The sequence below is a fragment of the Argentina anserina genome, chromosome 5 (genome assembly GCF_933775445.1).
Source record: "Argentina anserina chromosome 5, drPotAnse1.1, whole genome shotgun sequence".
NCBI lineage: Eukaryota > Viridiplantae > Streptophyta > Magnoliopsida > Rosales > Rosaceae > Argentina > Argentina anserina.
In genome coordinates this window covers 23085542-23157167 of record NC_065876.1, presented here as the reverse complement: position 1 = coordinate 23157167, position 71626 = coordinate 23085542, and the positions used below count along the sequence as shown (strand labels likewise).

Below are 71626 nucleotides of genomic sequence, written 5' to 3'. Positions count from 1 at the left end.
AAATATCATTGAGGTCTTTATGGATGATTTTAGTGTTTATGGAAAAGACTTTGATGCATGTTTAGAGAACTTAGAGTTAATCTTGAGAAGGTGTGTAGAAACTAACCTTGTTCTTAATTGGGAAAAATGTCATTTCATGGTGAATCAAGGGATAGTTTTGGGACATATTATATCTGCTAAGGGTATTGAGGTAGACAAGGCTAAGGTTGATATTGTGCATCACTTACCCTCTCCCACAACTGTGAGAGAGGTTCGTTCTTTCCTTGGTCATGCAGGATTTTATAGGAGATTCATCAAGGATTTTTCCATGGTGGCGAGACCTATGTGTACCCTATTGCAAAAGGAGGTGTCGTTCATATGGGATGATGCATGTGAGAAAGCGTTTGTGAAATTGAAAGAGTTGTTGACTAGTGCACCCATCATTTGTCCTCCGGATTGGAACCTGCCCTTCGAATTGATGTGCGATGCTTCGGACTATGCAATTGGGGCAGTGTTGGGCCAAAGAAGAGAAAAGAAGCCTGCAGTGATTTACTATGCGTCTAGGACTCTTAATGAGGCCCAGATAAATTATTCGACTACTGAAAATGAGATTTTGGCTGTAATCTTTGCTTTAGAAAAATTTCGATCATATCTTTTGCATTCTAAAGTTATTGTGTATTCTGACCATGTAGACTTAAGATATTTGATAACTAAAAAAGATGCTAAGCCCATGTTGATCCGGTGGATACTGTTGATTCAAGAATTTGACCTTGAGATTCGAGATAAAAAGGGAAGTGAGAATGTGGTGGCTGATCATTTGAGTAGGATCGTGCGAGATGAGGAAAGAGAGCCACCACGTGAGACTTTCCCAGATGAGCAACTCTTTGGGATGGAGGTAAGTGTGTCTTGGTATGCAGACATTGTCAATTATTTAGTTACTAAGACTTTTCTTAGTACACTTTCGCATGCTAATAAGGCTAAATTGAAGAAAATGGCTAGACATTATATGTGGGATGAACCGTATTTATGCAAACAATGTAGTGATCAAGTCATTAGGAGATGTGTCCCAGAAAATGAGCATAGGTCAATTCTTAACTTTTGTCATAATGAGGCATGTGGAGGTCATTTTGGGCCTCGTAGAACAGCTTTGAAGGTGTTTGAATGTGGATTTTATTGGCCTACTATTTTCAAAGATGCATACATGTTTTGTGTTTCTTGTGATAGGTGTCAACGGACAGGTAAGATTGGTCCAAGAGATCAAATGCCCCTTACTTCTATTATTACTGTCGAAATTTTTGATGTGTGGGGTATAGATTTCATGGGTCCATTTCCTTCATCTAGACGATTCTTGTATATCTTATTGGCTGTTGATTATGTGTCAAAGTGGGTGGAGGCAAATGCCACCAAGACTAATGATTCAAAAGTGGTTGCAGGTTTCTTGAGAACTAACATATTTTGCAGGTTTGGAGTACCACGTGTTTTGATAAGTGATGGAGGTTCTCATTTCTGCAACCGGACAATTGAGGCATTGCTCAAGAAGTATGGAGTAACCCACAAAGTTTCGACACCATATCATCCTCAGACAAGTGGCATGGCAGAAGTGTCTAACAGAGAAATCAAGGGAATTCTGGAGAAAACTGTAGGTCCAACAAGGAAGGATTGGAGTGATCTGTTGGATGATGCATTATGGGCCTACAGGACCGCGTACAAGACGCCTATTGGGATGTCACCATTCAGATTGGTGTATGGGAAGGCATGTCACCTTCCAGTGGAGTTAGAGCACAGAGCATGGTGGGCGGTGAAGAAGTTCAACATGAGCTTGGATGAAGCAGGTCTACATCGAAAGTTGCAGCTCAATGAGCTTGAGCAGATTAGGAATGAGGCTTACGATGCTTTGTGGATTTACAAGGAGAAAACTCGTGCTTACCATGACAAAATGATTAGAGGAAAGAAGTTCCAAGTGGGCCAGAAAGTTTTGTTATTCCATTCGAGGCTTATGTTGTTTCTAGGGAAACTTCGTTCGCGTTGGGTTGGCCCATTTATTGTTACTAACGTGTTTGCTCATGGTGCAGTTGAGATTAAAAGTGATACAACAGGGAAGACATTCAAGGTAAATGGGCATCGACTTAAGCCCTACTATGAGCCATTTGAGGAGCACACGTATGAGGAGACAATTGTGAGAGATGCGTCTAACGGAGAATGGACATGAGAAAGTCTAGGCTGAGAGACTATAAAACTCAAGCGCTGCATGGGAGGCAACCCATTTCAACCGTATCTGTGGAGGAGTCGTCTACGGGAGTTTGAATTTTCTAATCCCTTCACTCTTATGGTTGACTTGTATATGTGTTGATATGTGATCTTATTCTATGCTTGTGAATTACATTCTTACTATTGAGCTTACATTGAGGACAATGTAATTTTCTAAGTGTGGGGTAGGGTTGCAAGTTCATTGATTATTTGTGTCATGATAAAAAAAATTTATTGCTTTATTGAGTCTTAGGATGCCCCTAAAGTCTAGGATGATTATGTCTCTAAAATACATAGATGATGGTTTTGCATTTCATACGAATTGAATTGTAAGTTTCATTGATGATGTGGATTTGGTATGAACATGTGAGATTTCGATTGATTGATTATGACATACATGTTTTGGTCAGTTTAAAGTCCATAACAATCTGTGAGTTTTTTAGCCTATATGCACCTTTTTTTTTTCATGAGATGTAATTTGAAATTTCGTGATTATTCATGAACCTCACTATTCTTTGCATATTCAATAACTATGTGTCATAGCTTTTAATGGACTCTAGAATTTACTAGAACTCACTTTGGTGATTGTTGAAACATTTAAGTCATAAAATGCTCTGATTTTGAAAATGATTTATGGATCATTTCTAGGAATACCACCACTTTAGCCAAACAATCATGTATCCATATATGTGCCCTGTTTGGGACCCCTTAGTTGAACCACATTTGAGCCTACATTGAGTCTTTTATTCATCACATATGTTATCTCCACGCTTAGTATAGTTACCTCTACCTTGTCCTATAGATTTGACAGAATTCTTATTGAGATGATGTTGTGATGATACATGAAATAAGTGTGGGGTAGAAGACATTTGAAAAAAAAATCAACAAGCTTTTAAGCAAGCATTGCCGAAAAAAAAACAAGAAAAAGAAAAAAAAAAGAGAATGATGAACTCGGCAAGAAAAGAAAAAATGTTATGTTGTCTTTCATTTGTGATTTGGAGTTGAGTTGTAATTGAAGGTCTAAAAATTTTTACTTGACCTTTGTCCATGTTCACTTTGTGGTTAGAATGATGATTGTGCCCAACTTATTATATTCGGCTCCTGATGGTGTGTGGTGTCATAAGGATGATGTTTACTCTGCTAAATCTATAGGATTACCTTTGTGATTCCTTGATATTCCATGCCTTTAGCTATGCCTAAACATTTACCTTATCTAATGATCCTAATGATTCTTAAAATGAGCAAATCTTGGTTTGTGGAGATGATCACAAGAGTTGAGCATATGGTTTTGGTCCATTTGTGCACTTAGTTGTTACATGAGGTTTTCCTATGTTATTCACAAAGTGTTTTCATTTGTTGAAATATGCAAGTTATTTGATGCCTTAATATCCTTTCTCTTGCATATACTTATGTGTGAATGATAACCATGAATCTGAGTGAAAAGAAGAGAGTATGCCTTGTGAGGAGGATTGGATTGACTAAACATGTTAAATGATTATTGTCTCGTATCTGACTAATTCATACTATGAAGCATGTTTATGAAACTTGGAATTTATGTGCTTACATTCAAATGCTTAAACTTGAAAACTATGTGTTTTGAGATTCTGAGACAATCATTTAAGGGCAATAGTGTCTCATTTAGTTTTGTTTTGCTAAGGGACTAGCAAAAGCCAAGTGTGGGGTAGTTGATAGGAGCATTTTGTGCGACGTTCTTAATATGTTTTTACTTCAATTTTTACTATGCTTAGCCCTTATTGTTGTATTATTGAGTCGTAGTAAGAGTCGTGAGCGGTATTAGATGCATTTTTGTGCTTACATGAGTTAAAATGCATAATTGGTTTAGTGTCCTAGTTTGACTAGGAATCCTTGTTAGGTTTTGAAACTAATTATCTCTTACTTATGATTTTATTTTCTTATTTTCAGATTTGATTGAAGAGATAATTAAAGAAAAAGAGATGGAGCCAAATCATGCAACAATTAAATAGAAGATGATCATTAAAGGCATAAAACATGACATGTTTTAGGGAATAAAACATGACATGTTTTAGGTATTAAAGTATGACATGTTTTAGGGAGCAAAACATGGCATGATTTAAGGGATTAAAGCATTGCATTATAATATGAGGAAAAATGCAACTACCCTCATTCTTTCCTCTATATATACATGGCTTCATCTCTCAAATAAAACCACTTCTCATTTGCATTCAAGAGCCAAAACTCTACCAAAATACTACCTCAAACATCTTTCATCAAAACAACAATCCATCCTCCGCCATATAGCAATTCTATCTCCACCGAAATCACTATTGAAGACACACTTCCAAGGTTCATACAACGTGTGATTCTCGCAACTCTTCTCCGTGGGTTTGTTTGTTTTTGATTTTTTTACAATACTTGTCTATGAAGATTGTAGTATGATGTTTGTGTGGGATTATTGTTTTGTATTAAGAATCGAAATTTTCAGATTGTTTTATTGGATTTTTGGATCTTTGCCAAATTGATGGTTTTCTATAATTAATGAGTTTGTATTTCTATTGTTGTGTTCTAATCATCTTTCTCATACTTTTAGATAATTTTCAGATATGTGCATATGAATTTAATGCTTGGATACATTCCCTAAGATTGTGTTTGAGTGCTAGATTCATCAACCATATTGACACAAATCGAATCATGCCCTAAGTAGGTTCGATTTGTGTTGATTAAAAGTGGTAAAAATTCTGGAAATTTGCATGTGAAACCATGGTGGGTGACGCCATACATGAAACATGTCTCCAACAAAGATTTGGTGCTTAAATGTAATCTTGTTTGATTTCTACTCTAAGTGTTATTGAATTCGATTGCATGCAAATTTAGATTAGGCCCTAAGTCAATCTAAATGTTAATTGAAATCTTGCACGATTAGATGATCCCATAAGGCTCTAATTGTATTGGTGTCTATAAAGTATGTAATTGGTCGAATTAGAATGCATGATAGGTTCAAACTTGTAATTATGTGGTGTAATGGTAAATTTGGTTTAAGTTTGTTAAAGAGAAGTCGATCATGTAAATAATAATTTAGGTTTTATTTTAGTAGTTAATAATCAATCTCAAACCCCCATTATTTGTTAACACTAAAAGTTTAGAGTTCCCTTCAATTCCCCGGAAAGAACGATCTCTGCTTATTCTATACTAACAATGATGTTTTACAGGGTTTATTATAGACGTTTTAATAAAACGCTCTATCAGCCGTGCTATCTTCTTCTTTACCGCAATAAGGCTATCGAAAGCTTCCATTCGTCGAGAATCCAAGTCTTCATGTTCTTGATACATAGCCTGGACATAGTCTTCGCCAATCAACTGGTGCTGCTCGCGAACCCTCAGCAATTGAACATTAATCTCCATAGGAAGCACCGCATCATGTCCATACATCAAGGCATAAGGTGTAGTACCCGTTGGAGTTCATTTGGAAGTTCTATAAGCCCATAACATGTGATCCAACTCTGTGTGCCAATATCGCGGATTTGCATCCAACATTCGTTTGAGTATGGACATAATGACCTAGTTTCTAGCTTCTTCTTGGCCATTCGATTGAGCATAATAAGGACTTGAATGCATAAAATTGATTCCATAGCCTGCTAAGAACGTCTGAGTCTTTTCAGCCATGAAACCTGCCCCCATGTCTGCTACCAAACACTCTCGGATGCCATATCTGGTGATAATATATTTGAAGATAAAGTCAGTGATCACCTCTGAAGACGTTGTCTTGACTGGTATAACCTCTACCCACTTGGTGAAGAAATCTGTAGCAAGTAGAATGTGCTTGTGTTGTAAGGAAGAATTTGGATGAATCTCCCCAATGAAGTCTAAAGCCCAGCCGCGACCTGGCCAAGGATTAATTATTGGTTGCAGAGGAACGTCGGGCATATGCTGGACTAGTCCATGCATTTGACATTTGATGCAACCATATGCAAAGCTGATGCAATCCTTGAGCATAGTAGGCCAATAGAACCTATATCATCGAATGAGCCATCACATCTTCGGACCAGCTTGGTGAGAACCACAATTGCCACAATGAACCTCTCGTAAGCACCTCTTAGCATCAACTCCATAGATGCATCTAAGGTACAAACCGTCTTCGGCCCTCTGTAAAAGTTCATCACCTCGAAGAACATAGTTAGTAGCAAAATATCTAACCCTTTTGTCCACCGGTGCAGAAGTATCAGTGAGGTACTGGATAATTGGTTGTCGCCAATCTACATCGATAGAGTCAATAGCAGCTACCAACCATTCATTGTTAACTTCCTTCCTTGCCATAAAGGAAGGTAATGTGCGTCTCTGAACCTTTAAAATCCTCTCGCGAATGCCATCTGCCAAACAGATACCAGTAGCCAGCTGTGCTAATTCATTAGCCGCAAAGTTTCGTTCCCTAGGAATATAATCAAGCACCACGTCTGCAAATTGGTCTAACAACACCGATGCCCGCTCCCAAAAAGGGAGTAATGTAAAATTGTTGCACTTGTAGACACCCTTGAGTTGGTTAATGACTAAGAGTGAATCACCTAATACTTCCACCTCTGTTACGTCTAGATCAAGCAAAAGTTCCAGTCCAATGATGACTGCCTCATATTCTGCTTGATTGTTAGTGCACTTCCATTCTAGTTGAAAGGAATAACAATGTCTTGCGCCAGAGGGGCTAACCAATGCAACACCTGCTCTTGACAAATGCTCTGTGCTGCTGCCATCAAAATACAGAACCCAAGGCTAAGTGCGGACAAAGGAAACAACCAGGTTCTGGTCTTCTATATCCTCAATAATAAGATGATGCAACAAAAAGTCGGACACTGCATGTCCTGTAAGCGCCTTTAAAGGCGTATATTGTAAAGAAAACTCTGATAACGCCAAGATCCACTTGCCAATCTGACCCCTAAGCATAGGTCTGGTAAGCATATACTTCACTAAATCAGTTTGTGTCACCACCACCGTGGTAAAGGACAGCATGTAATGGTGGAGCTTAGTACCAGCAAAGTACAAAGCTAAACACAACCTCTCAATTGGCGAGTATCTAGTTTCAGCCTCTAACAAGGTCCGGCTCAAGTAGTAAACTGCATGTTCAATCTTCTTGCCCCCTCTCCATCACCATCTTGTGCTAAGAGTTCTGCTATTGAGTAGGGGGAAGCTGAGATGTATAGCTTCAACGGTATTCCAGGCTGTGGAGGTCTAAGAACAGGTGGATGAATAAGGTATTCCTTGATTTTATCAAAAGCTGCCTGTTGCTCAGGTCCCCACTGAAACTCTTGGTCTACTTTAAGTTTTAGCAAAGGAGAAAATACTGTGGTTTTGCCAGCTGAATTAGAGATAAAGCGGCGAAGGAAGTTTATTTTCCCAAGCAAACTCTGAAGTTCCCTCTTGTTCCTAGGTGCCGGAGCATCTAGAACTGCTTTTGCCTTGTCCTCCGCACCTTCAATGCCTCTTTCATGCACTATGAAGCACAAGAAGTCTCCTGCCCGAACCCCTAAAATGCATTTAGCTGGGTTCATCCTGAGCTTGTGCTTTCTCATTCTGGTGAACATTGTCCTTAAATTTGCGATGTGGTCTTCTTTCTTCTTAGACTTGACCACCATATCATCTATATAAACTTCGAGAATGCCCCCAGTACATCATGGAAAATTAGGTTCATTGCTCGCTGGTACGTAGCACCTGCATTGGTCAGACCAAATGACATATTGTTATACTCAAACACTCCAGTGAACCCTGGACATCGAAACGATGTTTTGTGTCTGTCCGGTTCATAAACAGGAATCTGGTGATAACCAACTATACCATCCATAAAGGACAATAGCTCATGTCCTGCGACTGCATCTACTAACATGTCTGCTACGGGCATGGGATATACGTCTTATGGTGTTGTAGTATTAAGATTCCTGTAGTCGACACAAACGCGAATTTTGCCATTCTTCTTCCGTACTGGTACTATATTAGACAACCACTGAGAATATTTAGCTGGTCGGATAATACCGGCTTGAAACATGTTTTGAACCTCTTTCTTGACTGCTGCTGCTGTGTCTGCACTCATTTGTCGTGGACTTTGTTGTATAGGCTTATAACCTTCCATTATGGGCAAGCGATGGGAAACTAAATCTGGAGACAAGCCTGACATGTCTTCAAACTTCTCAGCAAAACAATCGCGGAACTCTTGCAACAACTCTATCAAACGTTGTCTCAGTTCCTCATCCAATTGTTTACTTATTCCAACCTCCATGGGCTCTTCTGCAGTCCCAAGATTAATCTTCTCCACTGGATCTTTCACTTTAGGTGGAGTGTCATCCAAAGCTGCAGGTGCTGGTTGAATAAACTCCTCATCCCCTTGAATCTTAGTTAAATCATCCTCAATGCACTCTACGAGCGCGACTGCCCCCCAAGCCTCATGTTCCTCTCTGTAAATAGATAAGCGTTGGAGAAAGGACACATAGGCTTGTTCTCGCTCTTTGGCAAGTGATGTACTCATGGATCATTATTTTTTGTTATCACGATGAAGCCAGGTCTGTTTATATCTACTTTGACCTGTACTAAACCCCATCGTGTCAATTCTGTAGAAGTCACCCCAACTGGACGACCCTTGGTGTCGATGCCAGCAACTCCTAAAGGTCGCATGTCCCCATAATAGTACTCAACATCCAAGATGCAGGACGCGACTGAGTATGGTCTATCATCTGCTTTTACTAGCTCTGCCTTATCAGTTGCGGGATTCCACATCAGCATTTCTTGGTGTAAAGTAGAAGGAACGCAATAAGATCTGTGTATCCAATCCCTGCCAAGGATGATGTTGTATGGGGCTATGCAGTCTGTAACAAAGAACGTTTGGAATAGCTCGGAAGGTCCTATGTTGACTTTGAGGATCAAAACTCCCAAGGTCTTAGTTAAGTTGCCAGCGAAACTCCTGACCTTAAGATTGCTACTGGGAACCTTCTCCTTTGCAATGCCAAGTGCTTCGACTTTTTTCACTGTAATAATGCTTACTGTTGCACCGCCGTCGACGAGAATTTTGTTCACTCTCTTACCTTCCATCTCAGCTGATATGTACAAAGGTTTAATGTGCGGAGACATGGTCATTGTAGGCTTTGTTAACATCATAAAGAATCTTTGGAGTTCTGTCATCGTGTGCGATTTATCAACTCCCTCTTTCCTCGTGTCTTGCTCAACAGTTGGCACCTCTGTAGATGACAACTCCGCGACTGTACCCTCCTCCTGGGCATGTGTCTCACCTCCAATGAATAGATGAGATGTCATTGGCCTTGGAAGAGCGTACTTTGAGGACAAAGTGAACACCATATTACAACTAGGAACAACCTTTGACTTTGGTATTCTTTCCTCCATGCTATCTCCAGGAAAAAGGTTGAACATGTTGCAGTCTAAGGTAGCTGCTACTTCTTCATCAGAACCTTCCTCAAGCTCTTCCTCTTGATCAGAAAGCTCTAGCCCTTGCTCGTTACAACCTGGCTCTTCCATATGGTCGTCCGGAATTGACCCAGTTGGCGTTCGCGAGGGGAACTTGCTTTTGAGATACTCCGTTAGCGATTGTTCCTAATGGGCATCTGGAGGAACAACCACTACCGCAGCCTCGCCTATCTCTGGAGCCACAAGTGTTGGTTCTTTAATTATTGGAACCACTAGTGTTGGTTCTTTAATTTTCAGCTTCCATTCAAACTGTGGCTTTATGTTCTCTAGAACCGGTTCTTGATGGCTTGGCCTACTCACAGAACTCTTTGGAACCCATTTATATTGTGCGGGTTGTGCAATACTACTTTGCTGTTGTTTCTGCTGAATAGAAACACTCTGCACGTGTTGTCTGTTTGTTGCCCTGTTTAGGCACAGTTTCCATTGGTCGTTCAAGTCGATCATGAACGCTTCTCCTAGGGTATGGCTTCTTCCTCTTATTGTCGTTCCGACGAATGTGCACGTATGGTCTTAGACTAAGCTTTTCAACTGTCTCTCACAACGGCCAAGGTGCCTGTTCTAGCTGATCGCGAGAGAGTTCTCCTCTGTTATACGCTTCTAACATTCTTTTGGCCCTTCCCCATCTCTTCTGTACGTTCCTCTTCTGAGTCTTTGTAGCTTCCACGGCTCTTCCATGCTCTTGAATATACCAAACATCTGGGTTTAGTGACCTTGGTGCAGGCGATATGTATGGCCGCTGCAGCGCCTCACACGTAGCTTGAGTTTCCGGCACAGTCGCCACAACTCGCTGCCCTCCAGGGACGTTCGCGACCCCACCAAGATCTGAGCTTGGTCTCTTCAGCACTTGAGCATAAGTGTTTGTCTGAACTCTAGCTTTCTTCGGGTTCTCTCTCTCGGATAGATTCGTCGGCGAGCGAGGCCTTCGATGTCTTTTCGCCTCCTCGTGTCTACCAGAATTGTCACAGTTTATGTAACACTCTTTCTTGCATCAATTTCAAAGGACATAAGTTCTTGCCTTTGCTACATTATGTTCCTTACTCTGGACTACACCCTTTTGTTTACCCTGCTCATATTGCTTGGCTCCTGCAACCTTCTTCGCCATGGGCACTTCTTTCGCTGTTGTTTTCCTGCCCAGCTCGGGCTCTGAGGCAAAAGAAAATACTCCTTCTTCTAACCACTATTGTACCTGGTCCTTGAGCTGTATATAAATACGAGTATCATGAGTCCAAACGTTGTGAAACTTACAATACCGTTTACCTTTAACTTCATCCACAGTCGGGAACTCAGTCCATGGTACAATGGTTTCACCCTCAGCAATAAGCTTGTCCAAGATCTCATGAGCCAATGAAGCATCATAAGTGTACTCAGCAAACTTGGAAGGGCGATGAGTCTTCAAAGGTGTTGTCAATGGTGTAACTTCCACCACTGACACTGTAGGGAAGAGATCAATATCGACCCATGTTGCAGCTCTTTCAGTATCTACCCCAAGCATGCCTTTGTTAATCCAGGTTTGTAGCTGATCCTTGAGCTTAACACAATCGGCTGTGTGGTGATTGAACAAGTTGTGGAACTTGCAGTACTTCTTCCATTCTATCTACGCCGCAATAGGCATTGCATTATAATGCTTCACCCTTCCACTTGCGAACAATTCATCCAGAATTTCTGAAGCCTTGTGAGCATTGTAGGTATACGGCTCGTATTCAGGCTTGGTGCTGCTGTAGAAATCTTGACAAGGTCCCTAGACATCTTCAAAGTCTTACACTTCAATGCTTGTCTGCCGGCTATCTCCACTGCAGCTACTTCGTCATCTACTTCCTTGACCCACTGCTCTTCGTATGAATACGGTGTGTAGAAATGATCTACATGCGAGTAGATAGTGGAAACCCTCTTAGTTCCAGATGAAACTGCATAGCATGGTTTCAGAGTACCAGGGTGATAGGACACAGGTGGACCCTTTGGAACTGTGGCACTGTCCTCCATCTACCTGAGGAACACTTGGTAGGATCCTACCTTGTTCATTAAATATGTCATACTAGAAAAGTAGGCATCATGATGTTTAGCCTACTAACGGGTTTCCAAACCCTTTATAGCAATGTGAATGGCATCTTGTTCCGCGAGCGGTGTTCTGCATTTTGCTTGCTGAACCTTGAACCTCTTCAGGAACTCTACTGGCGACTCCATTGGTTGTTGGCACATGGAAGTCAAAGATGACAAATCCACTTCAGGCTCAACACTTCCAAAAGTCGTTTTAACATTATCTCGAGCATGGACCAATCTGAAATGGACCTTGGTGCTAACTTGGAGAACCAAGATAACGCCGATCCCGACAGAGACGAACCAAAAACCCTCATTTTGAAGACTGGATTAGATGCATATGGCCCGCAATCACTGTGGAAACGAGAGATGTGCTCGGCTGCATTCTCGGACCCTTCTCCTGAAAAAGTCTAGAACTTGATTGGCCGATAACCCGAGGGTCAAGGACATGCTGTCACCCACTCCGGGAATGGACTTGTATAGGATATGTTGGAGGCAGCATGACCATGAATGGTCCTCACACTCTTTTGGATCATCTTCTGAACCTGTTCTTTGGTGAGGATATGGTCCTCTTCTATTTCTTTCTCAGGTTCTTCTCGATGCTCATCTCGCCGCTCGCGACGGAACTAGTGTTGATGCTCTTGCCTCCTGCCTGGTTAAAGAAGTACCAATGCCCTTTGAAGTGCCTCAACCTCGGGTGTGTTCGACCGTCTTGAACTTCCAAACGTGAACTTTCTCTTTTTAGCCTTCGTCTTCTTCTTCCTTGCGAGTTTGATAGGCTCTACATCAGATTTGTCAGCCTCATCACCTCTGGCCTCGTCCTCTTCACTGCCGTCGTCGTTACCGACACTATCTTTCTCGTTGGACCTAGCCTTTTTGGTGGCCTTAGTGTCACATCCCGCCAAAGTTAAGCCAAATTTTACCTTGAGCATTCTAGACGGATCCGGAATATGGCGGAACACCTTGGAAGGTCATAGAAGATCCTAGAAGACGGTGGAAGTCTCAAGAAGCCTTGAGACATTTCCGGAAATCTCTAGAACCTTGGAGAGGTTAGTAGAACTAGACTACTCAAGAATTCTCTAGAATACTCAAGGATCATCTAGAGTCATGTAGAGTCATGTAGAGTCATGTAGACTTATGGAGAGTTCTCTAGAATTCTCTACTATGTACTTAGTCCTAGAAATATCTAGAACTTGTAAAGTAGGATGAGGAGGCCTATAAATAGCAAGGCACCCCTCTCATTTCATCCATCAAACAATCAAGCAATCTAGCAAGCAAGCTATCAAGTAAACTTGTAAGTTCTCTTATTCAATATAAGTTCTCTTTCGAAATATTCTCTTGCCTTTCAATTGTTCTAGCAGGGCGTTTGCGAGTAAGGCTGACTTAGCATAAGGGAGTTGCTAAGGCCGCACGAGTAGCATAGCGAAAGAAGTAAGCTCGTGACAGTTGGTATCAGAGCCGAAGTTCGATCAAGAGGCTAGCTCGACACAATGGCAAAGAATGGCAATCCTGTTGGTAGTGTTTCCGACGACACGCAAGAGAAGGGTCATGAAGAACTTGTCAACCCGACGGTTCCGAAGAAGGAACGAGTGAAGGACATGTTAGCTGCAATCGACTCACGACTTACTCAAGTGGAAGAGAGCGTGAGTGGCATGGGAGCCCAGGTGGAAGACTTGGAGGCGGAGGACGCCGCAATCCACACTGCGATCAAGGGCATGATGCTCAAGCTAGAGGAGTCCTTGCGGGGAGAGATTGACAATGTTCGCGAGGAGTTCATGGGGGAACTCACCCGGATGCGTGAAGTACATGAAAGGGAGCACAATAGCATGCTTGCACGCATGGAGGAGATGCAAGCAGTTTCTGCGCGCATGGAGACAATGCAAGAAGACCTTGCCCTATGCAAACGCGCACTAGCCACGGGGGCTAGTACCAGCAGCGGCGTAGAAGCCAAGCGGATCGAGGTGCCAAAGCCAAAGAGCTTCGGAGGCATGCGCAACGCTCGAGAAGTCGACAACTTCTTATGGGGGCTAGACCAATACTTCGGGGCCGTAGGCATCATGGAGGAGGATGCCAAGATAAAGACCGCGACTCTTTATCTCACCGACACCGCCATGTTGTGGTGGAGGAGAAGGCGAGGAGATGTCGAAAGAGGTATGTGCACCATCTCTACCTTTGATGACTTTGTTAAAGAGCTCAAGAAGCAATTTTATCCCGAGAATGCCGAGGATGAGGCAAGAGCTCGCTTGCGAAGGCTCAAGCACACCGGGCCTATTCGTGATTATGTTAGAGAATTCACTAACTTAGTGCTTGAGATTCCCGACCTATCCGACAAGGATGCTCTCTTCAACTTCATGGATGGTCTCCAATCATGGGCCAAGACGGAGCTAAGGCGACGTGGAGTGCAAGACCTTGCTAGCGCCATTGCCGTGGCCGAAGGCTTAGTAGATTTCTCAAGTCCAAGAGAGTCCACCAAGCCAAAGGAGAAGAAGAGCAACTATGCCAAAGGTGTGGGAGACAAAACCCAACGCAAGGAGGAGCCACGCCGAGAGAGCTACTCGGCAAGATTCAAGGATAAAGGCAAGCAAAGGGACATGCGGAGTTGGGACAAGCCTAATGACAACAAGTGCTTGTTGTGCGATGGTCCGCATTGGGCGAGGCATTGCCCACAAAGGAGAGCTTTAAGCGCACTCCTAGGAAGTCATCAAGATGAGGGTAAAGCCGAGGGTGGCAATGGAGGTGCACATTTGGGGTCTTTGCAGGTGCTAAATGCAATCCGCTCGACACCAAAGGTCCAAGCCAAAGGTTTGCTCTACGCGGATATCACCATATGTGGGAAGCCAACAACGGCGATGCTCGACACGGGGGCAACTCACAACTTCATTTCCGTGGAAGAGGCGCGCAAACTTGGACTTAAGGCAACTAATGGAGGAGGTTCCATTAAGGCGGTAAACTCACCTGCCCGCCCCATACAAGGAGTAGCTCGAGGAGTCAAGACAAGCGTGGGAGCTTGGTGTGGAAGCCTAGACTTCTCAATTGTACCGATGGATGACTACAAGGTAGTCTTGGGGTTGGAATTTCATGATCAAGTCAAGGCATTCCCGGTGCCATTCGCCAATAGCTTATGCATTATGGATGGCGAGAGGTCGTGTGTGGTGCCAACAACCCGAGGAGCAAAGCAAGACATCAAGGTCTTGTCGGCATTGCAATTCAAGAAAGGCATCAAGAGGGAAGAGGAAAGCTACTTGGCCATCCTTAGTGAGTTTGATGATGAGGAGCCAAGGCCACAAGATGACATGCCCAAGGAGGTAGCAGCAGTTCTTGAAGAGTTCAAGGATGTATCACCCACGGAGCTGCCTAAGAAACTACCCCCAAGGAGAGAGATCGACCATGAGATAGAGTTGGAACCAGGGACCAAACCACCCGCCATGGGTGCATACCGCATGGCGCCGCCGGAGTTAGCGGAACTAAGGAGGCAATTGAAGGAGCTTTTGGACGTGGGGTTCATTAGACCTTCGAAAGCCCCATTCGGTGCCCCGGTCTTATTCCAAAAAAAGGACGGATCTCTACGCATGTGCATCGACTATAGGGCGCTCAACAAGATCACGGTAAAGAACAAGTACCCTATTCCTCTCATTGCCGATCTCTTTGATCAATTGGGCCATGCACGATATTTTTCCAAGTTAGATCTTCATTCGGGGTACTACCAAGTGCGCATTGCGGAAGGAGATGAGCCGAAGACCGCATGCATCACAAGGTATGGATCTTATGAATTTTTGGTCATGCCTTTCGGTCTAACTAATGCACCGGCGACATTTTGCACCTTGATGAACAAATTGTTCCACCCCTACTTGGATCGGTTTGTGGTCGTCTACTTGGACGACATAGTGGTGTATAGCAAGACCATGCAGGAGCACGTGGAGCACTTGCGGGAAGTGCTTAAGGTTTTGCGGGAAAACCAGCTGTACATCAAGATGGAGAAATGCTCATTCGCGAAGCCGAAGGTGTCGTTCTTGGGGCACAAGATCAAGGACGGCAAGCTTATGATGGAGGATTGCAAGGTGCATTCCATCCAAGAATGGGAGCCACCCACCAAGGTACATGACTTAAGATCTTTTCTTGGGCTAGTTAACTATTATCGCCGTTTTATCAAGGGATACTCGGCGAGGGCTGCACCTTTAACCGACCTTCTCAAGAAGAACAAGGCATGGGAATGGACAACGGAGTGTCAAGAAGCCTTGGAAGACTTGATGAAGGCGATATGTGAGGAGCCCGTACTCAGCCTACCGGATCACTCCAAGCCATACGAAGTGCACACCGATGCTTCCGACTTTGCCATCGGTGGAGTTCTCATGCAAGAGGGGCATCCAATTGCTTATGAGAGTCGGAAGCTTAATGACACGGAGCGACGCTACACCGTGCAAGAAAAAGAGATGACTGCCATCATCCACTGCCTTCGAGTGTGGCGACATTACTTGCTTGGGACAAAGTTCGTGATCATGACCGACAATGTAGCAACAAGCTACTTCCAAACTCAAAAGAAGCTAAGTCCGAAGCAAGCAAGGTGGCAAGACTTCTTGGCGGAATTTGACTACACCATGGAGTACAAGCCCGGGAAGGCGAACGTGGTAGCGGATGCACTAAGCCGCAAGGCGGAGTTTGCAAGCATCTCTCAAGTCACTAGCCCATTACTAAGCAAGATCAAAGAGGGACTAAGGGTATACCCTCAAGCACAAAGCCTCATCACCTTAGTGAAGGAAGGAAAAACCCGGAGGTTTTGGCTAGACGACGACCTTCTCTACACGAGAGGCCGCCGCATCTACGTACCGAAGTGGGGCAGCTTACGAAGGGAGCTAACCAAGGAATGCCACGATTCCAAATGGGCCGGCCACCCAGGTATGAAACGCACACTTGCCTTATTAAAGTCCATGTATTATTGGCCAAGGATGCGGGACGGGGTCGAAGAGTATGTGCGGACTTGTCTAGTTTGCCAACAAGACAAGGTAGTCCAGCAGCAGCCGGGGGGCTTGCTAGACCCCTTGCCCATTCCCGAGAGACCATGGGAGAGTGTCTCTATGGACTTCATTACTTGCCTGCCGAAGTCCGAGCAGTTTGGGAGCATCATTGTGGTGGTGGACAGATTTAGCAAGTATGCAACCTTCATGGCCGCATCAGCCGACTGCACTGCGGAGGAGACAGCAAGGCTATTCCTATGCAATGTAGTCAAGCTTTGGGGAGTTCCAAAGAACATTGTCAGCGACAGAGATCCGCGCTTCACGGGGAGATTTTGGACGGAGCTATTCAAGATGTTGGGGTCAGACTTGAATTTTTCAACAAGCTTCCATCCACAAAGCGACGGTCAAACGGAGCGCGTCAATGCTCTCTTGGAGCTATACTTACGGCACTACGTGAGTGCCAATCAAAAGGATTGGGCCAAGCTTTTAGATGTGGCGCAGTTTTCCTACAACTTGCAACAAAGTGAGGCCACCAACAAGAGTCCTTTTGAGATCGTTTTGGGACAGCAGCCTACTACCCCTCTATCCCTTGCCACTCACTATGAAGGGAAGAGTCCAGCCGCATTCAAGTTCGCCAAGTCATGGCATGAGCAAGCGGAGTTAGCTCGAGCGGCGTTGCACAAGGCTGCCAAGAGGATGAAGAAGTGGGCGGACAAAAAGAGGAGGCATGTCGAGTTCAAGGAAGGCGACCTTGTACTTGTGAAACTCTTGCCGCAGCAATTCAAGGCCTTTAGGAAGGTGCACAAAGGCTTGATCCGCAGGTACGAAGGGCCATTTGAAGTTATCAAGCGCATCGGCAAAGTTTCATACAAGCTCAACCTCCCACCCAAGTTAAGGATACATCCGGTCTTCCACGTGAGTATGTTGAAGCCATACAATGAGGACGAGGAAGACCCGTCAAGGGGCATATCGCATCGGGCACCTACGGCGGTAATCACCAACTTTGACAAGGAAGTCGATGAAGTACTCGCAGATCGGGTCATTCGACGTCGAGGCGTACCAAGTTACAAAGAGTACCTCATCAAGTGGAGAGGCCTGCCCGATACGGAAGCAAGCTGGGAGTCCGAGGATATGCTTTGGCAGTTCAAGGACAAAATCCAGCAATACAATGAAGCGCGATGAGGACATCGCGGGATTTGGTGGGGGAGAATGTCACATCCCGCCAAAGTTAAGCCAAATTTTACCTTGAGCATTCTAGACGGATCCGGAATATGGCGGAACACCTTGGAAGGTCATAGAAGATCCTAGAAGACGGTGGAAGTCTCAAGAAGCCTTGAGACATTTCCGGAAATCTCTAGAACCTTGGAGAGGTTAGTAGAACTAGACTACTCAAGAATTCTCTAGAATACTCAAGGATCATCTAGAGTCATGTAGAGTCATGTAGAGTCATGTAGACTTATGGAGAGTTCTCTAGAATTCTCTACTATGTACTTAGTCCTAGAAATATCTAGAACTTGTAAAGTAGGATGAGGAGGCCTATAAATAGCAAGGCACCCCTCTCATTTCATCCATCAAACAATCAAGCAATCTAGCAAGCAAGCTATCAAGTAAACTTGTAAGTTCTCTTATTCAATATAAGTTCTCTTTCGAAATATTCTCTTGCCTTTCAATTGTTCTAGCAGGGCGTTTGCGAGTAAGGCTGACTTAGCATAAGGGAGTTGCTAAGGCCGCACGAGTAGCATAGCGAAAGAAGTAAGCTCGTGACATTAGGCTTGTCATGGTTCTGTTTCTCGTAAAGCCCGGCGAAAGTCCGTTGGATTCCCAACGCTTCTTCGATTTGCTTGAACCGCTCGTCCTAGCCTTCAAACTCTAAGCGAGTATTGTTCGCGTGCTCGTTAGCACCCAGAACCAGCTTCTTCAATCTGTCGTTGGTTTCAGCTATACGCTAATCCTGTGTCGACTGTAGTTGCGACACATTATCCAACGTTTTCTCGACCGCAGTCATTCGTTCTCCGAATGACTCCTCCAAAGACTTGACTACTTTTGTCAACTCCTTGAAAGTTGTTTGCATGTCTTCCAGTGTCGTCATCACTCTAAATTTCAGTAATGCATCGACCGTTGTTAAACCTCTGCAAGCCACTGTGTTGTGAGGAACACAATGCGAGTGCTCTGGTTTCGAGCAAGGAGATACCCTCGCAAGTAAGGATTCTGGCTTGCTATCTTGACACTATCCCACCGGGCGTGCCAAATGTTCGAGCTGGGAAAAAGATCTCCTGAGAGAACAATCAGCAAGCCCCGGTTTTGAACCCTGGATGGTTCTAACCTTCGTTCTCCGTTGTTGCTTAGTGTGCCAATACCTTTGAGTTAGGTACAACTCTTGCTTGTCGATGATGATTGCGCTCACGTACTGTCTTCTTCTCGAACGATTGTTCCACAGTTGCTGATAAACCGCTGAAGTTCGAATGACCTATACACAACCGGAGTTGCTAGGTACCTTTCACTCCACCTCAAGTAGATGACCGATCTTACTTTAGACCGCTTGGGAAAAAGCAGAGCTTATAATGTGTCCTTGATAGTGGGACTCTCCTGTTGTAGGGAATTGCTGACTAGTGCAGACTTTTGTGTTTGCTAGAAGCTAGGCTAGCAACTCGATGGACTTGACTCTAGTTGCCGAGGTTAATCGGACTTGTTGCTACATGCAGCGCGAGGCGTACATCTGGGTAGCTCCACTCCGATGGGAGACTTGGTTGCCGAAGCGAATCAGACTTTTGCTCTGTGAAGAGACTTGACTATGCGGTTGCGTGATAGTTTGTTTGACGTTGTGTGTGTGTTATTTTGCACATTCGACCCCCTTATATAGAAAACACAGATTGTTCTTTCTTGCGGATCAAGTCTTGAGAACCTCCTAGTTGATTTGGATTCACCTTCCTTATTCAACTCAGATTCTATACAGCATTAGTCCCTGAAATCTATTCCAATAAAGAATGTAATCTTGCTCTTCGATAGATTTTTCCCAAATAACCGGTCCACGAGCTAAAGAATCTAGATAATACCGGAGTATTATTTTAGGCCCAAACAATGGTTTCAAAACACGACTTTCTTGAAACAAACCCTTATTGATCAATCAATGGTTGTTGTTCAAAAAACAATTTACCGATTACTAATTTTATATTGTTCTGAAGCGATAAGAAAGAGGAAGGGTCATCAGAGAGGATCAGTATCTAATGGGCCTCCTCAGGCGAAGAAGGTAAAATAGATGGTTCCTACCCTGCTTGCCAAGGTACCTCATATCTCTGATGGTAGAAGGAAGGTAAAGAACAAGGTTTAGTCTACGCTAGTTTTGGAGGATGATAAGCAACATAATAAGTGATTTCATGTGTAAAATACAGTCTATCATATGTACCATTATGAGAGTTCTCATAAGTTCACAGTTTCTTGTTCCGTTCGTAAGATGACAGAGGAAGGATAGCAATCATTTGCATCTAGATTACCGATGTATTTCTCCTATTAAGTTGAAAGTTGTAATGACATTTGATTGAGAAAAATATAATATTTAGCTACTTCAGATTTTGTTCGATTACACGATATCTATAGGATTTGCAAGAGACAAACACGAAATCAACATCCATCGACCTAAACAAGAGCGTCAATTTTTTTTTTTTTGAGAAAGTAAACTTGACGCCCTTGGATTAGCACCTCCTCAACATTCTACTCCAAGTGGAGGAAGATTCTAGAGTCCTTGTAATTTATATAGCGAGTATAACTGTAAATTAAAACCAGGTGCATGTGAAGGAATATTTTATAGTGTCTTGATGAAACCATTAGTGAGTGAAATGTTAAACTACATGCCGTTACGTGGTGATCGAAAAGGATATAAACAGGTGTTGGTGAAGTGAGATTGAGGATAAAGAAGTGTGAAAGCATGCATGAAACCAGTTCAACATGTGGCAGGAACAAGATGGCATATTCCGGCAGTTTCACTCCATTATGGCCAAGTTATCTTTGAATCTGATTGTTCCTTATTGATTCAAGCCATTCATTCAAATGAACCAGATTTATCTACAATAAGTATGATGTTTGATGAGATTAGACAAATGTTGCGTAGTCATGATAATTTTAGGATTCAATATGTTCTAAGGGAGGCAAACTCAATAGTTCATAGTTTTGCCTCTCATGCTTTAAAAGTAATGATAACCAAATTTGGTTTGGTATAGCTCCCAATTTTATAAGGGATGTCATCCGAAGCGATTGTAATCGTTAGTTTTTACACGAATGAATAACTTTTTTTTTAAGGAACAGGAAACACAGCGGTGTGGAGATCAGATGAATCTTAATATGGAAGAGATTGAACTAGGATATACACCCAACACCCAACACCCAACAAAGCAAATGAAGCCACCGAGTATATGGTTAATCATGATAGGCATCAACCAAGCCATGGCCTCTGGTCGCAGTCAACTATCAAGCCACCAAAGAAAAGCCCTAGCCAATAACAGGGTTCTAATATCTTGACACGCACCAATCTTACAAAGCAATGGAGCTAAACATCTGTCCAATCTTCACACGCGTTTGCAACCACCATGCAACACGTAGTAGAACTAGCTTGTACGACTACATATAGCTCACAATTCTAGCTACCTCTACGTTCCTCACCGACCGCCAAATAAAATTGCAGAGTACACCCAGATTTTAACCCCTGAAATCATCAGGAGAAGAAATTCTGAGAGACAAAGATGATGAATGGTGTTGCGTTGTTCCTTGTTTTAACTTCATTAGTCAGCGCCGGAGTTTGGTCTCCGAGTCCAGATCAACAGAACCCAAAGAAGCAAGGAGAGGAAGTCATTGTGAAAGACGGGCACAGATTGGTTGTCATCGAGTATGAAGATCAGCAAGGCCACCACCCCAACACCAAGGTCTCAATCTCGCCGGAAAACGACGGACATCGTAAGGGGAGCTCAGCTATTGCTAACAACGAGGTTTTGACACCCTCCAAGGTGACAAGGACCTTAGATAATGCCTTGGAGAACATCGATCAAAGAGGCCTCTGCGTCAGTTCATCCAAATCGGCAGGGACAAGGCCAAGGCCTTTCGTATACAAAGAAGGACGAAGATCGTCACCACTATAGTAGCCCAAAAGAGCTGATCTGTGATGCGTATGGGAAATGTAAGCACAAGATTGCGAGTGTGTTGGAGTCCAGAACTGCACATGAAGTCACAGAGACCGCACGGAAGATCGCAGACATTAACAAGGATATTATCAAGGGGACTGCTCATGGAGTCAAGGAGACGGCTCAGAAGGTCGGGGAGGTGGTGGAAAATGCCTACGACTCTGATGCTGAGAGAGCTCACGAGGTTAGAGAGCGTGCTAAGGAGACCGCTCACAGGGACAAAGATACAGCAGGAGATGCCTATGAGAAAGCTAAAGAGACGGTATCCGATAGAACACACGAGGTTGGAGAACGAGCCAAAGAGTCAGTGGACAAAGCAATGGACGCAGCCAAGACTGTGAAGGAAATGGGGAAGACCTTACGTGGAGATGTACAGGGTAATGTGTCCAAACTGAAAGAAGCTCCGGAACATGTCAAGGAGACCGTGGAGGAAGCAGCTGAAAAAGCCAAAGAGACAATGGAGCACACTGCTGATAAGGTAAAGAGAGGGGCAGAGGATATAAAGGATGCCACTGATAAGGGTTTGAGTCGAGTGTATAAAAAAGGAAGAGATATTATCTATGGTCTGTTAAAGTTTCCGCGGTCATTGTTTCAAGCAGTTGAGCCTTTGTCATCCGGGCTGAGTTTGTTTGGGTTTGCCACTGCTTATGGCATGTCTATGTGGATAACTTTGGCTTCAAGCTATGTGTTGTCTCATGTGCTTTCCCCACACCAGTTTGGGATGGTGCAGAGCAAGATTTACAAGGTTTATTTTGTGGCAATGGCTAGTACTGTTGGGATGGCATTGTTGGGACATCTAGTGAACCGTCGGAAGTTGACAGCAAGGAATGTCGACGCCTTACAGAACTACAATCTTATGCTTGCTGAATTGATGGTTCTGTTCAATATGCTCTACTTGGAGCCACGAACCACTAAGGCAAGTAGCCTCTTAATTAATGTTCTTGCAGTTGTTATAGCCAATTCTGCTATGTGTGTTTCTTTATGTCAAACCTGCCTAGCAAAGATGAACTATCTAGCTACCATCAGCATTATAGTTTTTGTTTTGTGCTATCACCTACTTATTGTTAGATGTTAGATGTGATTTTATGCATGTGGAACATTTTACTTGATGAAAAGGTACACGAGACCTAATTGTATTTCCCTAGTTCATTACATTCTGAGACAGGTCTTAAAGGTACGTCTCTAATTCAGTACATATGACATTGCACAAATCTTTTTCCCTGTTAAAAGAAACTGTAAACGATTAGATGTACGTGTTTAATCCTGGAAGGAGGACCTCGTGCATGTATCATCATGAAAAAACAGAGAAAATTTAGTTGTCAGTGAATATCTGTGCAGAACTCGGGAAGTAGCTAAAATTAATCTGTTCCAAGTACCAGCTATAATATAAACACCAACTATAATATGTCAACTGCTTTACTTATAGTTATAGGCCCTATGGAAGTTTCCAACCTTTTCAGGGAGGCATCATACTACATCCGACAAGAATGTTAAACCACAGTTTAGTAAGATTGTTGTATTTTTAGATGGAGCTTGTTTTGTGTTAAATTTGGTTCAGGGGTCTTGGTTAGATTGTGGTGCATAAATAGTATAGTACGTATCTTGTGTTATATTGTTCTCTGTCTGATTAGAAATAAAATACCGTTACTGCAGGTAATGTTTGAGAAACTAAAGTTGGAGAAGGAAGAAGGAAGAAGGAAGAGGAAGAGAGCGTGTCGGAAGCAGAACCAGCACTGAAGCCGAACGTCAGCCACTTGCTGCTGAACCTTCGACCACAACTCCCTCGGAAATACCTGAAGGAAGGGAGCCACTGAGGTAGTTCCGCGAGGGGTTGACAGACGTCTTAATGAGACAAATCAGAGGCTGAAGAAGCTGAAGAAGCTGAATTCCTACTCGTCCATCCTTAACGTCTTGACACTAATGGCTCTTACCTGGCATCTAGTATTCCTTTCTAAGAAATTGCGAAGTTCGTGCTGCTGACCGATGGGGATCTCGCCCCAATTTTGAAGGTGATGAGTGACGATGTTTGTTTTCCCTCGTTTTCTTTGTGATGTTTGTAAATCTGGTACTCATGGGACCATAGGACATTTACACGTGGGTTTTTTCATAGATGTAAATTAGTAGCGAGGTAAATGCCTACAACTCTGCGATGTGTTCTTTGCTGAAGAACCTGTCTATTGGAGAATATAGTGACTCACGTTTTGTTTTTGGTTCGTCCCGAGTTCTTTCGAAAAAAAAAAAAAAACAAGCTATAGGCACAGGAACGTCCTAGCTGTTAAATTAACTCGTTCGGATTTGTATTCTATTTTCTCTGGTGTTCCTTCTAATCCTTGTTTGTCATAATATGGGAAGTAAAGTCTCACCTGTTAATTAATTAACTCCTCATTTTCTTTCATGACTCATCAACTCACCTGGTCACGTTGGAAGTAAAGTCTCTTTGCTCCATTTGATTAGTATATGTGGTCTTAGTGTGAGCCAAATGTGCTCCACAATAACCGTAGAAAAACACAAACGTGCTTCTTCTTTTTTTGGTAGACACCTCATATGACTCACCGGTAGGTGATTCTCACCTACAAAACTATACACGAAACCGAGACAATTCACAGAGGACTTCCAATTTTCCACCCTTCAGTTTCAGATTTGAGGCACAGTACTACAATGGCAGACACCATAGTCCTCTATGCAGCTCCAGGAATGGGGCACATGATCTCCATGGTGGAGCTCGGCAAGCTCATTCTCAAGCACTACTCCCACAAATTCTCCATCACCGTGCTCTACACCACTGGAAGCCTCGTCGACACACCGAGCATCCCCGCCTACATCGATCGCATCAGACAATCCCATCCCTCCATTTCCTTCCTCCGCTTCCCACGCACCGCCGCAGCTAGCCAACCTGACCAAACTCGCAGCATGGCCGCCGTAATGTTCGAGTTCATCCGTCAGAACGACCCCAACGTCCGTCTTGCTCTACAAGATATCTGTAAAACATCTAAAGTCAGCGCCTTCATCATTGATCTCTTCTGTACCTCTGCCATGGTCATTGCCAAGGAGCTCAACATCCCTACTTTATATTTCTTCACTTCCGGCGCGGCGGCTCTCGGTGTCTTCTTGTACTTCCCGACTATCAATGCACGAGTTGACGAGAGCTTCAAGGATATGGCCGACACTGTTTTTGAGTTTCCGGGATTGGTGGCTCCTTTACGCGCTGTGCACATGGTTGAGCCGATGCTCGATCGGAACGATCCGGCGTATTCGGACATGGTATATTTCTGCTCTCATCTTGCACAATCAGATGGAATCATAGCCAACACTTTTGAAGATCTCGAGACTCCGGCTACGATTAAGGCCATTTCTGAAGGTCGATGTGTTCCTCATGCTCCAACTCCTCCTGTCTATTATATAGGACCCTTGATCGATGAAGAAAAGGCATCCGGGTCTGCACAGTCGGAGGAGGAGTGCTTGTCGTGGCTGGATAAGCAGCCGAGTCGGAGCGTGGTGTATCTCTGTTTCGGAAGCAGGGGATCATTCTCGGAAGCCCAAGTGAGAGAGATTGCAAATGGGTTGGAGAGAAGCGGTCAGAGGTTCTTGTGGGTGGTGAAAAAGCCACCTGCTGGCACCTGCAAGCAGATTCATGGCGTCAAAGACTTCGATTTGGATGCTCTTTTGCCGGAAGGCTTCTTGGAGAGGACTGAAGACAGGGGCCTGGTAATGAAGTCGTGGGCGCCGCAGGTGACGGTTCTGAAGAAGGAAGCGGTGGGAGGATTTGTGACTCACTGTGGGTGGAACTCGGTGTTGGAATCAGTGACAGCCGGGGTGCCAATGGTGGCTTGGCCGCTCTATGCAGAGCAGCATCTGAACAGGAGTGTTCTGGTGAAGGACATGAAAATGGCGATTGATGTGGAGCAGAGGGAGGGAGATGGGTTCGTGACCGGGGATGAAGTGGAGAGAAGAGTTAGGGAGTTGATGGAGTCGGAAAATGGAAGAGAGCTCAGCGAGAAGAGCTTGAAAGTTCGGGAGATTGCTTTGGGTGCTCTGGGAGAGCTTGGTTCCTCCAGAAAAGCTCTAGCCAACTTTGTGAAGGCCATTGAATGATTTGTTTCTCTAATCTGTGTTTATGAAACTATGAATACGAATGTCAAGTAGTTTTGGATCGCTTTTTATGTGGAAAATTTAAATAACTTTAGATGAGCATGAATAGAAAATGTATACTTGCATGATTGTGTATGACATATCATTTTATGAAAAAAAATATTATATATATCCGCTATATATTATAAGTGACATACTCTTTAATGCTATTGGCTCATTTTGTATTGTGATCGTTTATGATTAGTTAAATAAATTTTTGTCATTTTTACCACGTGCATGTTAATTATACAATGACGTAATATGATTGATTGGGTATACCACATTGCAATGTCACATAGTAACGGGTACACAGAATAATTACTCCATTTTATATTGCATGTTTGGTTGGCAATGGTGACATTTAGATTACTGATTTTGCCAAAATGGCTGTTAATTTTACTACGTCGAGCATGGTATTAGTGATTGGATACATAGAAGAAATACACAAAAACAGTAGAAGATTGTTGGGAAACAACAAATAAATTTGTTGCTCATCCTTATTATGTTCATTCCATGCACACCTCACACATAAATGTCAAGTGTATTTTATAATAACTATGATTATAAAATTTATTTAGAAAAATTACACTTAATATTTATTTGTGAGGCGAGTGTGATAAGGTGTGCGCTAAATTTATTTAGAAACAACAGTCCCGCTCACCTGCGGAACTGTTTTTGCGGAACACAACGGGTCAATCAACCTATGGTCATTCGATTTTAATGAAGCTGATCTGAAGGCTGATAGTAACTTTACCCCCTTCCGTAGTCCACACATGATGTCCTTCCCTTTCACTCTCTCTCTCTCTCTCTCTCAAGCACAACTTGTTTCAAATTAAGAGTACGTAAAATAGAGTTGTCACAGTCTGTAATTATATGACCTCACCTACAATTCAAAGTCTCAAAAGAAATTTCATAGATAGCTCAACAATAATAAGTCATCTACAATCTCTACCGTTTATGTCAATGTCAATCCTATATTCAACCACAACCACAATTAGAAGTTGCAAAATGTTACCATCTAGTACTATAAACAGAAACTCGTAAAATCGGAAAATGGAAAAGTATAAAACTGAATATCAATTTTGCGTGGGAAGGATAGTGTGTTCCACACTTCCATTGTCACCGTTCGGGGCCAACTTATCTATCCTCTTTCAATTGCTTCCATTAATTTTCAACCATGATATATAATGCTTGTATTAAAACAAAACAAAAAACATGTGCCCACTTATCTACTTTACCAAACTAGTTTGTTCACTTTGTTGTTTCAATACCTAACAAATGCCGAGGTTACCACTCGTTTGCAACAAACCCAATACTGCTATTTATGTCTTAAGGCTCACTCTAGAAGCTAAAACAACTGAAATTAAGCCAACCAAATGTAGCTTAGTTGAGGACGAACTCCACAATCGAGACACAAGACAATCTTTTGTTTTATCTTAGTAGCCTGGTCAGCTAGGGTTGGGAAAATAAGCTCAAAACATTTGAAAAGCCAACATGTGTTTCAGAGTTTTTTTGAGTGATTCGAGTTACATCTTCATAATTGCTGTCTAAATCTCTATTATTTCGTTCTTAAATTTTCTAAATTTACTCTTTTAATTACTATCTACACATCCTTTCATTTTTTTTATTCTGTTTCTCATTCTCATCTTCTTATGTTTTCAATCTAAAAAGGCATTAATTCAATTTTTATTTTTATCGTTTTCTACTCTAACATGAGATTTAATCACTTCAAATTAAAAATAACAATCTCAATTAATACATATTAATTTCATAAAATTGATCAACTATAAGATTTTTAACACAATAGAAAAATTAGAATTAATCAACATGACACTCTACAATTCTACTATAACAAAGGTTAAATTGAATTTAATTCAACTCCCCGACTATATTATCCCTCAATGAAAAATGGAGGTATGTTGTAAATTGAAGAGGTAAAGCCATAAATGTGAGTGTTTGTTTTTAAATAAAATGAAATTTAGAATTAATTTCAGTTTACCCCCTTTATCTTTATACGTAAAATCAGCTCACCTTTTAAAACTTTTATTTTAATCAGTTTTCCCCTTATACTTTGAATGAACATCATATTAGGACAAAATTCAGTTTAACTCTCTAATTGTGATTATAATTGATTAAATTTCGATCAAATAGCTATCCAAACAAGGCTTCAAATCATATATGCAAGATCAAAACATAATTCCCATCAATTTTTCAATAAAACTGAAACTTTCAAATTAAGTTTTGTAATATCATTATCTATATAATCCATATAAAAATCTGAATTTTGTTATAGTATGATTTCCATTCAAAGTATAAGGGAGAAACTAATTAAAATAAAAGTTGAAGGGGTGAACTGATTTTACGTCTAAAAATTAGGGGTAAACTGAAATTAATTTAAAATTTTAAGGTGAGAGTTTATAAAAGAGGTAAAATAGGTTTTAAATAATTAATCAGATATAAATAAATATATGGAGGTGTATCTAGAATCATCTTTTTTCTTTATCTTCATCTTTTACTAGTCTTTCTACATGCACTTACGCGTGTGCAACAACCTCCAATTTCTTCTCTACTCTCTCACTATCTTTTTAGTGGTTTTACTTTCCGTTTTGTGTCTAAATTATAATAATATGTTTTATACATTTGGTTTAGTTTTGTAAAAGTTAATAAATTATGGGTATTTTTATTATGGGTATTTTTAGTAATTCAAAAATTTAACCATTGAAATCTCCTTCTTACTTTATTAATAGAATATTTATTTTATTAATAAAATTATAACCGACAAATTGGCTCATTAACCTCATTTAATTAGCTTGATCATCAATCTTAACATCTTTTTTAATTTGGTTTTTCTTTCCTTTCCCTTCTATGTTCGCATGGTTCCATTTGGATCAGCTGGAAAACATAGTAGAAAATACGCTTTGTGTTGGATTTACTTATTGCGGTTATTTTTTCTTATTTGCCTTCATTAGTTTATTGTCATCTTCCACTCATTTCATTTAATTCAATCAAGAGTTACATGAGAAAAGAAACAGAAAACAAAACCCAACTTTTGTAGTGACAAAAGTCTCTGCTGCGCTCAAAATCAGCGAGTTGTTACATGAGTATTTACAACTTACCTTCTATGAATCTATGCATTGAATCTATTAGGCCATCTCCAGTAAGAGAGATAAATTGAGATTTGTAGTTCTTTTTAACATGCAAATTATGAACTCCAGCAAACAAAAAACAATAGGGCTAAACGGTGTGCAGGTCCAAAGAGGGGTGGAGACCATGAATTGAAAATGTTGGGGGCCAAATGCAAAAATATTTTAACCTATCAAATATATTTTTTGCCGATATTTATTTATCTTGATCTGTTAAATACAAATTTTATATGCTTTAGGAAAGGAAATCCAAACGATATAGGGATATGCATCAACAATGGAAAGAGATTGAAGTAGAGAGTGATAATGTGATGGTGCTATCGGCGTTGGCTAATGGAGTGGACAAGTGAGCTCGGGATTATTTACGAGGATTGCAGGTACTATATGCAAAGCCTTTGATTTTATTTTGCTTATACATGTTTTTCGAGAAGCGAATGGCGTAGCTTATAGATTGGCTACCCTCGCTAGTAAGTCTAGTATAGATGAAGTGAAAAGAAGAGTTAGAGAGTTGATGGAGTCGGAAAATGAAGAAAAGCTCAGAGAGAGGAGCTTGAACATTGGGGAGACTGCTCAGGGTGCTCTTAGCGAGCATGGTTCTTCCAAAAGAGCTCTAGTCAACTTTGTTAATGCCATTGCATGAAAATTAATTGATACGCGCCAAGCTTTACAATTACGAAGACATTTAGTGAGTGCAGTCTTTTGCGTTCCAATAATCAAATAACTTCGTTCTCAATTATCTTGAATAAATGTTACTCGTCTTTATCAATATATTATTCTCAAGGTTCAAAAAAACGCTAAGCGGTAACCGGACGGACAATCACCACTTAGTGCCTAGACGGCTAGGTGGTTTTGAATTATTAAATATTAATTTATTTTTATACATGTATTTAATACTATTTATATGATTAAAAATATATAATGAGTAAAAACGCCATGAACAATCGAATAGCCTAAAAACGCCACGGTGACCCGCCGCCTAGTGCCTAGGCAACCGTATTTTAGAACACTGGTTATTCTTGTTTTCCAGTGGCTAGCTTGGTTCTCAAGTTCTCAATGAAGATGTTATGATTTTAGCTTAGAAGTACTCGCTAGCTAGAGTGCTTCGTTTTGATTCATTTCATCACAACTCGCATTGTATATCTAACCACTCCCCTCTCAACCAAACTCTCACCATAAATAGAGACGAAACAACGACCAACTGTCACAGTTCAATGATGGGAACTAGGGCTCGTCAACGAGCCAGGCCGGGCCTTAGTAAATTTAAATAAGTGACAGGTCTGGCCATATATTTTCACAAATATGAAGATCTAAGCCTGTCCACCTAAAGACGGCCTTGCGGGTTTGTATTAGCAAAACAAACATAATACTCTTATTTAAAAGTTTGGACAATAAAAGAATTATTTCAAAACATTCTCAAAACAAAGTCACAAATAAATTATAGTTTTGAAATATTGTCGATCAACACCAATAGATGTGATCGATATATATATTCAGCGACCCTATAAAAATTTCGTTCATTTTGAACATGGTTTGACCGTCTATACCTACGGTCGAGGCATTTTGACATAATAAAACCTCATTGACCGGGGTTTTCCAAATGGTTTGTTGCGATCACGCACGATTGACAAAAATTAGATGATTTCAAATATGTAAACAGCTTTCAGCATTCGCATCTTGGTAATGGGTTATCCCTTAGGGCATATTAGTAGTTTTTTTGGTTTACCATAAATTCTTACGGTCAAACGAGGTACGAATTGGATGAAATTTTAAAATTGTCACTAAATATATATATCAATCACATCAGATGGTGCCAGTCGATTCCAAGAAGTTTATTTTATATAATCGCTTCATAATGTGATGATTTTATTATAAACCTAATATAAAGGTTATGATACATTAGTGGACATTTAGGTGATCGACAACTCCAGTTCGAAATATAGTCGATCAACACCAGTAGATGTGATCAGTATATATATATAGGGACCACGTAAACATTTCATCTGTTTTGGACATGGTTTGACCGTTTGTACCTACGGTCAACAAAAAAAAGCGTTTTGACATATTGAAACCCCATTGACTGGGGCTTTGCCAAATCAGTTTTCTCAGTGCGACCGCTCACGATAGGTAATAAAAATTAGGTGATTTCAGATATACAAACGGCTTTCGGTGTTCGCATCTTTGTAATAGGTCCTCCCTTAGGGCATATTAGTGGTGTTTCGGTTCACCGAAAATTCCGACAATCAAATGAGGTCCGAATTAGATGAAATTTTTATAGGATCACTAAATATAAGTACCAATCACATCGGCTAGTGTCGATTAATCCCGAGAAGTTTCCTTCATATAGTCACTTCATAATGCGGTAGTTTTATTTTAAACCTAGTATAAATGTTATGATACATTAGTGGACACTTAGGTGATCAACAACTACAGTTCGAAATATGGTCGATCGACGCCAGCAAATGTGATCATTATATATATTTAGGGACTCCTAAAAATTTCGTTTGTTTTGGACATGGTTTGACCGTTTGTACCTACGGTCAACCAAAAAAGAGGCATTTTGATATATTGAAACCCCATTGATCAGGACTTTGCCAAATCAGTTTTCACAGTGTGATCGTGCACGATAGGTAACAAAAATTAGGTGATTTCAGATATGCAAACGGCTTTTGGTGTTCGCATCTTTGTAATGGGTCCTCTCTTAGGGCATATTAGTGGTGTTTTCGATTTACCGGAAATTCTAACGGTCAAACGAGGTCCAAATTAGATGAAATTTTTACAGGGTCACTAAATATAAGTACCGATCACATCGGCTGGTGTCGATTAATCCCGAGAAGTTTCCTTCATATTGTTACTTCATAATGCGATAGTGTTATTTTAAACCTAGCATAAAGGTTATGATACATTAGTGGACACTTCGGCGATCAATAACTCTGGTTCTAAATACGGTCTATCGAGACCAGCATATGTGATCAGTATATATATTTAGGGACCCCATAAAAATTTCGTCCGTTTTGGACATATATTTAGGGGCCGTACATATGGTTAACAAAAAAAGAAGGATTTTAACATATTAAAACCTCATTGACCGGGGATTTGCCAAATGAGTTTCCTCGGTGCGACTGCGCACGATAGGTGAAAAAAATTAGATGATTTCATATATGCAAACGGTTTTCGACGTTCACAACCTGGTAATGGATCCTCCCTTAGGGAATATTAGTTGTGTTTTCGGTTTACCGGAAATTCTGACGGTCAGATGAGGTTCGAATTAGATGAAGTTTTAACAGGGTCCCTAAATATTAGTACTGATAACATCAGCTGGTGTCGATTAATCCCGAGAAGTTTACTTCATATAATTCATATAGTCGTTTCATAATGCTACAATTTTATTTTAAATCTAGTATAAAGTTATAATATTAAGAAATATAAAATTTTAAATCTAGTATTATTAACATATATAATATTTTATGTATAATTATTACCAAAAAAGACATAATTGATATATGTATAATATATTATATGCATATATAATATTTTATTTTTAGGCGGGCTTTTACGGGTCGGACCCATTGGCCGGTCCGGGTTTCACACCTCTAAACTAAGCCCAATCCTCTATCCACGGAAACGGATTTTTGCGGGTTTTCTCGCGGACCGGGCCGGGTAAAAGCCCATCAGACTTGTGGGTCTCCGCGGGCTAAATGATGAGGCTTAGGGACGGTTTGTGTTGCTAGACTTGCCTTGAATATAAATGATGTTCTGTCCCTCGCACAAGTGGACTCTGTAGCTCGCTTAGAAGCTTAAATATTTGTAGCTTGTCATGGTCTCTCTCTGTCCATTTTTGGGACAGACCGTCTTCGATTAGTCTAGGCGATATCGATCAGATGTTTAAGGTGCTAACCATCAACTGCGTTTGGTATATTTAGAGAGAGCAATGCGCTAGCTCATCATCTTTCTATATGGACACTATCTAATAAGCCGTGTTGCAATGTTTTTAGTTCCCGTTCTCCTTTCTTGATTACAAACTGGTTGTTCTGGGTACAGTTGGATGTTAGTAGTAGAGTTGGCAGGGTGCTTTCAAAACAGTCCTTCATAGAGTGCGTTTCAGTGAGCTGGTTACGATGCCATTCTTTCTACAATGGACCAAGTGCGGCTAATATTTCGTCATTAGATTCAGACATTCAGTACCCCCGCGGTGACCGCCACAGGAGCAGCCGTGCCAGGACGCTTCAACTCCCAACTAAAAGCTTTACTCGGAAACAACAAACTCTGATCATAATGTGAAGTAGAAACATCAGTGTCGCATGCCCGTTAACTGGTTTCCAATTGCTTTCGTGACTTTTCCAACCATAACTACAACACCGAACTTCAATTTAAATTTTGAGGACTTGCAGACTTCTGGACATTCTTCACAAACTATAAAATCTATTAACTCGACCATTTCATATGTTCTTAATGTATCAAGACCATCAATGGCCAAACTGAGTTAATTTGGTAGACGCCTAAACAACAATTAGCCTCTCTAGCTGAGGTGGGGCAGAACTTGGCATCCAGTCGATTAATATGTTCTACCAATTTACAAAACCTTGAATTTGGCCCATGCACTGTCAAGCGAAAGAAAATAACGACTATAGGAAGCCACTGACATGTTCAAAGTTCAAACTATTACTTTGCCAGAAAAAATAATAATAATAAAGACGCACCCTGCTCATCTGACATCAACTCTATCTCAAGGATGCTGCAATGTTAGTTACCAGCCACTGCGAAATTCTGTCTGCAGCTTTTCTCTCATGCCGGAAAAATTGCCAAATAAGGGATGGCCTTTTTGTACCACAACATTCTGTGAAAAATAATAGTGATGCTGACTACACAAGATCTATATGTATACATATATGGTTTCGGCAAATTATAGGACTGTAGAAAACAAATTCATCTAAAATGCAACATGGTGACTGAATAATTATGCATTTGAGAACCTTCACAAAGGTGCACTTCTCCAACACCATTGAGTAGCAGATCAAGCATATGTGATATGTTAAATCAAATTAATAAAAGAACCACAAAAGATCTGCAAGTCATCTACATTAATGTGTCTCAAAATAACTTTCGGATTTCTAAGATACCTCAAAATACAAGAGAGAAGTATGTCAGATAGTTACTGCAGTCACAACTAACTTCACATAAATAGAGTTCCCCCAAATCAAACCAAAAATGCTTCTCTAACTTTAATTAGTTAACTGAACAATATTTTAAAAAGGAATATGGCTAACCAAACATAGATTTAAGACATAGCCAAAAAATTTGACAGCAACAATCTGACAAAAGATGTTGCAAAGTAACCACTGAACTACGGGCAGTTAAACATCTTTTGTAAAACAGCATTATCACTTATGAAACGATACCTGTTTACTAGTATGGTGTATAATAAGAAATTTTTGACTGGAGAGACATGTTACTTATGAAATTGCTTAATGCAATCCATTTATATATGTAGTTTTTTTACTTATAATGAAGAACAATGGCCAAAAATTATACTGCAGGGGACTTGCATGAAATGATAAAGTTATCTTGCTCACCACCTTTCCTTATTATACATAAGCCTATTGATGTCTGAGTCTTCATTGCCTAGTAAACAAACTACAATTAGAAAAGATTTAGACTTTACAAGCTTGAGGATGCAAGAATGTGAACTTGGGATTTCCTACTATTGCTAGCCTCGCACGTGTCGCTACAACAAGGTGGACCAACAAACGAAATTTCATTTTAATATTTCTTGCTTATAAATTTTGGTGCATATATAACAGTGAACCCAATATATTGTATTTTATTCCTTCAAAAAAAATTGGCAATTACATCAAATTTTTCTCTCACTTATAATCCTCCTTTATTGCCACGACAACAAATACATTGTACTGCAGTCACTAAATCTTTTATTATTTATGCAGATTATTATGCAAATGTACTTATCTTCTTTTTATTTAGAGCAATGAGAACTGAAACTCGTCAATTTATATATTTACAGATGATATATGAACATGGAAAGAAGATATTGGGCAATAATTGGAAATACTAGTAAAATTTTCAAAAGGAAGCAAGTGCGTAATCATTGATTCTAGGTATGGCCTTACATCTATATATTGTAGAAGAATGTTACAGAATATAGAGTATCTCAAAAATACAAGGTTTTTCTAATCAACAACCATCATAACGAACCTCGGCTGAAATTTGAATAATCTAATAATTACACTAAACTGTAGGTGCAATTCTGAATACCTCTGGTTATTCTTTAGATATGCACTTGCACCTGCGCTGATGCTCTGAGAGTTCCTGCAACATTATGAACATTTCAATACATAGAGAACTTTCCTTCAAATATTCCAGAGATATAGTTCAATTCAAATCTGACATTTCTAAATGTATACAATTCCTTTCTCAAACATATACCCTCTTTCTTAGAACTTCCTGTTTTTTTTTTTTTCTTGTTCCTGGTTTCTACTTTCGAGGAAACCAATTTCGAATAGTTGATGGATATTCCTTACTTTCAATTCCCTCCAAATTCCTCAGTAAACTTACATATGAGAAGTTCCTGAACAAGGTCAATGTGTATTATACCTGAATCTGCTTCTGTAGAAACTTCACATACTCCACTGCCTCGTCTAACATATCCGCGGTATTAGTTTGCTGCAAGGACCAACAATAGAAGCCCCATACAAAACAACTGTAAGCTAATAGTCTGCTTAATCAGACTCATGAAAGTTTACTACAAATTTGGGACACCAAATATTATCTGAACAATCCACTAATTTATTCTCTTACAAACACTTGGGATAATATACAAATGCTAGAGTCAAAATCTGGCAAGAACTTTCAAGACTGATTAAATAGGGAGTTCATGTACAAAAATAAAAACTTACATGAACTAAAATCATATAAAAGAACAGTAAACAAGAGGTCCACCTTCTTCTTGGGAGATGGATGTAAAACAAATAACAATCTTCATAAAATGGTTTATCAGTAACATTAAAGTCCCGGAATCTCACCATACGGAAAAAATGGAAAGTATAAAATATAATTACATGCAGTTTTAAACTTCCAATAAGCTTGAAAACATGAAGATTGAAAAACATAAAAGTGAACCTAAATAAGAACTCATCATGATAAATATTAAACACAAAATATCAAAGTCACTTACTGACTTGTTCTTGCTGATGTAAAGTTCAGAACAAATATTTTATTTTAAATTCGCCAAATTTTCATCCTCCTTTTACATCAGCCTCTCCCTAGTTCATTTCTTACAAGTTCAAAAGGTGAAGAACTTCCAACATATGTTATTAACTATATAGTATATGAACAGTTATTTTAAATTCGCTAAATTTTCATCCTCCTTTTACATCAGCATCTCCCTAGCTCATTTCTTACAAGTTCAAAAGGTGAAGAACTTCCAACATATGTTATTAACTACATAGTATATGAACAGTTAAATTTCTCACTCATTTCACAGATTAATCTAAAGTCAGAACTTTCCATGAATACATGATGAAGAGAAGAACTTAAAGTCGTCATTAGATTGTCATCATCATTTGACTAACACAAAGTAGGATATTCATATGGATAATATTAGTTCGATCGTACCACAGTTCCATATATATCACTAGCTACGATTGAACAATACATTGCTATATACAGAATTGGTAATTCAAAATTGATCTTACAAGTCTTATAATATTGATATGTATAGGATCAGAAAGTGTATCAGTTGGAAGCTCTAACCTTATCCATGTTGGGTACAAGCTCCTGAAGCTTCCTTATCCGGTCACTGATTCTAGTCCTCCTGACCTATATATGGTAAACCCATGAATTTAAAGAACAAAATAAACCAATATATCAGCTCAACTTGGTAATTATTTATAATTAAAATTGGAAACATAATCCCACATCTAATTTTCCACATCAATCAACACAATGTGTCCAAGCTAGGAAGACTATATATAGTAATGTTAGGAATCACACACCCTTTCAGCAATACTCCTCGGATGAGTAGCACAACCTCTCTTTGCCCTGATCCTCAAAGTCCCTGACTCCTCAAATCCACCTTCCTCCAATTTCTTCAAGAAAAAAAAATCCACCACCAAATATTAAACACACAAAATTCGTTTCAGAAAACAAAAAAAGAAGGAAGATTTCAAATTTACTCACCACCTCCCCAACCCGCTTATTAGCCGAAGAAGAAGACGAAGAAACGCTGCTGAAATTGGGGTTGGTCGACCCGTAGTCGAGGCTGGCCGGAATCCCAAACCGTCCGGAGAAAAACCCTTCCGACCCATCACTCGAATTCCCGACAAAATCAGCCGGAGAGCTGTTCTGTCTCAAAAACGCACCAGATGGATCCCCGACCACATCCGAACCGAACCCAACTGATGAAGTGGGCCCCCCGCAGTTATCGGCGAGAAGGTCGGTGAGGCACTGTGTAGGCTTCAAAGGGTCCTCTTCTTCGTCCTCAAGTAGGGCTTCCAACCATGACGCCGGGGCCGAGCAGAACCGGCTGAGCCCTCCTCGAGTCACTTCTCCACTTCCGCCGGGTGCCGGTTGCATCTGCCCTCCTCAACCCCAACGCTGCCCTAAACTGCTATATAAATAGTTTCTAGTTTGATTCTACAAAAATGGAGAAGAAGAAACCTAATGAGGAAGGTGAGACTGAGAGAGAGAGACAGAGGCTTCACTACACTGTGTGTTGGTTTTGAAGGGCAGACAATATCAGATGGTTTATTATTACTTCTGATCCTTTTGTTCTGTTGTCTCTGAGCTATATTGCGCCAAATCAAGAAACCCCACGGAGGGTGATTCTCCGCTACCACGGCCGCATCTGTACCTTCACTCTCCGCCGTCGATGGGGCTTGGTGAAAGTGAAGAGTCTGGACGGTGATTAAGTGGGGTTTTAATTGCCCCTTACTGACGTGCACGTAACGTGAGGGTAACATGTAAACTCCGGCGCGGTTTTGAGAGGGGTGGAATGTCACGACGTCATCGTTTACTGGGCTCACCAAAACGGTGTCTTCAATGCGAAGAAAGGTGAGGCGAGGAGTGGCGCGTGGGGTGGACGTGTGGATCGGAGTGGTAAGAGTTAGTTCAAAGGGGGTTGTGAAAATGGGATTTGGTTTTCTTGCCCTTTGTGGCAAGTTTAAGGAGATGGCAATGATGGGCATTCTGTTAAGACTTTTCATAATGAGAGAAAAAGTTGGGTTAAGGACTTGAGTCTCTCTCTCTCTCTCTCTCGGACATCGACGTTTAGTCCTTTACCTGCTTTCTACTGTTAAAGATCCAAAGGACAGCCCTACTGGGGTTGAGTCGAATCCAAGGGTCACATTCTGTACCAAATGTGGTACCGCACTCTCCAATCAATGATAACACTAGATGACACTATAATACGATTAGAGGAAGAAGAAAAAACTACATGCGTCTTCGTGGATTTGGTGTAGTGGTAATGCAGGCTGCATCTGCATGTTGGGTGAATGCTTATGTGATACTCTTGACAATAGGAGGTTATTAGTTTGAACATCCGCATGTGAAAAACACTTCTTAGAGAGGGTCTGTACCGTATCTGTTTTTCGGGCCCAGAGTGGTGGACCACCCATCCACCATTTTTTTGTACCAAAAAAAAAGTTCAACAATCACATAACGTAATATTTGATAAAAGTTAAAATTATAACTTTTTGATAAAGAGATTATTGTCAATTAATTTCTTTATTTTTCAAAAAGATGTTGAGTTACTTTTTGACCTTGTAAACTCTAAATACCCTAATAAAAAAAACACAAGACGTTGTGTTATCGAGAGAAAGCGACTAAGAGCACTAAGAAAGAAAATTGTCCATGTCTATTGGCAAGCATTTTATCAACATCGGACTCTACGATTGGAAAAGACGAAAATGCCAAAATATGTATGTGCAAAACATCAAATTGCATTAAACTACTGTAAATTATTACAATCAAATTCAATCATGAGCCATATATCATTGAAAAACTATGATTGTCATATTTTCCATAAAATTATACATATCTCAGATTTTGTTAGTTTCTAGAATCAATTATTATATTTTAAGAGAAGAAAGGTTAGAACTAAAATTCTACTTAGGTTTTGCCGACAATTATGGAGACTTCAAGTACTATGGCACAAGATCATCATTTCCAATATATCAAGGAAGTTAATTCAAATGAGGATGTAAAAAAATCCTACTTCTAGAAGAGATACTTCAAGGTTTTATCATTAAATATCAAAAGAAGAGTCTGAATCTAAGTCTTATAAGGACACATGAAGGATTGAAGCCAAAGACATTCAAAATATTCCTTTTAAATAGAAGCATGAATTTCACATAAAGAGATGTCTCTAGAGAAAAATTGAAGATGCCTAACTTTAAGTAACTAATTCTTCTAGTTACTTAGAAGGTAAATCAACATAGGTGTATTGAATTGAGTACATGTTTATTGTTGAGCACTCTTTACTGATTGGTGCTCAGTTGATTACTTATTTAATCTAGTGTTTTTTGCTAGTTGGTACCTAGTCGACATATGAACTTGCTATTTAGCTGGAAATTTTTGGTGGCTCTATTAGTTGCACCGATCATGCACGAGGTGGTAGTGATTAAGAACATCATTGGAATGAAGCGTTTTGGAAGATGGTGCATGCTATTTGGTTTCAATGTACAATAAATGTAGATGTGAGGAAGTTCCATCGGAGCTCTCTTTTTGTAGATGATGCAAAAGTTGTTTTAGTGTTGATGTCTATGGTGTTATGCTGGTGGAATGAATACATAGTGGCTCATGCCTTTTATTCGCTTCCTCGATGACAGGTACGAGGGTCATCAATGGGTATAATCAAATTACACGTTGATGTTGCGTTTCAACTTGCCGATGGCACTTCTAGTTTGAGTGGTGTATTTCGAGGCCATCGTGGTAATAACTTGGGGCTTTTTCTCCACATTATGGAATGGTGAATCCTCTCGTATGCATGTTGAGTCTCTGGCAATGATGGAGGGTTTAAAGTTTGCTTGGCGGTATGCTCTCACCCCGTCGATTATTAAATCTAATTGTCAAGTGTTGGTTGAAGCTATTCATAAAGGTACGTTGGATTATTCAAGTTTTGGCTTTCTGATATAGGCTTTACTCTAATTACTATAGCGCGTTTATCATTTGCTAGGCACATGATTAATACTGTGGCCATCTAAGATCTTTGATTCATGAATTTATTCATTCCCACAAAAAACAAAGACTATCAATATTATTAGCTTGTAGGTTCGATTTTGCTCATGGTCCAACCATATTCATACACAATTCCATATCAAATCAAACTTATGGTATTAACAATTAAGACCCAAGCGCGTGTTGTCTACGCAATTCTCTCTCAACCTGAGAGTTCCCCTCTGTTCATCAGAGCTTACCCAAGGAGTGATTCCTTCAACCCAGGTCTTTTACCTAGTCTCATATCTTTTTGATCTAGTTTTATCCTTCCATTCTCTAGTTTTTATCCACCCATCTACTTATTCTCTCACTTTTACTCGATTCAACATTCCATCTCCCTCCAACATCCCAACTATGCATAAAATTTCATCTATTTAATTCTCAGATTTTTAACCCTTTCTTGCTCTTAAATTTCTCGATTTTTACACACTTCCCTACCGATCCATCTATTCCATCTATCATTCTTACTTTGTTCCTCTTTTTTCTTCTTTGTTCCTTTACTTGTTTTTTTTTTCAAACTCTAGCATCTCCAAATTACTCAATGGGAGATTATTGCTTTGAATTGCATAGGCTTGAATAATGATCGATTTGTCGAGGCATTACTAATCTTGATTCGGCAACAGAGGCCAACCATCATCTTCTTAACAGAAACGAAGATTGACGATTGGGATTACATGAATTGGCTCCACCTACGGATTGGGTACAAAAATTATGAAGCTTTCAAGAGCCAAGGGCAGTCTGGTGGAGTTGTTATGTTTTGGCAAGATGGGGTTGATATCTGATTTCTCTCCAAGTAGAAATTCTATGTGGAGGTCTTTGCCATAGATGGTTCTTGAATTTTGTGGCGTTTGACTGAGTTCTATGGACACCCATCGGCGTCGCAACATCGACATTCGTGGGATTTATTACGGGATCTGTATGGGGTCACGTCTCTTCCTTGGGTGGTAATTGGGGATTTAATGAAATTACCAGCTTGGAGGAAAAAGAGGGAGGAAATATGAGGAGTGAACCTCAGATGAGGAGGTTTGTGGAAGTTTTGGATGAATTAGAACGTATTGATCTTGGTTTTGTAGGGGCCGCTCACCTGGAAGGATGGTGAGGTGAGGTGCCGACTTGATAGGGATGTTGCTACTCCTTCTTTGTTTCCAGTGGCCCGAGTTCTACACCTTCCGCTGATCCATGGCGATCATGTGCCTTTGTTGCTTGGTGCTTATGCAACGGTGCCACTTCCTAAATCACGACATCATCGACGGTTTAAATTTGAGTCCCTCTGGACAAAAATGATGGTTGTAGTTTTGTGCTTGATAATGGTTGGGGATCTCAAGTTGATGGCTTTCCGATGTTTCAAACCATGAGGAAGATAGCTGGGACTATGATTGCTCTTTCAAATTGGCAGCATGCTACTTTTGGTATGAGACCCCAAGAGATTGAACTAGTTCGTGGTAGATTGAACCAACTTATTGAGTTACCAATGTTACCTACTTTTCAAGATGAGCATGTAGAGTTGTCTCGCAAGCTTGATGCTTTTTGGAAGAGGAAATGCTTTATTGGAAACAGAGGTCAAAATTTCTTGGTTGAATGATGGTGATAAGAATACAAAGTTTTTTCATCGCAAAGCTTCTAACCAATGGGCCAAGAACCGCCTTACTGGATGGTTTGATGCAACTCGTGTATGGCAGGATTTTGAGAAAGGCATGGAAGCTATGATCCTCAACTACTTTGTGAATATGTACAAGTCTGCTCCGTTAGATTTAGTATGTATGCAAGAGGCAGTCAACCATTTGCAGACGTGTGTTTCTAGTTAAATGAATCAACAACTTGTGGCGTTGTATACGGATGGAGAGATAAGAGCAGCGTTATTCCAAATGCACCCTTTAAAGTCTCCCGGAACAGTTGGTATGCCTTCGATTATTTTTCAAAAATATTGGGACATTGTTGGTAAGGATGTGTGTGCTTCGGTACGTAATTTTCTTAAGAAAAGATAGTTGGAGCTGTTAACTTTACCCATGTTTGCCTGATTTTCCTAAGGTACCTAATACTACTCAAGTTTCATATTTACCCCCTATTGCTTTGTGTAATGTATTGTATAAGATATGTTCCAAGCTGATTCCCAATAGGCTGAAAAAGCATATGACCAAGATTATCTCCCCTTGCCAAAGTGCTTTTTATCCCGGGATGTTTGATCACAGATAATTATTTGATTGCCAATGAGGTATCTCACCTTTATTAATTTTGATTGGTCAGAAAGAGTTATGTCATTGAAACTTGATATGAGCAAAGCGTATGATCGGATGGAATTTGTGTTTTTAGAAGCTGTTTTTCTCCATCTTGGTTTTGATGCTAGTTGGGTTGCTTTAATCAAACAGTGTGTTAGTACTATCATATATTCTTTATTGATTAACAGTAAACCTTGTGGTTATCTGACTCCCTCCTAGGGTTTGAGACAAGGTTATCTTTTATCACCTTACTTGTTTTTGCTAGGTGCGGAGGTATTCTTGGCTTTGGTGGTTAGACATGCTGAGTTAGGCTCCTTGCAAGGTGTTAAAGTATGTCCTCCTGCTCTTGTGATTAATCATCTTTTGTTTGTTGATGATAACCTATTGTTTGGGAAGGCTTCAATCCTTGAGTGCTTAACAATTCAGTCAGTGTTAATTGATTATGAGGCTGCTTCTGGTCAGAAAATAAATTTTGGGAAGAGTAGTATTATTTTTAGCAAAAGAGTAGATGTGGGTGTCTAGACTGTGTTGGCTTCTATTTTAGGGGTAGAAATTGTTTCTAAACATGATAAATACTTGGGACTTCCTATAGTGGTGGGGAGAAATAAAACTGAAACTTTTGCTTACATTAAAGAGTAGCTAAGTAAGAAGTTGGAAGGCTGGCAAGGCAAGTTACTTAGTGGTGCTGGCAGGGATATCCTGATACGAGTTGTGGCTCAAGCTCCCCCTTCTTATTCTATGAGATGTTTTCTCCTTCCCAAGACTTTTTGTCACTTGTTGAATCAAATGTGTGCGAAGTTTTAGTGGAGCGGAAAGCCACATGAAAAGAAAATTCAGTAGATGTCTTCGGACAAGTTGTGTCGCCCCAAAAAAAAAAGGAGGAATGGGGTTTAGAGACTTGTATGCTCACAATATGGCTGTTCTCTCTAAGCAAGGGTGGAGGCTTGTGAAAAAATATGAATTCTCTGCTAGCCAGGATTGATAAAGCCAAATATTTCCCCACTTGTGGTTTCTAGAATGTTGGAAAGGCTACTAATCCCTCTACGTGCTGGAAAAGTATTTATGAAGCACGTGATATGTTAGTCAATGGTGTTAGATGACAGAAAGGTGGGAAGTCGGTGAATGTTTGGAATTGTTGGGAAATGCGGAAGAATGAACTGTAGAATGGAAATCGAAATAATTCACAACCACAAGCGGAAAATAAAAATGATAGAGAATACCGGGATTTAACGTGGTTCGGTAAAGTGCATACGTCCACGGGTAGCAACAATAGAAAACCTCCATTATATGAAGAAATGTTACACCGAGATAAACACTACTTTAAGACTCACACTTGAAGGGATACACTCTTGCACACTTTATTTTGCTCCACACACAAAACTCTCTACTTGGAGTTTTCTCTTTATCTCTCACTCTTGATCACACATAAGATGATTATTGCACCATTTCTCATGTCTTTATATAGGTAAACATATTTGTGCAATTCATGGCATGCTAATCAATGCATTCTTCTTTCTTTGTCAAACAAATCAGTCACCTATCACCATAAAGTTGTAGATTTGTTTCTTACCTTCAACAAAGGCTGCTCCAAGTTTCAACAAAATCAACTTCATCAATTAATGGGTCACTAAAACAATATGTGTGCTTCATTTACTCATGTGAACATTACATAATTTTCTCACCTCTATTAAGGAGGGATTGACCCTATCGGGAACGACCCTTGGTTGCTGAGGCCTAGGGATTTTCGTCCTTTGTATCAGCTTGGGAATAGGTTTCACAAAGCTTCTGATTTTATTTCTCAGTCTGGTGAATGGAATAAGGAAAGGATTTTGGAGAATTTTGATGTTCAAGATGCTGAATTGATTCTTGCCATTCCTTTGAGCAATAGGGAGGTTCCAGATAAGTTAATATGGCATTTTGATGCCAAAGGCCACTTCTCTACTAAGTCGGCATACCATCTTGTTTACTAACTTTGCTTCTAGTTCTATTGTCACGGCCACAAGTTGTTTCTGGAAGAAACTTTGGTTTTCTAAAGTTCCAGGGAAGGTGAAGGTCCATGCTTGGCGTGTTTGTTCTGCCATTTTGCCTACTATCTCAGCTTTGAGATCAAAAATGGTTTTCATTAACCAGGGGTGTAGCTTTTGTAATGAAGAAAATGAGACTACTAAGCACGTTAGTGGTGATTGTGCTTACATTCGTGAACTCACAAATCTTTTTCCAAAATTGAGGTATGTTTTCTCTAACGTAACACAAGCTTTGTCCTTTATGGTTTGGCTTGTTACTTGCTCGGAGTCTCTGAGTCATGAGCACTTCTCCTTGCCTTTGGTGGTTGTTTGGTGGGGTTGGAAAGAGAGAAATCAACGTGTTTGGAATGAGAAGGGTGAATTGAGTTCTCGACTTTTCTACTGGGTTAAGACTTATGTCTCTTTGTTAAAATCTGCTCAGTCCTTACCCAAAAACCAACATCGTATCCCTATTCAGTGGGTTGCTCCTCAGGTTGGGTGGTTGAAGATTAATATTGATGGAGCCTTTGATTCTTTGCTTCAAAGAGGTGTTATTGGAGTGGTGGTACGAGATTCCCAAGCTTGTATTTCAGTGTTGAATGTCTTGTCTCCTGAGTTGGTAGAGGCCTATGCAGCTCGAGTAGCCGCTTTGTTGGCGGTGGAATTTAGTTTATCTCCGATAGTATTCGAATATGATTGTCTCAAACTAGTGAATTCTTTACAAGAGGGTGTGATGGATGATACAGGTTTTGGGGTGGTTTTGGAGAATGTCCAAGATTGTCTTGTAGCCCTTCATTATCTTTTGTTCATGTTTACAGGGAATCAAATGTGATTGCCAATAAGATAGCTAAACTGGCCCTTCGGTCAGAGATGCATGTTAGATGGTATGGTTCTGTTCCTGTTAATTTTGTTGGCCAGTTGGCCTCGATCTGTAACAACTAGTTCCATCAATAAATGTCGTTTCTTATTTAAAAAAAAAACTATGAAGTCCCAAAAAAATGGAAACTAGCTGCAAATCAACAAAAAAGGGAAGCACATCTATTTTGGGACTGAAACTGTGTGAAAAAGCATCACGCTGCAAATGCTCATGTGATTGGTACAATAGTAATCACATAATAGTAAATTCAAGAGATTATCCGACTAATAAGAATACACCACCCATTTCCTACTCTCCACCGAGTCCCAGCATCTAAAAGTCCCTTCGCCCATAATAATCCTCTCCAAATACCAGGAGCCGATCCCAGAACTAATCACAAATTTCGCATTAATTACTTACGTCATCAACAACACCTTTAGTTACTCTAGTTCCTTCAGAATCAATAACACAATTGAGTTCCGCAGTAAATTTTTGATAATGCAGTACCGTATCCAATTGTGACTGATCTTCATGATTTAGAAGAATCATTCGAAAACCAACAATAGAAACATAATCACTTGTGCCATAGTAATTGCACGAACTTGCATGCACAACAAGTATTTGCTGCAAATTGATTTCTTGACTTTAAGAAGCAGTGGATTTCCCTCCCTCCCTCCACATTTGCCTCGCAAGTCAGCTATAATATCACGTAGCAAAAGCTGCAGTGCCGATGAAATATACAATGGAGCAAAAAGTTCTAGTTGTCCTCTCCCCGAATCCATCTATCTTGCTTTGCATATCCATGTCCTACTTGCCACGCAGGGCCAGCCTTATTGCAAAGGATGTATTGGCATACAATCTATGAAGTCCAGCAAAACTGACCTGGGCCAGATTACAAGCAGGTTGCTGGCTCATCCGTGCCACTAAACTGAGCAGCTTGCATTTAGTATTGGGCATACAATCATCATGAGACCTTGCAAAATCCAAGCACTGAATACCAAATTCCACACACTTACGTGGTGGAGATCGATCAAATAGCCACTGGAATTTCTGCATTTGACTTCAAATAAGGAGGTCGTCTCATACATGACACACCCAAATTAAGGTCCTCTGATGCGATTTTCTTGATGCGGCGGGCTTCACTGGGCATCCCAGCCTTTGAAAGGCAAGATATCAAAGAATCTATGGTGACTTTATCTGGGGCACAACCAACGGACAACATCTTATTAAAATTGCCAATCGCCTCAGACATTCTCCCTTTCATAGCATTCCCTAGGATAAGAATGGTGAATGTCACTTTATCAGGGGTGCATCTCTTCTCCTCCATCTCTGCCACAATCAAGTTTGCCTCATCAACATTACCAGCCTTGCAAAATCCATCAATTACAGGGTTATATAGAAAAGGCTTTGAAACAACATTACTCCACTTCAGAACCCTCAGTAAATCACGTGCTTCATGCAGTCTACTCTCCTTGCACAAAGCATTAATAAGCACAGAAAAAGTATGTGCACTAGGAGTCACATTTTTTGCATTCATCTCATGCCAGAGCTGCAACGCATAGTTCAGGTCCCCAGCTCGACAATAGCCACCAATTAGGGAAGTATAGGTAATCACATCTGCATGATGACAATGAAAGAGCATACCCTCATACATAGCAAATGCAGAACTCATGTCACCTACTTTACCAAATCCATCAATCAGTGCATTAAAAGTAACTACAGTTGGTCTAACTCCACAATCTATCATCTCGTCAAAAATAGCAGAGGCCTCCTCCATTCTACCCAACTTGCAAAACCCTGATATAACCGACGTAAAAGTTATAACATCCGGTGAAAGCTCACTTTGCTTCCGAACCTCCCTGAGTAAATCACACCCTCTATCAACCTCACCAGCTCTACATAGTCCACTAATTAGTGTGTTATACGTCACAATATCAGGTGAACAAGCAAAACTCCTTATCTCACAAAATAACTCAAAAGCCTTATCAATTGCTCCAGCTCTGCATAAACCTCGAATCAAAATATTAAACGTCCAACTATCAGGACAACAATGCGACCCAACATACTTCCTAAACAACAAAACAGCCTCATATACTCGATTCTGCTTAACAAGTACATTAAACAAGTTATTGTAAAGGAAACTCGACAACCCATCCCCACTGCAATGCACCTCATCGAGAATCTTCTCCGCAAGATCCAACCTCCCCATATGAGCACAAGATGACACCAAAAACTCAACAACAGACTCATCGGGCGAAAGCCCATCATTCCTCATGTAATCAAACACCAACTTAGCCGAGTCCTGAAGACCCATTTGACACAAAGATCGCAACAGATACTTGTAGGTCGACACACCGTGATTGAGGCTCAAACTAAACTTACTAAGCTCAAAGAACTTGAGCTCCAATTGCGGGTTGTTCAACCTTTTGATAACCTCAAAAGCCAAAGAAGGCGTCAAGTTCTTGCTTAGATAACCCAAGTAAGAATCCAAACAATGAGAGCGAAGAAAGAGAGAGTAAACAACTTTGACAAACCAGGCCTCGGGGTTTTGCAGCACCAGAGTTTCGGGGCGGGGCCGAGCTCCGCCGGCGAGAGTGTGGAGATGGCAGGCGGCGAGTTTGGAGGCTCGGGCCCAGAAAGTGGGGCGGGCAGTGAAGAACAGGAGGCTCATTTGGACGGCCGGAACGCCGTCGTCCGGCACGGCGCTTCTGCGGCTCTCGTAGACATTTTCGATAAGAATTCGGATCTGGGTTTGGTCGGGTTTTGGGTAAGGGTCCGGGATCTTCATGGGGATGAAGGCAAACCCTGCTGTGGTTTCAGCATAGCAGTAACGAAGTGGTCTGAGCGAGTAGGGTTTTAATTCATGGAATGGTTTGATGTTATGTCGTTATGAGATGCAGTCAAATAAAAAAATAGATGTGCAGATTGAAGCTGGGATTGCAATCAAAGGGTTTCCGTAGGGGTTTTTGGGCTGCCAGGCCCAATAATATGAACGGCAAATCCAGTTATATCATGCTCTCTTATTCTAATAATGGTGTTATTGCCATCCTACGAACTACTTGTGAAATACTATTATCTCAATGTAGTTATCTTGATGGTGTGATGACGGTCACAATAGTCAAAGTAGTTCGAAGGGTGACAGTATTATGATTGATGTAGTGACAGTAGTATCGAAGACATCTATGAGAATAGAAACATCTTCGATTCTCTCTCTAAATTTATTGAGTCGATCTATTCTCTACATCAACTAGAACTTTGTAACGAGTCTAAATAATGTACTTGGATTTGGGCCTCCTTGTATTGAGTTATTGGACCCGGGTAGTCTTTTAACAGGTCTTTTAGGATTTTGCCTTTTTTAAAAATATGTTCATTAATAAAAATCCAAGATGGCTGAATGTGATAGCCCTTCGATGGGTTCATGTTTTAGGGATAGGAGTACCCTGCATCAATCTACTTTAGATGTTGTTGGGTATATGGATGTTCCCTCCCATGTTATGTAATGTTTCTTATTAATAATGTTAACGTAGTGAATTATATTTATGCAATACGCCACCTTCTTTGTTGATGCGATACGACATGCTCCTTGTCTCTTTCCTGTCATAAGTAGCACGACTCGTCAAAGTGGAGAGCACGGTGGCGTGCTCTTCAACTCTCTGATGCTCAAGTTAGGTCGGTAACAATTTATGCAGAGTAACAGTAGGTAGTTAAGTGTACTTACCTTATGAGGTCAAGGGTTTGACATTTTATTGTTGAGTTGAGGTAGATCATTTACTCATCTTCCGGTGTGGGACAAAGTCCGATTAAGGTGTTCTCTGAAGTCTTTTTTGGGATGCGCGTGAGGACGCATCCGTAGTTGGTTTGGGCCGCGGGGGGCCCCTTGCACAGCTAGTGCGGCTGGCTCACTGTTGGTATTGTGAGGCTGGGCTATTTATTAGCCTTAGTGCACTGATAGTTGTGCTAATTATGGCGGGCATAAGCCCATACCAACAAATAACAAACTTTCTTTTCTAAAATAAAACCCAAGATGGTTGTTACATACACGCTCGTTATCACCTATTCCAGGATAGGCAAACCATCCAGAATGTTCCTATAGAACAAACTGTGGTACATAAGCAAGGTTCTAAAAAATGCTAGGCGTTAATCGGGCGGACAGCTAAAAACCAGCGCCCAGATGATTAATCGGGGATTAATCGGCCCAAAATCAAGGCGGCCAAGGATCTCCGGGCGCCTAGGCGGGGATTTTTAGAACATTAACATAAGATAAACCACCAATTTGAAATTTCCTCCCATTAACAAACAAGACATAAGCATCATCTAGTGCTGAATTCCTATTATAGGAAAACAAGAGATAAAAACTACCAAATAGAGTCAAGACAGTCCTGATATGCAATCTGGATAAGCCTCAGATTTCGACAGGATAAGCAACCATGGCATACTTAAAGTAAATAAAAAAAACTAAAAAGAAGACAAGAAAATAAAAGACCCAAACCAAGGCCCACGCATTGAGCCCTGACCCAATCTAAGGAGACACCCACATATCTGACCCGAAAAAACCCTAATGAATTTGAGCGCCAACATGCAGCCCCACCACTAGCAACGGTCGTCCAAGGCGCAGCCCAATCCCGATTAGAACCGCCAGAAGCACCACCACCCTCGGTCTGCTCTAAGCGCATGGTCGAGAAAACGATCCCAGATCGAAAAACCGATCTAGGTAGCCCCAAGCCACCGCACTCTCCCCTTCACATGTCACCGCTGATTCACACAAAAGCTCCTATCGCTGACAAAACTGACAATGCATGCCAAAACACCCGGCCAGGGACAGAGCAACACGATTAAACCACCAGAGCTTCTCAACCCATCAACTGTGAGTGTCTTCCTCATGCAGTCCATCGCCACAATCCATCAGGGCATGACCACCTACTGGTCACCCTCTAAACTCCCATATGACGGTGACGTCATTGGACGCTCCCGTCAGATGAGCATGAAACTTTAAAGAGAGAAGCTCTACATTAGGGCTCCTAAATGCTAGTTGTAGGGAAGAGCATCACTCTCCTTACAGGCTATCAATATATATATATATATTTTTTTTTGTAAAGGTATCCAAGAATATATTGCAATTTAATTTCTTAGTTAACCTCTTTAGATTTCTCTCATTTTTATCTCTCTTATGACTTGTCATGGATGATATCTCAAAATCGCTACAAACTTGGATTAATATCCATCAACAACAAATCTAAATTTGAAATCATGTACGAACAGAATCCGAACGCATCTTGGAGGTGCCAACACCAAGCACATCGGTAGCCAACCAAAACCTCGTTTTAACCTTTTTACCTCCCAAGTCCCCAACAACTGCTCGCCAAAACTAGTCCAAAAGACACTGAAGTATGATCCAGAACTTATTCTCTGAAAACATCGATCTCATTCTCTACATTGACAGAAATTTGGATCAAATTAGATCGATCTCTCTGAAATTTGAGTAGTGACAAGAACACACTGATTGGAACGGAGTCCGTGTTTGAAAGCAAAGGAACCTAAGAACAAGGAATGTCACATGGAACCACAATACCACATGGTATATATAACCAAACTCTCTACTCATGTGACTTAGGAAACACCACTTTTGTTTGAAACCCAAAAAGTAAAAAATAAAAACCCAAAAGCCAGAGGAGCACCAGCGATGGAGTCGATCTCCATCTCCGCCGCCATCCCACGGCCACGATCCTCATGCTAGCCGCCGTGTCCTCCTCTTCCACGTGGCTCCGAGCCCGCCGGAGCCGCTGCGTGTTCCTCCTCCTCTGCTCCCCGATCCTAATCCCTTTCCTCTTCGCCACCTTCCCTCTCTTCTGCGCCGCCGAGCTCTGCTTCCGCCTCTGCAGCCGCCGCCGCGGAAAGCTGCCTCATGAAGAGGCGGAGGACGATCGAGTGCGGCGATGCGAGGAGGGGCGGTGCGCGGCGGAGGAAGAGGAAAGAAGAGAAGAGATGGGACTGCTGCAGAGGTACTTGGAGGATCAACTGTTGCTGGTCGGATCTGTGTACGATTGTGGAGACTACTACGATGAAGATATGTATCGGGAGATTCAGGACTATGATGATAGCGATTCTAACACTCCTCTTTTGGCTTAGATTTGTGATTTCAGATGCTGTTGTCTTTTTTTCCCTTCTTTTACATTTTTGTACATCACACACATTTTGGATTTTGGTATATTTTGGCTGTGGGAAATTTTGGAATGGTGAATATGATCTTTCACTTATAGTCATCGGAATGTCATCGGAGTTTTGGCTCTGTATTTGTATCACAGAAACTCTTCGATTTCTGTAGTGAATTTGATTGTGTTCATCTCATTGTGTGTCCTTGCGTTTTCTTAGGCGTCAATGAGGCTGGTTAGGACTGAGCAACTAAAGTATGATATCGTATACATGATTTCGGATATATAACATGTATTAATGTACGATAGAATTTTCCTTAATGTAACGCTTGCAACCTAAAGCAGAAACAAAATCTAACACAATACTTGACGTAATAGAAACTCAGTTCTTTATAAACTTTTACCAGTCAGATTTTAATCTAGAAGCAAAATTTTCGTAGTGCAAGTTTCCATCACTTTTGCAAGTGGAAATTTTTTCCAAAGAAAATGTCTTAATCTGGGAAGGTCGCACTACAACTATTTTGGATAACCGAAACTTTTCTGGACGATAAAATTGATTTTCCATTCTTTGAAAATCAACAGAGTACATCTGTAGATCCATACAATTCACTTATGTGTTGAACAGTTGGCCCAAAATATCACCATGTCGCATAAACACATGGAACCACCCTAATCACTGTATTCGTACCTCACACGGGTTTCTTGGCGGGTAGGATAAGAACAATAGGCATTTCATTTCTTAATCTCAAATTTTTAGGAAACTAAACATTCTTCCGCTCATTTTTTAAAAAAAAATAAAAAATTATTTTATGGTAATAGTCCACATTTAAATTAACTAAAAACTCATATTTCATATTTCTTATACAAATTATGACATAAGTCTAAGTCCAAAGAATAAATAAAACAAAACTGATTAATTAATTAATTAATACAAAAATATCTAAAATACTCTTATTTTCGTGAAAATTACTAAATGTCATTCCTACATTTAATAAATTGCTCTCTCCTCATTTTTTAGTTTTTTTTTTCCGGCAAATTTAAGTTTTCCGGCCAAACCACTGGGAATTGGAGGTGAGTCAAAATATAAAGTTGTTCATTATGTCATGGGCTTTCATATAAGTATATTGCATATGTTTTGAGAAATTTTGAAATATCGAATTTTTTGCTCACAAAAAATCACTGTAGCAATTAATTTCTCAGTCGACAGTAACAACTAGATTTATAGTCGACACTAGCAGGTACCTTCCACATCGACACTAGCAGGTACATTTGAAGTCGACAGTAGCAGTTAGATTTATAGTCGACAACAGCATGTACTTCCAAGTTGACAGTAGCAGCTAGTTTTTAACTCGACAATAGCAATTAGTTTTTATAGTCGACGGTAGCAGTTAGTTTATATTATCGACAGTAGCAGATAACATCTCCATTGATAGTAGCAAACACTATGGGTCAAAGAGGGGTAAAAAAATAAATTATTTTATGACATGTGACAACTTGTCATCATGTGGTCCTTATTTGTAAATTTTGGTCCTCATTTGCTTTATCAAATTAAGTCACTACTTTTTGTAAACTAAATTATTGTCTAATAGTTTTGAGTAGTTTGTTTTAAAAAAAAAAGTTTTGGTTGATAGAAATTATAGGAAACTAACCTCTTATTCCTTCTTCCTTTTATTGATGGAATTGATTAGTAAACCAGGTACTATTTTTATTGACCAAAAAAAAACCAGGTACTATTTTGGTTACAAGAAAGACGCACCGAGACCGATCCCATTCCAAACACAATGTCTCACATAAATCCATCCTTATAAGAAAGTTCGTTTTTTTGGCAACATTATGAAAGCCAACAAAAATCAGAACAACGCCTTTAAATGAGAATATCTAAAATCTTAGATACCCTACTTACCAAGCACCATACAGTATATAAAGATCAGTGACAATACACGCCTGGGAATCATGTCTCTCATCATCCCAAAAGAATAAAATGAGTGAAAACCGAGAAGAGAAACTGCCTGAGAAAGAAGTATCACCGCAAAACTAGAAGCAAGAAATGTACCCTGGTAAACTTTAGAAACATTAGCCATGAAGAAAAGCCTCATAACTAAACTTCATCTGCATAACTTTGGGAATCATAGTTTGAACCACCTGAATCAATATCAATACTGTTGTCAAACTGACAATGTCCTTGGACAACAAATGATATGGAAAGGACAAAACAAAGCTGATCATACAAGTAGCAAGATCCATCCTACTGACTAAACTATATCAGAACCCCTAGAATAAGAATAAATCAATCAGAACCTTGAACCAGTCTATTCATATGCAGAACCCATGCTATCTTAACATGTTTCATCTTGAAGATAGCTTCATGCGCCCCAGCTCTGTACATTGCACCAATAGAACTCACCAAACCAAAACACGTCCAGCGACACCCCAGACATCTTCAACCGAGTTATCACAGTTTCCAGTTGGCAACTCAGCAATTTACTTGTTTTTTTACATCATACTAGCTTGGTGGGATACAAGCAGACTTCCAATAATATCAGGAGCCACTAGAGTGATCTCACTTATCATACGTAATTATGCCTGAACTATGCCCCCATGCAAGTCCCTTTTCTGATATCTTTCCCAATGCTCGAATTATCACCGACATCAACCCTGGTAAGAAAATCTTGGCAAGAAAAGCCCAAGCCAACCCCAACGCCTTTTTTACAACAAACGGTGCTTATGCTACTACAGATCACCTGAAGGCATGCAATATCCATGAAAATGACATCCAGAGATGCAACCCCATAGTAAAGCATATTTACTTTGTGATCTGGGATCAGAGGGAAAAGTGGAAAGAGTGAACACTAATATTAAAAAGTACGAGAGAGAAAGAATCAATAATAGCATCAAACAAGACAACCTACCTCAACAAGTCTTGTGATAGACTGAAACTTTTTCTTATGATCTGTAGTATGTGCGAAACTTGAGATTATTCCAAGAGATTGCAGCGGACCATTTGCGGTGTTCATGCTCAGGATAGACCAACCAATTCAACATTTGAGGCAGCTGCTTTAACAATATTGGCAGATTGATGCAAGACCTGGCAAAGAGCCAAAACTTAAGGTCGGGCAGGGTGAACAAAGACTGAATACTGCATTAACATAAACCTGGCAAACAAAGAATTGGCCGGAACCACGGAGGACTCTGAAAATCAGTGGCAAAATACTAATATTCCTTTATTCTTTTTTTTTTGTTGCTATTCCAGGCAAGTAGGTTGAAGCTTTAGTTTAAATGGCTAGTGCTCTCCATTGGTCACTCTAGATCTTCCTTACTCCAATTTACTAGATCATTCAAATATCATGCCTAAGTTTTCAGATGTTCATCTTGTAAATTTATCATGCATGAGTTTGCTTCATTTTTTGCATAGGAGCACTAGGATTACTGGAAACAAAATCAACGGGTGCTGAAAGCAAACAGCTCAACATGAATTATTTCTAACAATATTGATCCCTATATGTAATCATTATTTTGTTTATCAAATACCTAACTTTCCAGAGCTGATAGGGTAGAATTATTCTTTCTAATAATATGTTTCATCTAGAGGAAGTCAAAGAAAATTGATTTGTTTCAGTCCACATGATTCAATTGCAAGCATCCATAGAACTAAAAAAACAATAAAATTCAAAAAACATATCTTACCGCACAAATGGTACCAACAGCTGGTGCAATGTTTTATCAGGGCTAGGAAGAGCCTCTTCTGCCTCTTTTAACATACTCTGAACCTTAAAAATTAGATAAAAATGAAAAAATGAAATAAAAAACAGGTTCAGAAAACTAGAGGGTTTATGTACCGAAGCAAAAAACATAGAGTGAACCTTAGAATGTCACTTGCAGCTGTAGAAGTTTTATCCAAAAAGATAGATGACACTTTAGCATCAAAGGAGAAGACATCTGCCAACAGCCAGAGCCGCACGAGGATTTCCATCATGCCAGTGAAATAAGGGCAAAACAATATTACTTGAGGTTAGTGAAGGGATGAAGCCAGTTCCACCAGAGCACACTCATATCTACCTTGTATATCCTAGAATCATTGAGTCATTATCTCTGGGGAAAAAAAAGTGACCATACGCAAAAGGATTGTTCCTTTTCTGTATGGCCTTCATTTATATGTTTATTCCACAAGAAGATGATTATCTTTCTCTGGTCTGCTAGATTTCCATAATCCATGAATGGCATACTTAAATGTAGCACCATTTGGTGCAAAACCCAATTTCATCATCCTATCTTGTAACTCCAAAAACTTAGTCACATCACCATCCTTGCAGAAGATTTTGACAAGTTCATTGTAACTTTCGGAATCAAAAACTTGAAACTCTTTGGCAGAGATCTTTAATAATGATTCTGCTTTAGCAACATTCCTTTCCTTGCAGTAACCCTTTATCAATGACCTGCATATTTCTGAATCCGGCGACAAACCAGATGCAACCATCTCTTTCAGTAAGGACTCACCTTCCACTGTTCTATTTGTTAGACATAGACAGTATATTAGATGTTTATATGTGATAAGATTGGGTTTGATGTTCTTACAAACCATCTCGTCTTTCAAAACTTTTGCCTCAGTAACACTACTGCTCTGGCAGAGGGACTCAATCAATTTGTTAAAGATATCCAAATCAGGCAAATAACCGTCTTTATAACTTCTTTCTAACAGACTTTTAGCAGCAAACGGCCGATTTTCTTGACACAATGCTACTATTAGATAATCATAAGTATGACGAGAAACAGACACTTGATATCTTTGAAGCTCCACTATGAAATTCAGGGCAGAGAGCAGCTTGCCTTCTTTGCCATATCCTTCAATGACTACCCTACAAGTAAAATCGTCTGGATGAACACCATTTTTAATCATATCATACAACAATGATTTGCACCCTGGCAGCTTCCCCTCATTGCAATAACCACTTATAAGAGTGTTGTACGACACAATGTCTGGATAAAACCCTCTCTGAACCATTCGATGAAAAAGCTGATGAGCCTCCCTAACATTCCCTTGTTTACAAAGACCATGCATCAAGGCAGTGTATGAAACTAAATCCGGCATCACACCCCTCCTAAACATGATCTTGTACAAATAAAACGCATCTCCCAACCTTCCTTTCCTACAATAGCTACTAATCAGAGTATTATACGTCACAATATCAGGATCAAATCCTTCTTCGTCCATTTTATCCAAAAAAGCTTTCACTTTCTCAACATCTCCATCCTTGCACAAAACATTAGTCAAAATATTAAAAGTAAACAAATTTGGGCGTATTCCAATCCTTCCCATATCCTCATAGACCTCCCAACACTGATCTAAACAATTCAACCTCACTAATCCATTCATAAGACAATTGCAAGCAATCACACTCGGAACAAATCCAACTTCTATTGTCTTCTTAAAACTGATAAAACCATCTCTAGTCTTACCTGCTTTCACATAAGCCTTGACGAGCATGTCGAAGATAACTGGATCCCAATTACAATCTTCAGCGCAAACAACCAAATTATGAAAAATGTCATCTTTTTGTGCAGCATCTACATCCCTAGCCAGCTCTATCAATTCACCCAACAATTTCATAGCCTGGGGAAACTTTTTGGAACAAGCTAGAATATGAAGAACAATGCAATAATTTTGTGTGGTGAGCTTGAGACCCAAAGCAGTTTTGACCCAGTTGAAGAAAACAAGAGCTGAGGAGTAATCAGATTGGAACCTAAGAAGAACCCTTGATACTTCATGAGCGCCCAGATGGGGAAGAAGGGGTTTGAGGTCATTTTGAAGATGGCAAAGATGGTGGTGGCTTTCTTGCTTCAGGGTTGAGCAGATAATATTAACTATATTGTTGGGGTTTTGGTTTTGGGGGAGAAACTGGTAAAGAAGGTTTGAAATTGGTGTGGAGTGAGAGTCTGGGATGGTCTGTACAGAAGAAGATGAGGAGGAGGTGAGAGTTGAGATTGTTGTTATGAAATTGATGTTGAAGACTGAGTATTTAGCATGATAGGGAGAGTATACTGAGGCACGAATCATTGCTACCAGAGAGCAAAAACGAGTCTGTCTCGATTCTTTCTTTACATCTATAAATTTACAAACTCCCAATAGCAACAAAATGCACTTGTTTGTCTATAGACACTCCAGTGAGGGAACCTAGAGAGAGCCAATAATTAAAAGTTGTCAATAAAAGAAAACGGAAGACATTAATACCCTAAACTGAGTAAAACAAGTTGGCAGTGACATGAGGTTATATATATCATATCATATGTATCAAGCTAAGAGTATGTCCTTTGTCATTCTACCCATTAAAGATCAAGATCAACAAACAATAATAACCTTTCACATATTAAAGAGCTCTGTACCAAAACCGATCCCCAGTGTCAGTTCTCATATAGTAACTACACCGATAGTATGCAAGCTACTAGTGCAATGGTAAGGGAGGCATTTATAACGATCTTGAGAAAACTAAAAAGAGACTTTGTTATTAGTAAATATAAGCAAGCTTTCACCCATGTCTGACTTAGTTCTCTCAGAAACTCAAAAGACTCAATTCACTACCAACAATCCATTTTCCTTACATCAAGAAAATGAAACAAACAAACAGAACCAAGATTTGAAGTCCTTTTTTTAACTAACAACGCATGTTTCATCATATACTTATCTGCTTAACTATTTTTTCTGCTACCAAATCCACCAGATAGCAAAACTATACTCTTACTCCCGGACCATTATTACATGGCTAAAGGTAAAACTTGACCCTGATACCTATTTAAAAAATGTGATAGTTCTACAAACCACGCTGAAAAGCCAAAAACCCGAATGATTGAAAGAGAAATAATCATGATAAGTTACAGAGAATTGTATCCTAAAAGGCACACTCGCTGGCAGCATCACAATTATAGCATTTTGAAATTGAACAAAGTTACACAATGTCCATGATTCCGGAGCAGGAACTAAACTTAGATTCAAAATGTCAGCAACATAACAGTATCAACAATTCAAGTTAGTTCACTGCAATGACCTCAGTTAGCTATACAAGTCATCAAAACCAATATTAGAATGAATAGAATCAAACAGATATCATGGGTTTTCCGATACCAACACGACAACAAAACATCCAACCTTAAACCTGGAGGAACTGCATTAAGCGATGATAATTAATCGAGCAAAACACGAAACGAATTTGAAACAATTCTTACAGAATAATCGAAGATAATGGCTTCCGGAAGCTTCTATGGTAGTGATGGAATGCGCCGGAGTGACAGAATAGGCTCGCAAATAAGAGGTAATCAAGCGACAGGGTTTGCGAGTCTCACTGTGGTTTGGGTTTGAGCGGAGGAGCAAACAAGGTAAGAATTTCGGTACCAGTGAAAGTGTGAAACTGCGGTTTTGATTAGGGGTGGCATAAAAAACGGAAATCTTGATCCCGTCTTAAAATTTATAGGGACAGGACGGGACGGAAGTATAAAAATGGTCGTCCTGTCCCGATCCCGTCCCGCTTCATAATAGTGAGACGGGACATGGGACGAATAATTTCTATCCCGCTTCGTCCCGTCCCGTCCCACCTTTAATGAAAACTTAAAAATTCTTATATATTTGTATTAAAATGAAACTAATTTATGTTCTTAATAACTCCAAAATTATATCAATTCAAATAATAATGGTAAATTATAATATTTTGAACATAATATGCATTTTTTGTTAAAATTTCATTATTGAATGTTACTTTGTTATGAAAAAAAATAAAAATATAGGTTTTTATTTAACTTAATAGCAAGGTGGGATTTGTCTCGTCCCGTCCCGTCTCGATCTCGTCCGGTCCCAACCGGGATTAATCCCGAGTGGGATGCATTCTTAAAAACTTTCGTCCCGTCCCGATTCAAAAGGGTGGGACGGAACGTGGGATGAGCCTCGTCCCGTCCCATCCCATCCCGTGCCCACCCCTAGTTTTGACATTCAAGAATACGAGAATCGAATCTGGGTCCTAGAGTCCTATACGTTCTGTGGGTCGGGTGACTCGGGTCACATGTCATTTTCATTTATTTTTTGAGAGCTTCTATTCATATCTCTTAAAATATCACGTGGACCTCTATTTTTTCCTAGATAATTTTGAGTTAGTCAATGCATATGAAATTACCAAAAAACCATATATCAAAAAAATATAATAAGAGAAATAATTTTTTATTTATCTATTATAAAATACAAATGTAGATAATTATCTTTTATATTTATTGATAGACAATCCAAAATGGGATATCAAATTACATTAAATGATTTAATTGATTAGCTTCCTTTTTTATAAACATCATTAGTCAAAAATTTAATGTAGTTGATAAACATCAAATTGAATGTGGATGATTTAATGTATAAACTATATAACTATATAGAATTTCTCATACAGTTCGATTTGAGCCAAAAAAAATAAAACTCGTTCATTAGAGGTTAGAATATTTCATATACGTTGATGAACAAAACTCGTTAATTAGAGGTTAAAATATTTCATATATGTTGATGTTACTATCAATGAATGAAAAATATAATTTACTGATGCAGGATGAAAATCATTGTGTATTATTGAATGATATGGGGGCCTATATATAGGCATTTACAAAACCACAATCTCGTAGGATTCGGAGTCCTAATCTATTACGGAGATGCTAATCTATCTCCTAACAGGAAACCTATTAGGCTAAGACACACACAAGGGTAGAATAATAATTCTCCCGGAACATTTACCAATTTATTATGAATTTAAAAAACGAGTGTAAGAATGATCGAATTAATTCGAGAAGATAATTTATGTGATTATTATGCATTTTTCGAGTTGTATATAATAAATGAATTTGAAATAGAGTAGGAAATAAATTAATAGATAGTAGTATGATTTGATATATCAAATTAGATAATGAGCATTTTAGGAAAACTTTGGATGTCTAAATAGTATTTTAGGCATCTATAAAAGTAAAATTGAGGTATACTGAGTAAAAAGATCTAAATACGGTTTTTGGAGGTATGAATAGAAGCTTCCTTGTTTTTTTATTCTGTGAAATGAGAAAATGTGGTTTTATTTAGGCCTCATCATTTAGTAAACAGATTCGAAAAGTCAGATGGGTTTTTACCCGACCCGGCCTGCGAGAAAGCCGCTAAAACCCGCTTTCATGGGTAAGGGGCCGGGCATAAATTACAATTGTGAAACCCGGCCCAGCCCGTGAAAAACCGCCAAATAATAAAATATTATACATACATATTTTTTTAGGTTTAGAATAAAATTATCGCATTATAAAGAAAATGTATGAAGAAAACTTCTCGGGATCGATCGACATCATTTGATATGATCGGTATATATATTTAGTAACCCTGTAAAAATTTCATCCAATTCAGAACTCGCTTAACTATCAGAATTTCCGGTAAACCGAAAACAACATTAATATGTCATAAGGGAATACTCATTACCAAAATGCAAACACCGAAAGCCATTTACATATCTGAAATCACCTAATTTTTGTCACCGATTATGTGCGGTCGCACTAAGGAAACCCATTTGGCAAAGCCCCGGTCAATGAGGATTTTAATATGTCAAAACGTCATTTTTTGTTGACCGTAAGTACGGACGGTCAAACAATATCCAAAACGGACTAAAATTTTACGGGTTCCTTAAATATATATACTGATCACATCTGTTGGTGTCAATCGACTATATTTCAAACTGGAGTTATCGATCGCCAAAGTGTCTACTAATGTATCATAATCTTTATATTATATTTTATAATAAAACTATCGCATTATGAAGCGACTATATGAAGAAAACTTTTATGGATCGATAGACACTAGTCGATGTGATCGGTATATATATTTAGTGACTCTGTAAAAATTTCATTCAATTCGGCTCTCGTTTTACCGTCGGAATTTCCGGTAAACCGAAAACACCACTAATATGTCCTAAGAGAGGACCCATTACCAAAATGCAAACATCGAAACCTGTTTACATATATGAAATCACCTAATTTTTATCACTGATTGTGTGCGGTCTCACCAAAGAAACATATTTGGCAAACCCCCGGTCAATGAGGTTTTATTATGTAAAAACGCATTTTTTTACCGTAGGTGTGTCAAACGATGTTCAAAACGGATGAAATTTTTGCATGGTCCCTAAATACTCCCCCTTGTGTCGCATGCCTAGGTTGCATGGCGCACAACGTTGCCTCAGTAAAAACCTTGTCAAGCAAAACAAAAACCTCTTGGGTAAAACAAAAGCTTGATCGAATAGAAAAAGAGCACAACGCACCAACTACTTAAGGATCTTAACATGTGATGTAGACTCCCCCTGAAGTCTACCAAACTCTAGAGTTTCGACAAACGACGCATGCCAATGCTCTTCACATGTTTCACAAAAGTAGATTTAGGCAAAGACTTGGTGAACAAATCCGCAACATTGGATTCCGAACTCACTTGATTGATCTGAACATTCAAGAACTTCTGTTGTTGAACGTTGTAGAAGATCTCCGCGTGATTCGAAGAAGTAGCAACAAGAGTTCGCTTCGTGGATCTCCAAGATATCGCCGTATTCCCAATGGTAAACACATAAGCGGTTTGAGAACGAGCCTTGTGAGGGTCAGAGAGGTACCCTGCGTCGGCATAACCAACTAACAAGTTGTTTCGAGTCTTTTTATCGGGGGGGGGGGGAGGAGCTGCACGGGACCGGTTGCTGCTCTCAGCACCGTGCACGGTCTCCACTCCATGGCAGCCGGCAGCGTTGCTGCGGCGTACGGCGGCAAGGCCGGGGTCGGCGACGACGGTGGTGTGGGGAGATACCGTGGCGGTGTTCTCTCTGCAATAGGGGTAGAACAATCCCATGTCAAGTGAACCTTTCAGGTACCGAAACAAATGCTTGATTCCATTCCAATGACGTAGCGTAGGCGCGGAGCTAAATCTAGCTAATAAGTTCACTGCGAAAGATATGTTCAGTCTAATACATTGAGCAAGATACAATAGTGCCCCAATTGCACTAAGGTATGGAACTTCAGGACCAAGAACTTCTTCATCATCCTCTTTAGGACGGAATGGATCCTTCTTGATATCTAGACTTCGGACGACCATGGGAGTCGACAATGGACTGCATAGATCCATATTGAAACATCGAAGCATCTTCTACATGTAATTTGACTGATGCACCAAGATGTCGTCGGCCCTATGCACAAGCTCAAGGCCGAGACAAAATCACGTCCTCCCTAGGTCTTTCATCTCAAATTCCGACTTCAAATAAGACACGGTTTCTTCAATCTCATCAAGAGTACCGATTATGTTCATGTCATCAACGTAGACCGCAACGATGACGAATCCGGAATTTGTCTTTCGTATGAACACGCATGGGCATAGTTCATCATTCTTATATCCCCTTCTCACCAAGTATTGATGCAACCGATTGTACCACATTCTTCCGGATTGCTTTAACCCGTACAATGAACGACGTAATCTGACTGCATGAGCACTCCATTGTCTGGAGGCACTTGATGGAGGTAAAGGTAGTCCCTCTGGAGCTTTCATGTATATCTCTGTGTCAAGATCCCCATAGAGATAAGCTGTGACCACATCTATAAGTTGTATGTTTAGTCTTTTAGACACTACCAGACTAATAAGGTAGAGGAAGATAATGATGTCCATAACAGGAGAATAAGTCTCTTCATAGTCAATACCAGGTCGTTGTGAGAATCCTTGCGCCACGAGTCTTGCCTTATAACGCACGATCTCGTTCATCTCATTACGCTTACAAACGAAAACCCATTTATGTCCAACTGGTTTGACATCTCTTGGAGTCAATTCAACCTTTCCGAAGACTTCTCTCTTCGCTAGTGAGTCAAGTTCTTCCTGGATTGCTTCCTTCCACTTCGGCCAATCTATTCTGCATTCGCATTCAGCTATAGATCGAGGTTCAACGTCGTCTTCAGATATGATCTCATGTGCGATGGAATAAGCGAAAACGTCTTCAATGCATGTAGTGGCTTGGTTTCGGACCAACTGCTCACTTGTGTAGTTCACTGAGATTTCGTTGTTCTCTGGCATCAAACAAGTTTCCATAGCGTCGCACGGTAACACTTGAGTTGATTCATGGATATAACTGTAATCAGAGACAACTTCATACGATGGTGATTCATCGTTGATGACGCGATGTGCCTTAGTCATTCGCTTCTTTCTAGGTTTTGAATCCCTATAGTTGATCGGTCTCCCCCTTTTCCTTTTAGGAGCCGAGGCTGAAGCTGCTCCATGCCGGGCCATCTAGGCATCGTCGCCACAAGGGGTGCCGGCAACACCACGTCGTACGGTGGTGCCGCCGCAGGCCTCCGTCCCACTGTCAGGGGCGGTGCCAACGTTCCTAAGTTCAAGAGCTTGTCTTCCACGCCCGTATTTCGGAACATCCAACCATGCCGGTACATTTGCAACGGGTATGTTCGATCTTGTCACTTTAGCAATATCTACAAAGTCGTCGGGCATCGAATCCGCGACTTTTTGGAGGCGATAATGCGTTGCACTTCTAACTCACTTTTAGCAGTGCGGAGATCATAATGAGACATAGTGGGGACACACCACGTCAATTCATAACGTTCATTTGGAATGATTACATTCCCATCTCTCCCTAACGATGGGAAGCATGTCTCATCAAAGTGACAATCTGCAAATCTTGCAGTAAAGAGATCTTCAGTGGTTGGTTCTAAGTAGCGGACAATCGTTGGGGAATTATAGCCAACATAGATACCTAATCGTGTCTAAGGACCCATCTTAGTACGCAGCGGAGGCGTAATAGGCACATAGACGGCACAACCAAAGATGTGTAAGTGTGAAATATTGGGTTCGTAACTAGTTACCATCTGGTACGTACTAAACGCTTGGTTAGCCGTGGGTCAGAAACGAATAAGTGTCGCTGCATGCAACACTGCATATCCCCACGCAGAGACCGGCAGGTTACTACCCATAACCATTGCCCAAGAAACAAGCTGAATACGTTTGATGGTAGCCTCTGTTAGACCGTTCTGTGAATGAACATGAGGAACAGGATGTTCAACTTCAATCCCAATAGACATGAAGTAATCATCAAAAGTTTTGGAGGTAAATTCTCCAGCATATCGAAACGAATGGATTTTATAGGATAGTCGGGGTGGTGAGCCCGAAATTTGATGATTTCAGCTAATAACTTAGCAAATGCAGCATTCCTTGTGGATAGCAAAGTGACGTGTGACCAACGCGTCGATGGATCAACCAATACCATAAAATATTGAAAAGGTCCGCATTTTGGTTGAATAGGTCCACAAATGTCACCTTGGATACGTTGTAAGAATGGAATGTTCTCGGTCGAAGCCTTAGAAAAAGAAGGACTTCCTTAGAATTTAGCAAGAGAACAAGCTTTGCAAAACGAGCGATGGGCATCAGAAATTGCCATGGATGCATTTGAAAGCATGGGAGGCATCACAAGCTCCTGTGAAGGAGGGGATGCCACCACCGACGGCATGAAAGCCGTGGAGCTGCCGAGTGAGGCATGCTCGGCCACACCATGCGGTGCACGAGTAGGCACGGCCTCACCGTGCAGAGCACGGGTGAGGTGATCCTCCAATCGCTTCCGGGACTTGAAAAATGGATGACCATGTGAATTCTTAAGGATTCTAATCATCATATCACGTCCAGGGTGCCCGAGACGGGCATGCCAAAGCATATAAGAGTTTGAATCACAAAAGTTGCGTTCAACCGCATATGATTCAAAGATCTTAATGGAAGTAAGATACAAACCATTCCCAAGACTCTTCATCTTCTCAAATATGCGGCGCTGGCCTGCTTTCTCAAAGGTAACACAAAGATATTCCTATCAATTCTCAACATACGTATCGAGATGAAAACCATTGGCACGTATGTCCTTAAAACTTAGCAAGGTGCGGGGAGACTTCGGCGCATAAAGAGCGTCTACGACGTTGAGTGTCGTAGCATTAGGCAACATGAAAGAAGCAGTGTCTCTTCCTTGAATGATGGATTTCGAGCCAATCATTGTAATCATCGAAAAAGTCGAAAACACTAGATCCGTGAACAACTTCCTGTGCTGTAGGACAATGTGGGTGGTTCCGCAATCAGCTAGACATTTGATTTCGCCGCGGGACATCTACAAAATGACAATTAAGAGAGTCAGCGACAGGGGAACAATTCTATACAATACGTCGTAGGATATTGTAAGAAAGGGAATCGGAACAAAGTTGGATCCCATCGAATGTATCACATGGCAATAGTACTAAAGAGTTGGAAATCATGGTATTGAAGCACTGAAATACCAAACAGTAAACGAGAATGGTAGAAACCATCCAAAAATGGTGTGGAAACACACACAAAGAGTGCCGGTGAGTGCATATAACAAACTTGGAGAAAACCGGAAAAGCGAACCGGAAAACCATGTCAAAAGAACTCAAAACCGGGTAAAATTTAGACGAGAAAAATGTGGCAGCAGGGACTGCTAAAATATGCCGGAAAAATGACGAGAAACGACGAAAAACCGGCCGGAACACTCGCCGGAAAACCGGCCGACGGCGGCTGAAACTGGCCGGTATGGAGGCCGAAACTTTAGGTCTGACAGGGGACGCCGGTAGGTATCGGGTGGCGGTGCCAGAAACGCCAGAAAATGGCCGAAAGGCGGCAAATACGCCGGCAAAACGTCGGAAAACGGTTTGGAAATGGCAGAACAGTAACCGGGAAAAACGACGTCAATTTTGACGTTCCGAGGTCCGTTTTCCAAATTTTAAGATCCAAAATCACAATGTAGTGCTATTGGGTCCCATGTAACCCAAAAGCGTCCAATTTAAAAACCACGTGAGTTGCACACGTTGATCATCATGCTAAGTGTAAGGTAAATAAAATTCTCAAAAAGATCGTCTTGTAAGCAAGAAAATGAGAAATTTTATTGAATGTCAATCTTTAATACATCACACATGAACTTCTAATTCCAAAATCAAAAGACTATTATAAATTCAATGAAAATAACAATGACGGTCGGCCATAACAATACTTGAAATCATAAAGCTAAATAAGCTAAAACGACTAATCAAAGTCGGGAGTATCCATGGTAGCGGCCAGAGGCCTAGCTTTAGGAGCAAGAGGATCGAGCTTCATGGAGATATGGTGAGCCTCGATCTCATGGTCCTCATTCACATGATTCAATTCGGGTTGTAGAAACTTCTTGTAGGCGGAGTAAGTCTTGATCATCTCTTTGCTAGCATGACAATCGCGATTAAAGTGCTTGAAAGAGCCACATTTGAAGCATGGAGACTTGCCATTACTGGAAGTGGAGGCATGAGGAGGCGCATCACGGGTCCAAATATTGGACCAAGGCCGAGACCGGCCGTGTTGCCTCCCACCACGAGAGTTGTTGTTTTGGTGCTGGTATGAAGTATTCCTTGATTGATTCTTTTGCTTATGAGCTTTCCCATAGTTAGACTGTGGCGTAGAAATCTTTTTAGTGCCAACATGTCTATTGTTGTTGTTGAGGAGGATCTCAGAATGTCTCTCATTCTTAGCCAAGAACGCCATTAAGTCGGCGAAAGACCGGATCTTCCCTTCCTCTACATGAGTGCGGTATGTATGAGCTTGAACCTCATAGTTGATTGGAAACGTGTCCAATGTCTTATTGAGAAGATCTAGGTCGGTCTTGATGACACCAACGGTGCCAAGATCGGATTGCAAGCATAGCATATCCTGATTGAAATCATCCACTCTCTTATAGTCCAATAGACGGATGTTATCCCATCTAACAGTCAATTCAGGAAGAAGCTTATCATGAACGTTGTTGTACCGCAAGCGTAGTTTGTCCCATAATTCTTTAGGACCTTTTACGTTCAAGTATTTCTTCTTGAGAGTTGCATGGATGTGACGTCTCATGAAGATGAGAGTCTGAGTCTTAGCCATGGGTGGGAAATCAGCAGGAGGGTCGGCAAACATGCCTTCGATTCCTCGGCTCTCGAAAGCGAGCTCCATGTCGGAAACCCAGCGATGGTATTCCTTTCCTTCTAGATCAAGAAGGCCAAATTCTGGTCGAGATGGCGATGACATCTACAAAAACGAATACGGAATCGATTAGATTCAAGTATAATAGGAATTAGAATGGGTGACGTATATGGTCACAAGAAAAATCGATGCAACTGGCGATACTCATGATCGCACCCAAAATAGCGGTGCACTCAGGCGACCACACGAAAATCGATTAACTTCCCTTTCAAAACAATCGTGACTCCCCCAGGACCGTCACACAAAAAACATCGACCAAGAGGGGAAACCCATCCCTCTATAGACTCATCGGCATTATAAGAAAGGCCGGAATTAAGACAAGAAGAAGGCTAATAGCGCTTGATATAATATATCTATACGTTCAAAAGCGGGAACGTTTATGAAAAATTTACGTTTGAAGGTTTGTAGTATACGGGAGTAGCTTCTCTTGAGCGAAGTCCTTACTTGTGAATTTCGCGTTTCTTGCGTGAATATGCGGGAAGATCAATTTTGAATGCTTTTATGCGGGGACTTGCGGGGCAAAAAGATGTGTTTGCGGAGAGAATGCGGAGGAGCCCCTGCGGGGCTGGCTGCAGGAGCTGCGGGGCTGGTTGCAGGGGCTGCGTGCAGGGCTTCAGGGGCGCAGGGAGGGCTGCGTGTGGGGCTGTGAGGCTGGGCCGCGTGCAAGGTTGCGGGCAGAGTTGCGTGCGTGCAGGGGCTGCAGGGGTCGCGTGTAGGGCTTGCAGGGCTGCGAGGGTAGCAGCGGGGGGGGGGGGGGCTGCAGTGGAGGCGAACATGAGCTGCGCCGGTGAAGAAAAAACAATTCTAGGGCTCTAACAGTTCAGGGTTTTAGGGCAAAGTGCGTGATAACGTGATGCATGATGAAAATCATTGTGTATTATTGAATGATATGGGGGCCTATATATAGACATTTACAAAACCACAATCCCGTAGGATTCGGAGTCCTAATCTATTACGGAGATGCTAATCTATCTCCTAACATGAAACTTATTAGGCTAAGACACACACAAGGGTAGCATAATAATTCTCCCGGAACATTTACCAATTTATTATGAATTTAAAAAACGAGTGTAAGAATGATCGAATTAATTCGAGAAGATAATTTATGTGATTATTATGCATTTTTCGAGTTGTATATAATAAATGAATTTGAAATAGAGTAGGAAATAAATTAATAGATAGTAGTATGATTTGATATATCAAATTAGATAATGAGCATTTTAGGAAAACTTTGGATGTCTAAATAGTATTTTAGGCATCTATAAAAGTAAAATTGAGGTATACTGAGTAAAAAGATCTAAATACGGTTTTTGGAGGTATGAATAGAAGCTTCCTTGTTTTTTTATTCTGTGAAATGAGAAAATGTGGTTTTATTTAGGCCTCATCATTTAGTAAACAGATTCGAAAAGTCAGATGGGTTTTTACCCGACCCGGCCTGCGAGAAAGCCGCTAAAACCCGCTTTCATGGGTAAGGGGCCGGGCATAAATTACAATTGTGAAACCCGGCCCAGCCCGTGAAAAACCGCCAAATAATAAAATATTATACATACATATTTTTTTAGGTTTAGAATAAAATTATCGCATTATAAAGAAAATGTATGAAGAAAACTTCTCGGGATCGATCGACATCATTTGATATGATCGGTATATATATTTAGTAACCCTGTAAAAATTTCATCCAATTCAGAACTCGCTTAACTATCAGAATTTCCGGTAAACCGAAAACAACATTAATATGTCATAAGGGAATACTCATTACCAAAATGCAAACACCGAAAGCCATTTACATATCTGAAATCACCTAATTTTTGTCACCGATTATGTGCGGTCACACTAAGGAAACCCATTTGGCAAAGCCCCGGTCAATGAGGATTTTAATATGTCAAAACGTCATTTTTTGTTGACCGTAAGTACGGACGGTCAAACAATATCCAAAACGGACTAAAATTTTACGGGTTCCTTAAATATATATACTGATCACATCTGTTGGTGTCAATCGACTATATTTCAAACTGGAGTTATCGATCGCCAAAGTGTCTACTAATGTATCATAATCTTTATATTATATTTTATAATAAAACTATCGCATTATGAAGCGACTATATGAAGAAAACTTTTATGGATCGATAGACACTAGTCGATGTGATCGGTATATATATTTAGTGACTCTGTAAAAATTTCATTCAATTCGGCTCTCGTTTTACCGTCGGAATTTCCGGTAAACCGAAAACACCACTAATATGTCCTAAGAGAGGACCCATTACCAAAATGCAAACATCGAAACCTGTTTACATATATGAAATCACCTAATTTTTATCACTGATTGTGTGCGGTCTCACCAAAGAAACATATTTGGCAAACCCCCGGTCAATGAGGTTTTATTATGTAAAAACGCATTTTTTTACCGTAGGTGTGTCAAACGATGTTCAAAACGGATGAAATTTTTGCATGGTCCCTAAATATATATATCGATCATATCTATTGGTGTTAATCGAAAATATTTTGAAAATAGAATTTATTTGTGACCTTTTTAGAATGTTTTCTAATAATTCTTTTATTTTTTCAAACCCTTAAATTAGAGTATTATATTTGTTTTCTAATATAAGCCCACAATGCCCGGCCCGCCCACAAAAGCCGAAATGTCCACTTTTGGTGGGCGGCCTTGAATCTTCGTATTTTAAAAAATACCCGGTCCGTTGACGAGCCCTAGTTCTATTTGTACATTCTTATTTACTTTTTGCACCTCCCTGTGTTTTTGAAATTTATAATCCAATAACGTGCAGCGGCAACAACACCTCACTGTAGCAGCCATACTCCATGGCCATTTACATATTTCGGTTGAAGGGTGACGCAAAAATTCTCATAGACTCCATTAATAATTCATGTGCAACTCCTTGGAAGAAAAAAACTCTGGTATCCGATATTGCTCGGCATGCCTCTCAATTCAGCCAGATCTCTTTCAAGCACATTTGCCGAAAAGCAAATTTTGCTGCAGATGCAGTAGCTGATCTTGGTTACTCTCTTCATCTTGCTGGCTAGAGCTCTAATTTTCCGAATGATGTGTCGAAAACAATCTCTTTTGATAATTCAAGAGTAGTTTGTATTTATTCTTTTTGTAATAAAAAAAACAACGCTCTCACTGTTTGCAATTTCTTTACTTGGATATAAAACAAAATATAGGTTAAGATCGAGTACTGGATTCTTAGATTAAAACAATAGTGTGCAACAAAATTGATTGAAGAAATTAGAAAGAGGAAGTCTTCATAATAAATACAAAACCCCGCGATTTTGATCAAGTGATTTTCATCTTTCTCATCCTCCTAAACTTTATCCATGACAATCGAATCATCAAGGATTGTTTCCTTCTTCTATATTCACTCGAATTCTAACTCTAGAATTTGGGAGCATCTAATTGACTCTCTCCCTTCTTCGTTCCTCCATTTAAGCAACTCTAGAATTTAATTTTGTATGAAATTTCTAGTAACAATTCAGTGAAGAATTTATGAAAATTGAAACGGAATGATTTTCATAAGTTAACACCATTTTCATAATGCAAAATAAGAAAGAGTATCAAATTGTGATGTAGGAAAGATGAGGTGTAAAGACAAAAATTATGGGTAAACTTGGAAATTTGGTGTTAAAAAAATCAATGAGGAGGTACAAAAAGTAAATATGGAGGTGCAAATAGAACCCTCCTTTATAGAAAATGAGCTCAAGTGGTCTCGAATTGAGCACCTTCAATGTCGTGTTTGTCCTAAATGGCAGCAAGTACCTTGCATTATCAATTGGTTGTTTCCTCCTACTTGCATGGTCACCGGATTTCATATTCGGTGGCAATATAACGGGAAAACTATTTGAATTAGGAACTTATGGCTCCGTGTAAGCAGTATCTTCCTGCTATGTCGCCAAAATTGTAAAGCAAATATAGTCGTTAAAGTTGCACTTTTTGCTAATTGGTGTTTGGTAGAATACATTAGTTGTTTAATTCATAATTCTGTTGTGATTTATGGGTTTTCTCTATTAAATTGTTGTAATTTAGGGCTAAG

The 71626-nt window shown here is 40.3% G+C and overlaps 6 protein-coding genes across 11 annotated transcripts; 3 read left to right on the top strand and 3 right to left on the bottom strand.

The window, feature by feature from the left end:
• The first annotated feature begins 21371 nt into the window (after positions 1-21371).
• Positions 21372-23794, top strand: LOC126795762 (uncharacterized). The gene is made up of 4 exons (XM_050522527.1): positions 21372-21640; positions 21687-22730; positions 23468-23535; positions 23653-23794. Exons 1-4 carry the CDS (start codon positions 21380-21382, stop codon positions 23792-23794), a joined length of 1515 nt encoding a protein of 504 aa, XP_050378484.1. The 5' UTR covers positions 21372-21379.
• Positions 23795-24240: 446 nt separating this feature from the next.
• Positions 24241-25966, top strand: LOC126793416 (UDP-glycosyltransferase 88F3-like). The gene has a single exon (XM_050519931.1). It carries the CDS (start codon positions 24473-24475, stop codon positions 25904-25906), a length of 1434 nt encoding a protein of 477 aa, XP_050375888.1. The 5' UTR covers positions 24241-24472; the 3' UTR covers positions 25907-25966.
• Positions 25967-33900: 7934 nt separating this feature from the next.
• On the bottom strand, positions 33901-38246 carry LOC126793419 (transcription factor bHLH80-like). 4 transcript variants are annotated; one of them, XM_050519939.1, is made up of 6 exons: positions 37276-38240; positions 37092-37184; positions 36850-36915; positions 35692-35760; positions 35353-35406; positions 33901-33919 (listed from the first exon to the last, which is right to left on the bottom strand). In XM_050519939.1, the coding sequence occupies exons 1-5, from the start codon at positions 37669-37671 to the stop codon at positions 35359-35361; spliced, it is 672 nt and encodes a 223-aa protein (XP_050375896.1). In that variant the 5' UTR covers positions 37672-38240; the 3' UTR covers positions 33901-33919; positions 35353-35358. The 4 variants fall into 4 exon arrangements, with proteins under 4 accessions (XP_050375896.1, XP_050375894.1, XP_050375897.1 ...); XM_050519937.1 differs by lacking the exon at positions 33901-33919 and having other exon boundaries at positions 35190-35406; positions 37276-37731; positions 37853-38240; XM_050519940.1 differs by lacking the exon at positions 33901-33919 and having other exon boundaries at positions 35190-35406; positions 37279-38246.
• A 7426-nt stretch (positions 38247-45672) lies between these two features.
• On the bottom strand, positions 45673-48262 carry LOC126793411 (pentatricopeptide repeat-containing protein At2g06000). Its single transcript, XM_050519924.1, has one exon. The coding sequence runs from the start codon at positions 48172-48174 to the stop codon at positions 46417-46419; it is 1758 nt and encodes a 585-aa protein (XP_050375881.1). The 5' UTR covers positions 48175-48262; the 3' UTR covers positions 45673-46416.
• Positions 48263-50987: 2725 nt separating this feature from the next.
• Positions 50988-51726, top strand: LOC126793420 (uncharacterized). Its single transcript, XM_050519941.1, has one exon. The coding sequence runs from the start codon at positions 51114-51116 to the stop codon at positions 51510-51512; it is 399 nt and encodes a 132-aa protein (XP_050375898.1). The 5' UTR covers positions 50988-51113; the 3' UTR covers positions 51513-51726.
• Positions 51727-53595: 1869 nt separating this feature from the next.
• Positions 53596-58919, bottom strand: LOC126793408 (pentatricopeptide repeat-containing protein At5g40400). Of its 3 annotated transcripts, XM_050519920.1 has the most exons (5): positions 58751-58919; positions 55396-57704; positions 55220-55302; positions 54445-54620; positions 53596-54350 (listed from the first exon to the last, which is right to left on the bottom strand). In XM_050519920.1, exon 2 carries the CDS (start codon positions 57585-57587, stop codon positions 55692-55694), a length of 1896 nt encoding a protein of 631 aa, XP_050375877.1. In that variant the 5' UTR covers positions 57588-57704; positions 58751-58919; the 3' UTR covers positions 53596-54350; positions 54445-54620; positions 55220-55302; positions 55396-55691. The 3 variants fall into 3 exon arrangements, with proteins under 3 accessions (XP_050375877.1, XP_050375879.1, XP_050375878.1); XM_050519922.1 differs by lacking the exon at positions 55220-55302; XM_050519921.1 differs by lacking the exon at positions 58751-58919 and having other exon boundaries at positions 55396-58179.
• Positions 58920-71626: the final 12707 nt, after the last annotated feature.

Bases quoted from the DNA above. Each gene is read 5' to 3' on its own strand.
- LOC126795762 (XM_050522527.1), top strand. From the start codon at position 21,380: ATGATGAATGGTGTTGCGTTGTTCCTTGTTTTAACTTCATTAGTCAGC. The intron at 21,641-21,686 runs GTGACAAGGACC...TCGATCAAAGAG, and splicing joins AGGTTTTGACACCCTCCAAG to GCCTCTGCGTCAGTTCATCC. The intron at 22,731-23,467 runs GCAAGTAGCCTC...CCGTTACTGCAG, and splicing joins TGGAGCCACGAACCACTAAG to GTAATGTTTGAGAAACTAAA.
- LOC126793416 (XM_050519931.1), top strand. From the start codon at position 24,473: ATGGCAGACACCATAGTCCTCTATGCAGCTCCAGGAATGGGGCACATG.
- LOC126793419 (XM_050519939.1), bottom strand. From the start codon at position 37,671: ATGCAACCGGCACCCGGCGGAAGTGGAGAAGTGACTCGAGGAGGGCTC. The intron at 37,185-37,275 runs GTGAGTAAATTT...TTTTTCTTGAAG, and splicing joins ATAAGCGGGTTGGGGAGGTG to AAATTGGAGGAAGGTGGATT. The intron at 35,761-36,849 runs GTTAGAGCTTCC...TGGTCCTTGCAG, and splicing joins TTGTACCCAACATGGATAAG to CAAACTAATACCGCGGATAT.
- LOC126793411 (XM_050519924.1), bottom strand. From the start codon at position 48,174: ATGAAGATCCCGGACCCTTACCCAAAACCCGACCAAACCCAGATCCGA.
- LOC126793420 (XM_050519941.1), top strand. From the start codon at position 51,114: ATGCTAGCCGCCGTGTCCTCCTCTTCCACGTGGCTCCGAGCCCGCCGG.
- LOC126793408 (XM_050519920.1), bottom strand. From the start codon at position 57,587: ATGATTCGTGCCTCAGTATACTCTCCCTATCATGCTAAATACTCAGTC.